We start from the raw sequence: 70,398 nt of genomic DNA, 5'->3' as shown, positions 1-70,398 counted from the left end.
GCAGTCGCTCCAGTAGAATATGGCAGAGCTCGGAGAACGCTACCACTGAAAGTGACGGACAGTGTTGCTGCACAGCAATCTGTAGCTCCATTAAGGCCTGCATACACCCTGCCCCTCTGCAGAGCCACATTTAGCAGCTGTTCCATGTTTGGCACTCATATTACTTCTCACTCCCTGCGGGCCTCTGCTTTAAACACACAGACACACACACACACACACACACACACACACACACACACACACACACACACACACACACACACACACACACAGTGTAGGAACTTTTCTGACGGACATGAGCTTTGACAACTGTCCATCATAACCGTCCCTTCCTGTTTCTCCAGCCAGGGGGACGTGGAGGGACAGGGGACTTCTGGCTCGCTGACGTGACTAATCGCTCCCCCCCCCTCCTGCGTAGCTCTCGGCTCTTTATTTGCCAAATTTGTCTGTGGAACTTTGTCGGCTAAATCTTTGGTCCCATAAGACTTGAGTCCATGCCAGTTTAGTATCCTGTAGGAATATACTGTATGCAATGGAGAAAGTATGCTAATTCTGGAGGGGCTCCAAGAATGTAAAATGAAATCTAGCAATGTAACAGTACCACAACTAAAATAAATTATGGCGACAGCCTGTTTAAGAGAAGTGCTACATCATCCACTATTGTAGCTTAGATTAATTGAGGATCCTCAAACAAATAAATATGTATATAATCATTCTCTGTGATCCTGTGATACAATGATATGGAATATTTAATCTTTACATTTATGGGCATCTTCACTGTCTTAGAGTAGTCTTTCTGACTGGTTTATGTTTTGGTTAAAATATGGATGGGAAAAACTAACTACATTTATGAAACTGTTTAAATATTTGGCACATTTTATTGTTTTACTCCAGACAAACAAAGCTTCCCTTCATATTCATTTCCATCAGAAGTTCAGAGACTCCCAGCTTAGCAGCATTTCATTATGACTCACCTGGTGAACTGAAGAAAAATGTTCCTTCATCAAATATACTCACTTGACCTTCTGGCCATGGTCTGATTTATTTAACCTTCTGCTTAACTCAACACGTTTATGAACAAAGAAAACCTGTGCTATCTAATTTTGTGATTTCATTCTCACTTTATGCCAAATATCGGCTGAACTGAGAATACGAAAACAGAAGAAGACATTTTGCACAGCTTCCATTATCCACATACTCTTTGGGGATTTTCACTCTGATGTGTCCGTGAGATTTCGCGATGAGCTGTGGGAAATCCTTTATTAGATTAGTTTTTTACAAAAAAATGAAAGCTGACATTACACTGGAAGCCTTAACTTCGCTGCTGTAATTTATTTTCTATTCATTTTTATCCATTCCTGTCTCTGATTCATTCTTGTCACTCATTCTTTTCTCAGATTGCAGGGCGCAAGACATACGCACACTTGGGAGAGATTTTCTGTCGGCTTGTGATATTAAATATGCACATCCTCTCTCACTCGACAGAGCTCCTTCTTTCTCTCTCGTTGGTTTTTATGTCCTCACACACACGCACACACAATCACAAATCTGCATACACACCTCTGGGCCCTAATCACTGCAAGCAACAAATTGTTGTGAACGCTTCACATAAATCCGCTTGTCAACGTGTGTATTTTTATTTTTTAATAAATCTCTTGGGGCGTTTGTCAAAACAAGAAAGACCGAATGAGTGTTGTCACGCCTCAGCACACATGCCGAGGCTGAGTGATAGATAGTACAGAGGCAGGCAGTGGTAAATTGACTTTGTGTGAGTGTGTGAGTGTGTGTCTGTGTGTCTGTGGCAGAGTTTTAGGGATTCATCACTGAAATGTTCAGCTTGTTTTAGATTAGATTTTGTTGGCAATTATTAAACAAGGCAATTCAACAAGGTGAAGGGGACACGTTGTGGAACTCCCAAAACACACTGCTCCATATGTAATTCTAACAAAAGAAGGGAATTAATTTTATTCCTTACATTTTTATTTTATTCTGAGAAAGAAGACACACACAAGGCGAGGCATGGTTTGATTCAAAACCTATTCTTCTGAGAATTTTTTTTTAAAAAGGGGGGAAATAAATGTAAACATAGCTATTGCTGAAAACAGTGACATCATCCCATCTCTGTTCAAGACATTTGACTGACTGACCGGTCACTGATATTTCTAAATGTCTTGTTTAAGTGACATTCCAGTACTCCTTGCGAGTTGTGATCATCAAACTGCACTTCATGTGTGAAATCAGAAATCCAAAATGAAAGACTTTTTGAAGGTGTTAGGATGTTAACCGGAAGAGAATAAACTGAGGAAATGATATCACTCTGCCAGGTGACTGTAGAGGAAGAGTATCCTAACAGCTGGTACTGGTGGAGGGCCGTGCATTCTGCTTTAAATATAGACGGGGGCATATGAAATCCCTCAGTCTGCATTCCTGTCAAACGACACTGTGAGAAAATGAAATGGAACGAGGTCCCTCAGAGGAGACGTACAGCACCTCTTGTGAAGTTTAAATTTAGTCTGGCATGGAATGGTATGGAATGGGAAACAGGGGGAGAAAGACACAGGCAGACAGACAGGAGGGTCAGGCCTATTAAAATGTGCACAGGGGAGATTTAAGCATCAAACTGACAGTTACAGGCCAAGTTCATGTTTTATTTTGAGAATATGCATTGGTGAACCACCAAGGGATAACTGGATTCGGATGCCGTGGCTCATTAGCGATCTCGCCATCCACTTCAGCTTTATTTCACATTCTGTCAAATCCAAAGGGAGAGGAAGAAGCTCTCCTGTTAGAATAACAAACCTTCATTCAAATGCAGGTTCCTCAAATATCACAAGCCTCTTCTGTTACCCTGAAGAGAGTCTGTGAGTCATCTTCAAATCTCAGTGCATCTCCATTCAAAAATAATTAACCCTCAACATCAGCTTTAGGACCTTTATGCACACATACAGTATTTTAGGAGAAAATCATAGAAACATTTAAATTAGGTTCAGGCAGAACACTATACAAACTAAGATATAGTTGTGTTTATTAATTAATCTCAATATCAATATGTTGATACCTTTATTAGTCCAAAGTGGAAATGTACATTGTTACATTTCAAATAAAGACGCAACTTGGTAAAATATTAGATAGATAATACAATACAATACAATACAGCTTTATTTATAAAGCACTTAAAAACCTCCAGACCAAAGTGCTGTACAGTCAAATAAACAAACAATTTTTTTTACCTAGTCTTATGGGACCAAAGATTTAGCCGACAAAAGTATCCATCCAGGTAGACAACAATATCTACAGTAATAGTTTTAAAAAAAAGTCTCACATGTAGAAGTAGTGTAATAGTTTGAGTGAGTAATTCAAGCAAAAATACAAAACATTCTCTCTGGGGTTGCTGCTTTTGTTGGCTTTTTGTTGTACAATGAAGACAGTTTTAGAATTGCACAACATGACATTTAAATGTTTCTCTATTAGCTCTGAAACATTGGGATTGACATTATTATTTCCATTTTAAGTTGGCTAGTGTTAGTACTGGGATTTGTTGCAATAACATACTGTACACATTTTCCCGGGAGCGTCACTGTCCATAAAACTGATGCAACTGGGCGTTACGGACTACAAACCCCGCCCAAATGCCAGATCTAAGTTATCATTGGCCAGGAGGTCCGCGTGTCTCTGCCGTGATTGGCCAGTCTCGCTGTCCGTTGTAAATATGCAGCACATTTTGGAACTGAGTAAAGAGGAAGACACGTTGACACAAAAAGTAGTACTTGTTTTGTTTTCTATCGCCGGCACATAACTGTCCCGTCGTTGACTCACACCTGTCAACTCAGGAGCCGCAGCTGGAACATTTAGGTAAAGATAAATATGTCCCTCTTAAATGAATGTGTCTTATTTCTAGTTCATTTCAGCTGTGATAACTAGCTTACCTAGCCGGCATGCTAGCCTGTCGTAAGCTAGCTACGAAGTGCTATCATCCTTCATCTGCATAAACAAAAGAGCTAATGTTATCAACGGCTTGTTTACGAATATAAGACTGTTACAGGTGAAATGTATTGTATTTAAATGCATCAATAACATAATCAGAAAGCTTTGATTATGTTGCTATAATATCGTATACTTTTGTTATTGTTCTTGTTTGTTTTATTTGGAGGGTTTGGTTTGGGGTATTTATATCCTGTCAGCATTTTTTTAAATTATCTTTAAATGGCTGTCAAAAAATACATATCAAATACACAGCTGTAAATCAGTACATAAGCCCTTATCTCAGTGACATTCCCATGGGTGCTGCCAGGGTGTCAGTAGAGGGGATTCATCATTCCCTGTCTGTGGACCAGCTCCAGGATTTCCCCTCAGATTGCATCATCACTAGTCAAGACAAGAATGTCTCTTTGCTTTCAATGATTAAAAAAAAACTGTATTCATAATTAGTCAAAAGTAGGGATTTGAAAAGCATATTACCATTTTGGTGGGGATTGTTGATTGAAATGCATAGCAGTCAGCATCAGCTTTCTGTTTTGACAGGTCAAAGGCGCCACATCATCTGGCAGGATGAGCGTTGGGTTCATTGGAGCGGGCCAGCTGGCTCACGCACTGGTGAAAGGATTCTCAGCTGCAGGTGAGCCCACTGGCACTTTCCTTAATGTGCAATATTTGCCTGTATTAACTGCATCTTAATTCACTTAGTCAAATCCTACACCCATGTAAACTAATGGCTTGAATAAAGTTGCAGTCACAACAACACTATACACCAGGGGTGTCCAATTTTTTAAGTACAATAAAAGAAAAGCTCAAGTTTCATTTGCGGGCCGTATTCAATTATACTTTTTGAATTTGCTGAGGGCCGATTAAAAATGTCCCGTGTACCGCATTTGGCCCCTGGGCTGTAGTTTGGACACCCCTGCTATACACACATTCTTTGGATTGCCACTTTTCTTTAGTTGTATGTATTCACTCTGAATAGCAAATCATCAGGTTTTTTTCCTTCTGTACCATGTGAAATGTAAGGGTTTATCTTAAATGTGTTATTTCCCATCTCACTGTACATCCTCAACGCTCGCTTCCTCCTGTCTCCATCCTAAGGTGTGATTGCCACTCATAGGATCACAGCCAGCTCCCCAGACTTAGAGCTGCCCACTGTATCGGGGCTAAGGGTGAGAATACATCTCTCCTTAGTTGTGTGTGTGTGGGGTGTCTGAAAATGGAAATGGAAATATTGGTTCGAGCGTGCTTTGGTGGACATTTTGTTTCCCCTCATACTTCTTATAACCCTCTCTGATCACCATCACTGTCTTATTTTTCTTCTTCATCTGCAGAAAATGGGGGTGAATATGACAACTAGCAACAAAGAGGCCGTCAGTAAGAGTGATGTGCTCTTCCTGGCTGTGAAACCCCACATCATCCCCTTCGTTCTCGATGAGATTGGGCCAGACATCGAGGACCGTCATCTCATAGTGTCGTGTGCAGCAGGCGTCACCATCAGCTCCATAGAGAAGGTCAGTCGGCATCTGTCACCATCATTCCTGCTCTGTAAAAAATCTGCTGTTTGTGTGTTTTAGAAGTTTCACTAGATGACTTAGTAGTGTGCTCTTTGTTGTATTGTTTTATCATTGTTGTTTATTATTGTGTTATCTTATCATTTGTTTTCCCTCTCTCAATCTCCAATTAGGTTCAATCAAGCTGTTCTGGCATGCTTCCAAACATCTGAAAGAAAGTTGTTTTACTTCCTGACTCTTCCACACACCTATCATTTGTTTCCTTTCTTTTAATTTCACAGAAGCTGCTTCAGTACCGTGCCGCTCCTAAAGTCATGAGGTGTATGACCAACACCCCAGTGGTGGTGAGAGAGGGAGCTACAGTGTATGCCACTGGGACTCATGCAGAGGTAAAAACGAGGGATTATATCATTTAAAGATCTTGAATCTCCAGATAAAGGTGTTACAATGTGTGTGTACAAAACGCAGCCAACTCTTACTGATATCTGCTGGGTCCAGGCTCAAGGGCGTATGGCACTCTCAACCCTTTCCAGGACAAGCCGGGGCCCTGCCTGCCAGTAGCTTTGCCGATATCTGTGTTGATAGGTAATAGATTGAGAGCAGTGAATCAGCTTAGACACAGGAAGCGCTAAAACGTTTGTGTGAGTTTATCAAATTTAGCAGTGATTCCATGTCAGCCACAGCTTGCCACAAAAAATCTGACTGATGGTGTATTCAACAAACGTACACTATTTTTATTAAATGTCAGGTCTTTGGCAGGAAATTTTTTTAATCAATGATTTTATCACTGAGCACAATCTCGATTTTATGTTTTTAACGGAAACTTGGATTGAACAAAATAAAAGTGCAGCTGTTCTTATCGAATCAACCCCTCCCAACTTCAGTTTTATGAATCAGGAAAGAATGCATAAGAAAGGAGGTGGAGTTGTTATTTTGTTCAATGATTCCCTTCAATGCAGGAAGACATCTTATGGGAACTTTGCTTCTTTTGAATATGTGGCCCTTCAGCTGGAATGCTCCTCTCGAGCTCTGTTCCTAAATATCTATAGACCACCCAAATACTGTGCAAGCTTTTTTGATGACTTTACTGAACTGCTGTCTATAGTGTGTATTGACTTGGACCGTCTAGTCATTGTTTGTGATTTTAATATCCATGTTGACAACCCCCAGGACAGAGGGGCTAAAGAACTGTTTTGTGTTCTTGATAACTATGGACTGACTCAGCATGTGACGGAGCCCACGCACAATAAGGGGCACACTCTGGACTTAATGATCTCAAAGGTTCTGAATATCTCTAAGGTTGTGGTGACTGATGTTACACTCTCTGATCATTCCTGTGTTTTCTTTGAGAGCTCTATTTCTGTTCACAAAAATGTTCCAAAAGAGGTAACCACAAAGCGATATTTAACTAAAAATACTAGGGAAATGTTTACTCAGAATTTTTCTTCCACACTTGCCCCTACTAATATCTCAGTAAATGAGCTAGTAGATCATTTTTATTCAAAAATTAAAAATATTATAGATGCCATTGCTCCAAGAAAGGTAAAGGAAGTGACTGGCAAGAAAATATCTCCATGGAGAAAGGCCATGACCGTGAAAATAGAAAAAAGAGAGTGTCGAAAAGCTGAACGAAGGTGGCGAAAAACAAATCTCCAGGTTCAATTTGAAATGTATAAAGAGAGACTTGGCCTTTATAATTTGGAATTGAAAATTGCACGACAGTCTTTCTTCTCTGACATCATTACCAACAACACCGTTGACAGATTAACAAACCCCCCAGTGTCAGTAGCCTCTGAATTTTTATCCTGCAATGATTTTTGCCTTCTTCACTGACAAAATTCAGAAAATTAGACAAGCAGTCAGTGCCTCTGCATCAGGTACAGCAAATGTTTTGTCCCTGTGTCCACTTAAAATCAGTTCAAACACCATGACACAATTCCATCAGATTAATGATAAAAACCTAGAGGACATTATACAACTTCTGAAATCCTCCTCCTGCTGCCTTGATATTATTCCAACAGGATTTTTCAGAAATGTTTTTCATTGCATGGCCTCAGATTTACTTCATATAGTAAACAAATCTTTTCACTGAGGGGTTTTTCCACAGGCCCTGAAAACTGCAGTCATTAAACCCCTCATAAAAAAGAATAATCTAGATGCCTCAGTAATGAACAATTACAGGCCCATATCAAACCTGCCATTTCTAGGTAAAATCATTGAAAAAGTTGTTTTTCAACAGTTGAGTAATTTCTTGCATTTAAATAACAGTTTCGATGTGTTCCAGTCAGGCTTTCGTCCAAACCACAGCACTGAGACTGCTCTTGTAAAGGTCTTAAATGACATCCATTTAAACACAGACAGTGGCAGAACTTCAGTGTTAGTATTATTAGATCTCAGTGCTGAGTTTGACACTGTTGACCACAACATATTACTCGACCGACTAGAAAACTGGGTGGGACTTTCGGCAACAGTTTCGGCAACAGTTGGTTTGAATCCTACTTAAAGGACAGAAACAACTTTGTTTCTATAGGGAAATACACATCTGAGTTGACAAATATGACATGTGGGGTACCTCAAGGCTCCATCTTGGGGCCTCTTCTCTTTAACATCTACATGCTACCACTGGCTCAGATAATGCAAAGCAACCAAAAAAAGTTACCATAGCTATGCGAATGACACACACATTTACATAAGCATTTCACCAGGAGACTATGCTCCAATTCTAACACTGAGTGAATGTATTGAACAAATCAATGACTGGATGTGTCAGAACTTTCACCAATTAAACAAAGATAAAACTGAGGTAATGGATTTTGGAGCCAAGGCAGAACTGAGCTTCAGTCTGCAATGTTCAAACAACAGAGCCAGAAATCTAGGTGTAGTCATGGACTCTGACCTGAGTTTCAACAGTCACATTAGAACAATTACTAAATCAGCCTACTATCACCTAAAGAATATATCTAGGATTAAAAGACTAATGTCACAGCAGGATTTGGAAAAACTTGTCCATGCTTTTATCTTCAGTAGACTGGACTACTGTAATGGTGTCTTTACAGGTCTCACTAAAAAAATCTATTAGAAAGCTGCAGCTAATTCAGAACGCCGCTGCTCGAGTCCTCACTAACACTAAGAAAGTTGATCGCATCACTCCTGTTCTGAAGTCTTTACACTGGCTTCCTGTGTGTCAAATAATTGATTTAAAAAATATTGCTGCTGGTTTATAAAGCTTTGAATGGTTTAGGCCCAAAATACATTTCTGACCTACTGCTAAATGATGAACCATCCAGATCTCTCAGGTCTTCAGGGACTGGTCAGCTTTCTGTCCCCAGAGTCACAACTAAACATAGTAAAGCAGCGTTCAGTTATTATGCTCCAAATATCTGGAACAAACTCCCACACACCTGCAGGTCCGCTGCAACTGTTACTACTTTTGAATCCAGGCTAAAGACTTTTCTTTTTGCCGCTGCTTTTGCTTGATATATTCACATCTTAAACTGCACTGTAACTTTTTTTATCTTTGCTTTTTAATGCCATTTTCTTAATGTCTTTCACTTTTGTAAAGCACTTTGAATTGCCTTGTGTTGAAATGTGCTATATAAATAAACTTGCCTTGCCTTACAAGATGCATAGAAAGGTAGAACTACACCAACAAAATCATCACCATCATGTTGTCCGCCTTCTTTCAGCTGGAGGACGGCAAGTTACTGGAGCAGCTGATGTCGAGTGTTGGATTCTGCACGGAGGTGGAGGAAGACCTCATTGACGCTGTCACCGGGCTCAGTGGCAGTGGACCAGCCTACGTAAGTAACCTCAGAGCTGTATGTTTGTCACAAAGGGATGTTTCAAATTAATAAAACATATTTATATAATCTATTATCTGTCTCTACAACATACAATATCCTTGGTTTTATGGCCCTTGTAGCTTCAAAAAAAAGTGTATGTGAGGTGTGATGCATACGCCTATAATCCTAGTAAAAGAAAATCACTGGGTGAGCTAATATGTAGGAAATAACAACAACAATCAAAACAATCCTGGGTATTAAATCCTCTTTTTTAGTGGTCTCGCTTTTTCTACATGTTTTGAGATCTATACAGAGGAAAAGGCAGTGGTAGGTGTTCCCAATACATGATTTATTTTTACAAGAAAAGTTTTTTTTAGGAAATAAATATGCTACCCCAGCGGTGATAATTCCTTGTCTGGCCAAATGTGTGTTTTTATTGTTCCTGCTTTATAAAACTGTCACATCTAATGCCTACTAAGCAGGCAAAGGTATGTAAGTGTTGAGAAAGTAAGGAATGATTGTGTGTGGGGTTTATCTCCTGTCTGCATAGAGCTTGAGCTTTTTAAAATCTTGGCTCAAAAGTGTCGAGCACAATTTGTCCAATCCTAGCTGTGAATACAAACTAAGATTAGAATGAAATGGACGCCAGTGTTAAAGGCTTGAAGCTAAATAAGAAACAAAGACTAAATTGTTGATTATTCTGACATTTTTATTTAGTCTGTTCAAAGATGTAAAGGACTTGCTGCTTGAAAGGAAAACAAACCTAAATGCGTGTGTTTGTGTGTGTCAACAGGCGTTCACTGCACTGGATGCTCTTGCAGATGGAGGCGTGAAGATGGGTCTGCCAAGAAGACTGGCTGTCAGACTGGGAGCTCAGGCCCTATTGGTCAGTTGGGTTTAGTTGTCTCTTTAGCTTTGCCTATTCCCATTGTCAAGTCTCCCTGATCTACTGGCCGTCTGCATATTTGGAGGCAAAATACATGGAAGGATTCAGTGGCTGCTTTATTTAACACAACAAAAACTTCTAATGTCTTACAATTGCTGATTTAGTTCACTAACAATGCACTGAAACAACTGAAATTATTAAACCATGTATATGGACTGAAAAATATAGATCACATTTTTTGCAGGTGATTTCTTATTGCTGCTTTTTTCAAAATGATTAATTAAAACGATATTGCTTAAACTCTTTAAAGGCAGCCCTATTTTGATCACATTTCTCCATTTGTCAAACTATATGACTTGAAATATTCACCTCACCAGCTGTCATTGTTGTCGTGGCAGCAGCTGCAGACTTTCTTCACCGGCTCAGTGTGTTCAGCTTCCTTCTGCATTTTTATGAGCAATGTTCTTTGTGTTGCCTTTTTTTCAGCACAAAGCTTTCAGATGTTATTATTGGTTGTAGTCAGTTAATACTCTTGGTCTGGGTGTCTCCTCTGGTTTGCACATTGCCTGCAGGAAACACTCAGCTGTAGTTGCAGAGTCATGCTCGCCTAGTGTTAGCCAAGAAGCTGCCTGGAAAATCTTTTCACAAAAAAAACCCCTGTCTGTACATCAGATTAGATTTCATTTCTCGGATGAACTTTATTAGTAATTGATTCTACATTACAATGCAAATGTGCACCACTTGCAGTATAATGATGACATAAGCACTTCTGTTGCTGAGGCTGCACCATGTATCAGCACCCAATGGCTTTGAAGAAGTAAACAATACAGTGTCCTTCAGATAACTCCTCAACTCCTTCCACTTTATTAAATGATTTGCCGTGTTCCTGTTTCTCCTCAGGGAGCAGCTAAGATGCTGCTGGACTCGGAGCAGCACCCCGGCCAGCTGAAGGACAACGTGTGCTCACCAGGGGGCGCCACCATCCACGCCCTGCACGTCATGGAAAGTGGCGGCTTCCGCAGCCTCCTGATCAACGCTGTGGAGGCGTCATGCATCAGGACGCGGTGAGAAAGTCGCACCTGCACATCCCATATCACACTATCAGCAAGGTTTCACAGCTATTACAGTTCTCAGGATGCTGTGGATTACTTCTGTTACTTATTAATCTGCTATTTGTTCATTTATTTTTCTATAAAATGTCAGAATTATGACAATTGTCCATTGTTGCATCCTAGAACGAAAATTATTCAGGTAACCAAAATGTTAGAAGCTCGAAAACTATCTTTGGGAATTGGCTGGATAAATGCTGCATTAATGATGTCGATGAACTTCCTTGCAACTCAGTGATCAATCCCAGACACTTTTGGCACAAAAATGCTTTCTTTTTGTGATCAACTTCAAGGAAATGGTTCGCTGCTACAAAGGATTGATATAGGGATGATTAAGGGGCCACTTAGATGCGTTATAATTTGCTCACGCAATGCAAACAATCAAGCAGGTGCAACAATTGCGCTGCATATTAGAGGTTCAGTTTTGTTTGTTAAAATATTTGTACTTCAGTCTTTACATTTCTAATAGTGTGCACCTAGGTAAAAAATGTTTTATTTACATTGAGACTGATTTGAACTTCCTTTACAATTTTCAGTATTGCATAGCAACCTAATGGGCTACTATTTTTTAATTGAGTAAAAAAAATATTGATTTAAAGAAACGGAAATGCAAAGCATATGTGCTGATTTGGAGAAGGCATAATATGATGTCCACTACAGGATATACTTTATTCTCTGCATTAAGGGGAAAAACAATATGTGCGTATATCAACAAATTGAATATTATTCAAAATCTAATATCATGCATTCGTAAAATGATTCTTTCTGACAAAAAACATTTTCCTATTTTGAGCATTCAATTGTCTCTTGACCCTGTTGGTATGGAAAGTAGCCCCACTTGGGTTCCTAACTCCAACATTGAGATGATGACAGCATATAACTTAAATGTCTGTTGCTGTCTCCACTGTAATACACACACACACACACACACACACACACACACACACACACACACACACACACCTCTATTTAAACACTAGATTATCCCTTCCCCTCACAGGGAGCTGCAGTACCTGGCCGACCAGGAGCGCATCTCCTCAGCAGCCATAAAGAAAACCACCCTGGACAAGGTGCTGCAGCAGCCCGGAGTCATGGTCAGCGGAGCGGCTAACGGCAGAACGGGGCTCAACCTGTTCAACAACCGCGGCCCCAACGTGAACAAGAAGAACTGAGAACACAGAGGCAGGCTCACACACACACCTCACAGGTTTATACATACATTGCCTCTCAGGCAGGTGGACTGGTCACACACATCCAAATTACTTTACAATTATGGCAAAAATATTGATACATACTTGAGTTACATAAAGACTGAAGACCTGTTACACTACAAACAAGCACAGGTGCATTCTGAGTGTGTTGCAGAGTTGATGTCTACACAGGCACACTCATCCATATGCACACCGAAGAGCAAAAGTGCATTTACAATCTGCTGTCGGTATGTGTTTAACGGTAATGACCCAGTGGGCCATCATGGGATGCTGCTGCACAGATGGCTGCTGGGATACTATCAAGCTCTTAATGTTTGTCTTTAATGTCCTTTTAAACAGAGATGAAGCAACAATGTCAATCATTCTGTTCCCTTTTTTTTATACCAACAACAGTATTATGCTGTTAACAAAGACTGAGTATGGATTTTCTCTTTTGCTTGTTTTGATTTTCATGTACAAAAACTACGGACTTCACTGATAAAATAACTTCCCTGTTACAACAACCTTTCTAGCACATTAGGAACTTGGTGCCTTGGACCCATAACATATGTTTCTCTTGCATATAAAGGTCATTCCAAGCTTTAAATCTTCTCTGATGTCCTCATCTTTCTCAAATCCCTTTATTTCCTGTTTGTTATGGAAATGGTGGGTCCGAACCCCAAAGTGAACTGTTATCTTGAACATCCTGATGTTTTATAATATAAAGCCACTTTGTAAATGTTCTCTTGTAAAGGGAAAGTCCTAAAAGAAATGCATCTACACAAAGAATCAAGATGATATGAAGATGTATTCATATAGATTTAGTCTGTCCTAATTTTGTTACTTGATCCCCATTATTTGACACGTTATGTATTTTTCTTTGTTTGGCATATCAACCAGAAAGTTGGTGTCAATATTAAATAAGCAGAATTGAAGATTTGTCTTCCAAAGTTAGTTTGTTCTGTATTTATTATCAGTCTGGTTTGACTCCATACTCTGCACTGACTCGACTCAGTTGTGTGGCTCTTATTTTGTCATTTCTTTTCCCCATCTTATTGTGTGTTTGTTTTAGTTTGGAAGTTTCCCTCAGCCCAGACTCTCATTTGTGAGTCATTAAGATCCACCCTGGCCTGCAGATGGCGCCGAATTACCCAATTGTACTTGTCTACAAAGATCAGGTTACCTACTTTACTTAGCTGCAGGTGGAGAATGACTTCAAATGGACCCAGGACCAACATCAAATATAACCACACCACCTCACTTATCGGTATTGGCTTTGGCTGTACTGCGCAGTTACACCCACTCCTCTTCCAAAACTCTCCAGCAAGCTTATTTTCTCTCCTCCATGCGTCACTGCCTCCTGAGGCTGTTCCCAATCAGCTTCCTCTACATGCTGTCAAAAACAAAGTGTCAAATGTTGTTGTTTTTCTTACTGGCCTGTAGATGCATTGTGATTGTGAACACAGTCCAATTTTAGAAGCTTGTGAGCAGGACATTTGACCAGTGAGTGGGATCATGGATTACTCTGCAGTTCTTCTCTTTTATTGGCGTTCACATAATTGCTATTTAACAAGTCCGAGGGGGGCTGTTTTTGGTGGAAGAATAATTTTTATAAAAGTATTTAAAATTAAACCATTACAAAAATCTATACTTAAAAGGGACATAATATGATTTCGGGTTTCATATTTGTATTTTGTGCGTCTACCGTGACATGTCTCCATGCTTTAATGTTCAAAAAGCTCTTTAATTTTCTCATACTGCCTGTGCTGCTGCTCCTCTTTTCACCCTCTGTCTGAAACCAGAGCCCAGTCTGCTGTGATTGGTTAGGTGGCCGGCTCTGTGGGGATTGGTGATTCATTAGAGATGTCCTGCCCCTTAGCCTAGCAATTACACCGTGTTGCAGTGCTAGCCAATAGAAAACTGATATGTTACATACTGATGTCACTATGCTAGGGAAGTAAACATAGGAATCCAATCAAGGTGTTTCAGGCAGGGGGGGGGGGGGGGTGTTTTGGAGGGAAAATCCCTAACACATTGACCCTGGGACCCACAGCATTTGAAAATGTACGTGCTTGAGTTAGAATTTCAACTTGTTTATTTACAGTTTTGTAGTTTAGCCCGGTGGTTCTGAATCTAGGAGTCGGACCGCTCCAAAGGCTCACTATATAAATCGGAGAGGTGTAGATTGAACAGTAGAGTAGAACAGTTTTAATGTCAATGTTTTGCACTTCAAAGGGTTTATTCTAGAAGTTTAAGCAGCTTTAGCAGTTCCACTAAAGAAGAATCCTAACTAAAATGTCACAAGTCAGAAACATTTGGAACCACTGTTTATAATCTTAATCAGAAAAAGATTATTAAAGTGCTTGAGTACAGTACATGAATAAATGTGAGTCCACCAGTGGATGATGCGACCTTAGAAACGTAATATCATGAGTTTGAATTGGTGTGACAGTAGGGGACTGAAGTGTAGTTACATTTGGGTATGTTGTGAGATATCAGTTGCTGCAGCCGATTTGGAAGTCTGTGAAGACTCCCGTTCAGATATTTGGGCTCTTTCCTTCACTCTGGGCTGCTACATTTAGGATTAACAGATGCCACTTTGTGTCTGAAGGAGATAGGCCTGTTGGTCTATTCAGGCAGCACACAGGTGCATAACGCTGGAGTTAAAATGATGGAAGAAAAGTGGAGGCTTGTGGAGAGCCTTGTCCTCATTATAATTGAACAATTTGTAGCTGTTGTAGGATTAAGTTTATGTTCCTTTAACTACACACACCAGTGTCCTTTGATTAAATTGCGCCCCGCATGCGCTTACCGCACTCGGGATGTTTATTTGTGCGTGCAAAGGTTTTTCCTCCGCCACTGAAGTGTCTCGGTAATCCCCCTTTTATTGTGAAAGGTTATTCCCCGCCTGCTCCTGCCTCTGTCCGTTAAGATTAGCCATTCCTGGAGAGACTTCCATTTGCCTCTCATTATTAGACTTCTGTTACCTTCTGTCGGTCCGGCAGCTTTGAACAACTCTCCCCCGCCTTAGGTGAAGAGGATGTGCTCCGTGTCAATCATCCCAACACCGGCAGAGGGTCTAAGATGGCAGTTCAATGGCTGATAATCCTGAGTGGAAAGCGTGGACTGTATGTGTGTGTCTGTATGTGTGTGTGCTCCAACCCACCATGGGGTTTCTAGCCACAGGTAGACCAGATGCTACCTGTCATCTCCATTCAATCAATGTACTCACTGACCTTTGCAGTAACATGGTTGTTTGGATATCACATTGTGGCCAGGGGGAGTGCCAAAAAGCAAGATGAGTAAAAAGATGGAAGGAATGTTTTTTCTTTTTTTTCTCCTCCATCTCCACTAATCCCCTCAAAAACTAAGAGACAGGCTAAGAAAGAGATTTTAGTATGCACTTAGTGTTCAGCATTTCTCTGTTTCACCTTTTTGTGCACCAGTTGTGTGTGTGTGTGTTTGTGACCCAAGCACAGATAAGATTTTCGGGCTGATAAAGTATCAGCTTTGTGCAGCTGTCAGGTGAAACGGTCACAGAAAGAGGAAGCTCTGAACGTTACCACACAGTGGGTGAATGTGCAGTATGGGCTTCCCCTCATGCCAACGTGCAGTGTGGGCGACATCACAGAGGACACACAGTACGGTCCTAATTCTTATCCAGGAGTCAGACATGCACTGTGTAGGAGTGAGTGGGTCAATATTGTACCTCTCATATTAAGATATTTTACTCAGGTGAATGCATCAATATAAGTATGCTATACTATACTTGTAATATTATCTTATTGATAACCTATTTTAAAATACTTTTGGATTATTATCACTGATCTATTTACATAAAAGAAAGCATTTTATTGTTGCATCTTGTCAAAGTGATCCACTTTTCACATATTTGTTGGGCATGTTATGTTTTATAAAATTAATATATATTATTACTTGGATAGCTGTTGAGTAAAATTACAATAAGTACAACCATAATTTAGTCCCCAACTTACTCAAAAGTACTTAAAAAATGTACATATTACTTTCCACCAATGCCTCTGTGTTTGTGACAGTTTGACACATCAAGAGTCTTCCAGTGGATGAGGCTTCTGTGACGGACTAGGTTGAAAATGCTCATTATGCAGAATGATTGATGCATTCATTTGTAAGCAGGTAAATGTGTGGTTAACTCTCACTGCTTTATTTACCATTGGGTAGCCTAATCCATAATAATACATTTGTCATAATATTTGTATTTACAATCTGAACCTTGCTTTTAAAAGACTGGGGCTCTTCTCAATTAAAACTGCTAATCCTGTAATTTCCAAATTCCAAGCTCACCCTAATATGATTACATTTGGGCTAAATATAGGCTTTTGGGGAGAAAACCCCCCACCAAATGCGAGTTGTATTTGAAAATATAGCATCAGTTTTAGCATCCTGGCAAAGAGATTTACTCTGCAAAGACAGAGTGGAGGTACCAGTCATTGAATATGTAATACAGGCTGTTTTTCATAAACTCAGATGCATTATCCAGAAATAGATTGCTGATATTGGTTGAGTGCTTTCTTGTCTTGCATTGAAAGTCATTAGTTCCTCAGAAATGGAAATGTATTATTGATAAACTGATTTACATCAGTCCTAATAGTGTTGCTTTTAAATTGCACTGTAAATGAAGTATGATCACTTTATAGAGGTTTTCAGTTTGCTTCTGAACCAAAGAGAGATCGGAAACGTGGGTTTGTTTACATCGTCGCCTCAACAGAAATGGTAAACATCCATTGTAAATTTTTTGTGAAGGTAAAAGATGTGTTCTCTTTACTTAGCTCATCATTTTTTAAATTGCCAGGTAATGTACTTTTTTAAAAGGAAGTATGCAGAGTGATATGAATCTCCATGCCAGTTAGATGTTGTCTTTAACTGGTGGCCTGTCATCGGCTAAAAAACATGTATGATATATTTCTCAATACTAACACTATATTTCTGTGTTGATATGCCTCGATGTATTTCAGTTGTGGCATTTCATCCGATTAGATAGCTTTTTTATTTATAAAAATTACCGGTAAAAAGGTAAAGATTAACATTATCTTCAACTCTGGTTTTATTTGTAACTCAAACAATTGAAAAAGTCTCAACACCTTTTTAATTTAAAAAAGTGACACCATTTGTTTTCTTTTTGATTCCATGACTCTGTACTATTGGAGCCACTCAGTAGGCTACTTCAAATGTTAGCTCTAAGTTTAGAAATATGCACAGAGGTGGGGCTGTCGTGTCACTCTTTCCACACTAACAACAGTCCATCACACAGTAGTAGTGTCTCATGTCTCTTTAAATGCGGGTTGCGTAGATCCTTCATGAATGAAACCATGTGATCCAAACATCATTTGACGTCTGGCGCCTCCGACCATAGACTAAAACAAGCGAGGAAGGAGTGGATATATGTAGACCTGGGAGAAGGCGTGAGCGGAAAAAACATTTCTCCAACTGTCTCTCTCCACACCGGGTCGACGAGGCGAGCCATCGGCGAACCCCAACCCTCGAAGGTGCGGTGGGCGAAAGGCGCCGGTTTGACTTCTGGTGAGTCAGCTTTGTCGCAATCAAAAGTGAAATTCCTTAAAAAGTGCTGAATATAGCGGTGTTGTTTTGCTGAGTGTGCACGGCCGCCGCAGCTGCCGTACGGTGTTCGATGCGCTTGTGTTGCCGCTCGTCCCGGTGTTCGCCGCTGCCGCTTCACTCTGCCGAACTCACAGCAGCTGCTGTTTAAAGGGCAGCAGCGGTCTGGTAGTGCTGAATCATCACGACCTAGGCGTCATCCAGACCCGCACATGCTGTTCCGAGACCGGGTCGGGTCGAGTGAACAGCCCCGGCGACACCACCGACCGGCGATATCACAATAACAAAGACAAAGGGTGTAAGCCGCGTGCGGCTGTCAAGCTTAAACAGGAGCCATGTGTCGGAATTAGAGCTCCTGCGGGGAGTTCGAGAGCAGCTCGGCTTTTTCTGTGCCGATGGTACGTCTGGGGATTCCCTTGTTTTGTGTCTACTAAATGCCAAAAGATTTAGAAAGGTGAACAAATATAGAGCTAGGGGAAAACATCTTAATGTAGTGTTACAATTTAAGCAGCGTGACCCTTCGAAAACCACACATTAGCTTGTGCGACTGTCCTCTCTTCGGGGTGCTGAAGCGGCAGCGGCGGACACAAGCTGGAGCCTCCCGCTGCTGTCGCTTCACACGCGGACACGTCTGTTGCTTCTTTGCAGGTAAGATGTGCAGTCATTTTAAATGTAAATGAATGTGCTAGGTTTATAGTTTGTTTTGCGAGCGGTTTTACGGACTCTCGTGGTTACGTTTTGGTTGACTCTGCTTTGCTAAGTTGGCGATAGAAGTGAAATGTGTAAGACAACAATAGACACCCGGCTGCTGTCATCGTATTTATAGCTGTCAGTCGTCCGGAGGTTAGCTACTAGGTGTAGCCGCTAGTGAGAGCGCTGCTCCAGAGACTGTTTTGACATTTGCTTTGTGTCAGACGCTGCTCTACACGACAGGCCTGCTGATCATGTCTCCATTAACATCATATTTTACACGTTTACGTGTCTTGTGCTGTCGGTCTGTCTCCTGGCGTGACCGGTTGTACACCGGCTGAGCTCGCGACAGAGATGCTGACTCATCACAACGTTGATTTCTCAACGTTTGAGCGAGCTGAGCGGAGGCATGAGGGAGCCATGGCAACATGGCACCGGCGGCAGGCGCGCGGGCGGACAAAGGTCTGGCGCGAGGGAAGGAAGCGCTCGGTTTATATTGGGGGGTTGGCTGTGAAATAAATAGGCCCGGTCATGGAGGATGTTGACGTGTTAATGGGATAATTACAGCCTGAGTGGGCTGCGGAATATTTGTTTAAAATGTGCTAAATGTGTTCTTTTTCAGTGTGGTTTGGTTATTGAGTGGGTTCAAACACATTTACAGTCAAAGTGGATATAAGGCAAATAGAAGTAATTTGCAGATAAACAATCAATCAATGTTTATTTATATATAGCCCAATATCACAAATGTTACATTTGTCTCAGTGGACTTTACAGTGTGTACAACATGATGTAAATGCTTTATTAACCAGTTTTTACTTTTGGTATTTCAAAAATGTCTTCCATCAAACAAAGATACTACCGTCCTTGCAGTGAACTCCCTTATCTTTTAAAGGAAAGTATACAAATCTAAAATTAGTGTTGTGTATATATCAGTGATGCAAATTAGTCGCTTTTCGGCGCCTCCCGCTTTTTTAACGCTGATTTGGGTGACTTGTGTAATTCGTGAAGAACCGAAGAGTTTTCGTTTTGGGGGGGGTCCGTCAGTCCGTCCGTCCGACTGACGGAAGGGCAACTTCTCACTTCAAAAAAGAAGACGACATCTAGATCGCAAAATAATTAAACAAGCGAGTGCCTGTTTTTCCTGGCCAAGGACAGGTTCATTGAACACAACACGAGCGTAACGTGTCTTCACCATAGGTCTTCACGTGGTTATGTCTCGTCTGAAAAGAGTAACGGAGTGCATCGGAACGCCGCTCCAGCTCTTCAAATATTGCAGTACCTATAAGGAGCCGTACACATGCCACAGTGTTTGCGAGGCTCTGTCTTTAGTTGTAAGCACAGTGGCGATCTGTTGTTATTAGCATCTGGTTAGCTAGCTATGCTAACGAATTTAAAGAGCTTTTCTACAACCAGGTGGAAGAGAGCTCTCTCCTGAGAGGCTCAAATAACCTCAGCTCAGTGAGGTTAAGGCACAGCTTGATATGATCATTATAGTTATTAATGAGACATGAGAGACTCAATTATTAATAGGTATAAAATACTATATGACAGTAACAAAAAAAAGTTGTTAAAAATAACAAGAATAGAGTTTGAAAGGGGAGTGATTTGTAAAATATCCAAAAAGAAAAATCTGTCATTGTCAGATGGTATATTACGCTGTTTTTTTCTGCTTCGAATAGTTCTCTCTTTTTTCACTATACCTGTGTTTGCATCACTGATATATACACAAAATACATTTGGACAAAAACAAATGCCAGCTTGAAGGCAATCGTGAATTAATGTGGTACATTGACTGTGGCTAAAAAAAGAAAGCACCTCATTGAACTCTAATGCCCAAAACAGAATATCCTGTGATTGATCTCTTGAAGATGGGCCATTATCTTCTGCCTCGTAGCAACCGATGAGCATTGCAACTCTTAAACACTGAAGAGTAATCGGGAAGCTCTGTGGGCCCAAGAAAAACAGAAACTTCACCCCCTAATGACTCAATTTCAGCAGCTTTAGTTCGAGTCAGCACTCTGTGGAGTGTATCAAAAGTATGTAGTAAGCAAGTTGGCAAGTACTGTAATAGAGGGTCATAATGATGAAACAGTTGTATCAGTATTGGAGAGAAGAGCAACCCCCCCCCTACTGTTTTTCTCACACACACATTTCCCCCCTTTTCCCCCTTTTCCTTTTTTTCATTACACACACACACACACACACACACACACACACACACACACACACACACACACACACACACACACACACACACACAACCAAGGGGCTAAACTTTTGTTATACTTGGTATCAGTATTTAATCAGTGCTTGAAGTGCATTTCTCTGTCAAGTACTTTCCCCATCCTTCCCTGGTGTTCACGGTAATTGAACGCTGACCAATGCTTATGTGTGCAACTTTGCTGATGGTGGCGGAGCGGCATGGCGCGCAGAGCAAGGGGGGATGAAGGGAGAGGGAGGAAGAATGAGAGATGGGATTTGCGGAGAGATTGAGAACAAGGACCTTTTTGTCTTCAAGGCATTCCCCTGAAAATGCTGAGGCGAAGCAAATGCGCTCTCGCTTGACAGATGGCGTTTTCACTTGTTACTTACCACAGCTAGTTTTTCTGCGTTGCCATGTGTGTGTGAGAGCAGGAGGTTTAACACTCCTATAAGACGCTGATGTCTAGTTGCTTAAGGGGCTGTGTGTGCACCAAGGTTAACAACAGTGTGTGTTTGAGAGAGTTCCTAGCTGTATTTGCAAGATGTAGAGCGAAGATGTAGCAATGAGAAGTGATCCTATCAGTTGGCTCTTACAACACTTTGCACTTGGCACTTGATTCCTTTTCATCCTTTTCAACAAAGTCTGACTTGAAGCCTCTCTCTTCAGGAGTAAGTCCTATAAGTAATGAGTGGAACATCTCCGTTTTGTGTGTGTGTGTGTGTTTGTTTGTGTGCGAGTCCTTATAAACTGTGCAGGGTTCAAGTTGATGTAACACTGTGTAAAACCTCCTCTAGGTATGTGAGGAAGGAAAGATGGGACAGCAGCGTCTGATCATTGTGTCCCACTGAGAGGAAGTGATGCACGTGTGCAGAGAGCTGAAACAGTTAGTTGGTTAATCAATAAGTTAAATAATAGGCAGCCATTGTAAATCCATTTTTATTTCTTTTAGCAAAACATGCTTGAATGTCATTTATTTAAACGTGAATATGTGCTTACTCTCTTATTATAGTGAACTGAATATAATTTACGTTTAAATAAGCTTGTGTTTTATTTTGTAATGTTTTAGGACAATCAATTATTCCCCTCTTCTTTAGAGCTTATTTGGGCATTCATAGTAAAGCAGTATGCCAAAGACATGGGTTGGAATAATACCTTATTGTCTGTTTTGTTTTATCTTTTGCTCATCATTATGAATCTGAAGATTTCTTTTGATTACTTGATTAATCGTATGCCATTTTCAAAAATGGTAATCATCAAAGGCAGTCACTGAAAAGTCTTGTTTTGTTTGACCATCTCCTCCCCCCCCCCCCCCCCCCCCCACACACACACACACACACACACACACACAAATCCCCCTAAAGTCTAAGTATTTGGTCTAGAATAATATATAACAAAAACAACAGCAAATCTTCTCATCTGAGAAACTGGAAACAGAGATTACTGACCAATATGAATTGTCTCAGCTCTAGTTTTAGAAGAAGTTTACAAGGAATGAACACTTCCAAACATGCAGTAAAGCATCATGACCTTAGTGTAAATGTTACCCTTGAGTGAAGCTAATAATGTTCACCTCTGTATGTAGCTAAGCAACGCCTTGTACCTACTGATGCATTCACCAAAACAAGATTTTATTTGATAGCTTGCTTTAAATAAAATTCAAATCTGCAAACTAAAAAAAAAAAAGTGTAAACATCTAAAAAGCATGAATGTTTAATGTTGTCGGAGCAGCTGTACAACATTGAAATCACTTTCTTACAGTAGGAAAAATGTTAACGGCTCCCAGGAAAATTGAGGATAAACAAATATTCCAGCAGTTTTTCCTACTCTGTATCATTTGAGGTAGTTAATATGGTCTGAATAGAAAGCATTATATCGTAAGGTGCTCTGGTCGTTCTGCTGTCAATCCTCCACTGGGAAATCATTCAAGAAAAAGTCCACAGGAAGCCGCCCTTTATTGCAGGGCAATCATACTCTATTGCATTAGTGTGTGTGTGTGTGTGTGTGTGTGTGTGTGTGTGTGTGTGTGTGTGTGTGTGTGTGTGTGTGTGTGTGTGTGTGTGTGTGTGTGTGTGTGTGTGTGTGTGTGTGTGTGTGTGTGTGTGTGTGTGTGTGTGTGTGTGTGTGTGTGTGTGTGTGTGTGTGTGTGTGTGTGTGTGTGTGTGTGTGTGTGTGTGTGTGTGTGTGTGTGTGTGTGTGTGTGTGTGTGTGTGTGAGATCTTGTGTACTACTGGGATCCACTTCAGAAGAAGTCTTGTTATGTTTGCACATGTCCGAGAGTTGGAGAGAAGCAAAGACAGAGAGATAAGTAAAAGCGGGAACAAAAGACAGAGTGGGTGAGGGAGGGGGGGAGAGGGAGGGAGACAGAGAGTAAAGGAAGCAGTGAGGCAGATCAATAGTCGAGTGTTTTTTCTCCACAGTAATGATGAAATATGGTGTAAGCAGATCTGGTGCATAATCATTGCTGTGCTCCACTGTTTTTCCTGCTTCTGTGTGAGTGTGTCCTTGTGTTGTTTTGAGTGTGTGTGTGTTTACACTCACTCTCACTCCACAAGTGTCTCCGCTCCTTATTTACATTACCGTACTGAGAGCCGAAAAATGAAACCCAGATAAACCCTGCCACACACACACAACACGTTAAAGGGATCAGGAAATGGAAACGCGTTTACATTCAGATGAAGTGTCTCAAATGACTGATCAATTCCTCTGTCCTAGAATGAGTTTAAACACTAATACTACAAAGCCGCTTTTCTGTGTCAATAATCACTCAGCTCTTTTTGAGTCAGGTGCTCGTGGTAGCCCTCTGAGGACCTTCTGGTTTATTTTGGAGCTTTCTGAGCAGGCTCCCGTTAAACACTCACACACACATAGACACACTCGGAGCAGAGCAATGGTTCTGTTTTGCATGCAGTGTTGAGATATATTGAGAATGAAGTCGTGGAGATGCAAGGCCCTGGTAACAGGAGTATCCCTACTAGTGGTTGTCTACCAGTTGCATCATCTCTATGCGCCAAATTGCCGCATTTTTTTAACTGCAGCGTGACGATCGAAGAATTGTGCTATGATTTCTGAACCTTTTTTAATAACAAAACACACAGAGTGGATTGAAGCCAAACAGCAAAGAGATGGAAGAAAGGTGTGTGTGTGTGTGTGTGTGTGTGTGTGTGTGTGTGTGTGTGTGTGTGTGTGTGTGTGTGTGTGTGTGTGTGTGTGTGTGTGTGTGTGTGTGTGTGTGTGTGTGTGTGTGTGTGTGTGTGTGTGTGTGAACTTTTAACCATTAAACTTAACCTTTAATATTTCTTGTGTTGACACCTGAAAATGTTTTTAGGAGCCTTTTTTATCTGCCTTTTATGACCCTTTGTAGATAAGGCTGACATTTGGGGATTCAATCAAATGAAATGCCAAACATATTCAAATGTCTTGTTTTGTCCCACTGACAATTCACAACTCACAACATACAGTGGGGCAAAAAAGTATTTAGTCAGCCACCAATTGTACAAGTTCTCCCACTTAAAAAGACGAGAGGTACCCTAGGTATACCTCAACTATGAGACAAAATGAGAAAAAAAAATCCAGAAAATCACATTTATTTGCAAATTATGCTGGAAAATAAGTATTTGGTCACCTACAAACAAACAAGATTTCTGGCTCTCACAGACCTGTAACTTCTTCTTTTAGAGCCTCCTCTGTCCTCCACTTGTTAACTGTATTAATGGCACCTGTTTGAACTCGTTATCAGTATAAAAGACACCTGTCCACAACCTCAAACAGTCACACTCAAAACTCCACTATGGCCAAGACCAAAGAGCTGTCAAAGGACACCAGAAACAAAATTGTAGACCTGCACCAGGCTGGGAAGACTGAATCTGCAATAGGTAAGCAGCTTGGTGTGAAGAAATCAACTGTGGGAGCAATTATTAGAAAATGGAAGACATACAAGACCACTGATAATCTCCCTCGATCTGGGGCTCCACGCAAGATCTCACCCCGTGGGGTCAAATGATCACAAGAACGGTGAGCAAAAATCCCAGAACCACACGGTAACACACTACGCCGCTAGGGACTCAAATCCTGCAGTGCCAGACGTGTCCCCCTGCTTAAGCCAGTACATGTCCAGGCCCGTCTGAAGTTTGCTAGAGAGCATTTAGATGATCCAGAAGAGGATTGGGAGAATGTCTGTCATATGGTCAGATGAAACCAAAATAGAACTTTTTGGTAAAAACTCAACTAGACGTGTTTGGAGGAGAAAGAATGCTGAGTTGCATCCAAAGAACACCATACCTACTGTGAAACATGGGGGTGGAAACATCATGCTTTGGGGCTGTTTTTCTGCAAAGGGACCAGGACGACTGATCTGTGTAAAGGAAAGAATGAATGGGGCCATGTATCGTGAGATTTTGAGTGACAACCTCCTTCCATCAGCAAGGGCATTGAAGATGAAACGTGGCTGGGTCTTTCAGCATGTCAATGATCCCAAACACACCGCCCGGGCAACGAAGGAGTGGCTTCGTAAGAAGCATTTCAAGGTCCTGGAGTGGCCCAGCCAGTCTCCAGATCTCAACCCCATAGAAAATCTTTGGAGGGAGTTGAAAGTCCGTGTTGCCCAGCGACAGCCCCAAAACATCACTGCTCTAGAGGAGATCTGCATGGAGGAATGGGTTAAAATACCAGCAACAGTGTGTGAAAACCTTGTGAAGACTTACAGAAAACGTTTGACCTCTGTCATTGCTAACAAAGGGTAAATAACAAAGTATTGAGATTAACTTTTTTAATTGACCAAATACTTATTTTCCACCATAATTTGCAAAACAATTCTTTAAAAATAAGACAATGTGATTTTCTGGATTTTTTTTTTTTCTCATTTTGTCTCTCATAAGCCGCTTTCACACCGGAGTACTTTTCCCACTTTAGTTCCGATATAGTTCCGAAATGTCGCGTTCACACCAAAAAGAGCCGGAACTAAAATTAGTTCATGAAAACCCTTTTACCCCCTTTTCCGTCCCTTCTAGAGAGCAGGGACTCTCGTGCGGCTCTCTTGGGAGAAAAGAGCTATATTTCTGATTGGCTGGGCGGATTGCAAACCACGCCCCGTAAAACTCAAAAAAAGTGTTGTGAAGCCACCATTTTATTAGCATTAGCATTAGCCCAGCGCAGAAACGCAGAGAGACTAACTTATGGCAACACAAAATAAAAAATGGGAGCGGTGGAGATGAGGAAGTGTCGGCGTTCTGGCGATTTACTCGGAAGGCTTCAGTAGAAGCTGCTGGGAGTCCCAGCAGCTTCTACTGAAGCCAGTCCCCAACAACCGGGGACTTCCGGCCGGGGATTTTGGGCGGCAGTATACGCCGTGAAGTTGTTTGCGGCCTGCCAGTAAACCCAAAGCAGAAGAAGAAGAAGTGACGTCAGCGGCTTCATTTGCCTAATCCACCCCCAGGGACTTATTCCGGTGTGAACGCGATCTGTACTTAGTTAATCAGAACTAAAGAGTTCTGATGAACTAAGTTATCATGAACCTTTGTGGGAAAAGTACTGCGGTGTGAATGCGCCTATAGTTAAGGTATACCTAGGATGAAAATTACAGGCCTCTCATCTTTTTAAGTGGGAGAACTTGAACAATTGGTGGCTGACTAAATACTTTTTTGCCCCACTGTATTTACTTCACTATCACTGAAAAAACTTGGAAAGGTTCAAATGTAAGACCAATTCATGATCGTCCGACTCTCTGACAAGATAGAGGGTATGTCAAATGTGCTTTGGATGTATTTCTGTATCGACTAACTCATCAGTTTATTAACTTATCCTGATAGCTCTAGAGCTGACAAAGCTGAAAGACGAAACCGGTAGAAGACGAGTTTGATTTCTGTTGTCCTTCGTACTGGAAACCGTGCAATATATTGTTAAGTAAGATTACAAATAGTAATACATTTGGATGACGCACATGTACTATGCATACCCAAAAAAAGTTTCTTGGAGAAGACGAGGGAAAAAGTACAACTTCAAATTTGTAGCATTTCTTTTTTTATCCTGTGCTTCTTTCTTCAGCATAAGTGAATTGACATGTTATGCATAAACATGTAGTTTGAAAGTATGGACCATTAGGCTTTATGTATGATCTTCTCATATGTGCTACAAGGAGATGTGTTGTCATACTTGGAATGGCAACAGTAGGAGGTGCATGTAGCCACATACTACAGTGAGTGTATTTCGGTGAGCCATGATGCCTGTCATACCATCTTGAAGTGGAAGCAAATGTGAGACATTAGAATGGTACCAAATAATGTCCCAGTGCAAAAGGCCACGGCTCTCCATGACTCTCCGGGAGCTACTTACACACACATGTCCTCTTGTTTGTTTCTGCTCTTAAATCATTGTTTCTGATCATATTTCTCGCTTTGTACTGAAACGTTCCCTTACTCTCCTCGAGTCAGTATTGCTGACTTGTACCACCCCGTACAGCGCCTTGGGGGAAATAAACGTAACATATGGTTTAGCTTATTGCTGTCTCCCTGTTATCCACACACAGAAAGAGAGAACCAACTTAACCATCGACTCAAGCTTTCCCTCCTCTTACAAAAAAAAGCCCTTTTGAAAAAAAGGAGCCAGAGAGCTCAATTGCCTGACAGTGCAGTTTTTTTTGCTTGTGTTGGGAAATGTGTCATCACACTCCGACTTACTACCTGGAATGGGAAAAACGTGTCGACGCCAGGACTTTTTCTCGCCTTTAATAACACACTTGCAACAACACGTCTCGCGCGCACTTCACCACCGCGCACACACACACAATACCCTTTTTGAACTCTCAGAAGGTGTGGAAGTGATCGCTCTTCCCTCTGCATATATTATAATATGCATATTAGGGTCCCTTTTCGTCCCCTTTCCTTGTGTTTTCTCCCTGGCTCCCCTCTGTCTGTGTTATCATGCTTATTTCACGCTCAGCATACCTCCTCCCAGTTAATTGCCTCCTGCTCCTTTCTCCACACACACCCCGGCTCAAACTGGGGTGCCTTTTATCCACCCCCTCTCCATGGCCCTGTATACCTCTGCTGAGAGCCCCATATGCACATGTTGCCATTATCGCTGATCTGATTCCTGATTCTCAATTAGCCTGCTCACAGTGCTCGTGGTTAATTATTCACCAACTCCCTCAATACCCTCGACCCTCCCTAGATCAATGATCTTTTTTTATCACAGAGACATGGTGGGCCGGAGCCAGGAGTGTTGTGGTGCACTGAGCTTTTCATTCAGGGTCCCTACACTTGGCTCTCTTGTGTCTTTCCACCAGGTCCTCTCGCGGCCGCCGTCCTTTGTGCTCGCCGTTAAGGCTGTTGTTATGTTGGGATTATTCAATAAAGACAAACTTGCCACTGCATCACAAGTGACTTGTGACTCTACAGTCTATTCTTGATCATTGTCTGTGTGCTCCCTTGTTTATGCTTATGTACACCCACCCACACACACAAACACACCGGGTCGCTTTTGGAGCGTCTAATCTGGCTATTTATTTTCCGCTGTGTGTGAGTGCATGCCACCAGCTTTACGTAGGAAGCCTCTTTCTAAGAAAATCTTCTCTGTGTGGTGGTAGTGGCGAAAGGTTGTCTCAAACGAGATTAATTAGAGCTCAGTCTGAAGCCAGCAGACGCACGGCAACACACACACATCTCCTCACGCTGTTCTGAAGAGAGACGAGTGGTTGCTCTACGTCTTGTGCACTTTTAATCTCTTTGTGAACCCCCATGATCTCTGTGTTCACCTCCTGCCTTTCCTCTAGGACTTGATTAGTCAGGAGAGGTGTGTGTGTGTGTGTGTGTGTGTGTGTGTGTGTGTGTGTGTGTGTGTGTGTGTGTGTGTGTGTGTGTGTGTGTGTGTGTGTGTGTGTGTGTGTGTGTGTGTGTGTGTGTGTGTGTGTGTGTGTGTGTGTGTGTGTGTGTGTGTGTGTGTGTGTGTGTGTGTGTGTGTGTGTGTGTGTGTGGTAGTTTCATTGCCCTGGATCAGCCTCCAAACTTTTCTAATTGGAGATGTTAGTCGTGGTCGTTGCTGAGTTCAGGGTTTTTTCACCGACCCCAATCCTCTCCCTCCTCTCTCTCTCTCTCTTTCTCTATTTCTCCCCCTACACCCCCCCTTCTGTACCCAACAGCTAAGCTCTTACAAATGTGTTGAGGATGCATTTTCACCCAAACACTTTCCCACCCCCTCTTCTTCCTCCTTCTCTGCCCCCCCTCCCCGTCCTGTTCCTCCTCATTGGCGTTACTCCCTCTATCCCCATCGCTGTCCCCCCCTCCTCCTCCTCCTCCTCCTCCTCCTCCTCCTCCTCCTCCTCCTCACTTGCCTCTCTCTTTTCCTTCTCTTCTTTCTCCCTTGTCATTTGCACCCCCCACCCCGTCCTCATACTCAGCATTTTTCTGGGCTGTGGGTGTGATGTCTCCGCTGTAACGCTAATCAGCTCTGGAGGACGTCAGCATTCTTTTCAGTCCTCCGCCCCCTCCTTCCACCAGCAACCCCCCCTCCTTCTCCTTTCTTACCTAGTCTTCACCTTGCTATCCCACCAGCTCCTCACCTTCTTTTCCCCCCGCTTTCTCCTCCTCTAGCTTTTATATTACTCGTCTCCATCACTTCTTATCTCTTCTTCCATCCCGGTCCCCATGTCCCATCCTGTGTGTGTGTGTGTGTGTGTGTGTGTGTGTGTGTGTGTGTGTGTGTGTGTGTGTGTGTGTGTGTGTGTGTGTGTGTGTGTGTGTGTGTGTGTGTGTGTGTGTGTCCACTGTAACTGTAAGCAGCTCTGCTCTCGAGTTGTCAGCGTTCTGTGGGTTGCTCCATAAAAATACAGCCTGCCACAGCAAAAAAGCTGTGTGTTGTAGCAACAGTGGCTGTGGCATTGACCACACCGCAGCGACCACCCCGCAAGCATTATGGGAAGGACACCTCTGGCACCTTGTGTTACTCTGTGGGTATGTCTGTGTGTGTGTGTGTGTTTGTGTGTGTGTACGCCCAAGATGAATGGCGATGTCTTTGCTCAGCAGATGATCCTTAACCTGGATGACTTACACATGGCCTCAGCTCTCTGACAACGCGCGCGCGCACACACACACACACACACACACACACACACACACACACACACACACACACACACACACACACACACACACACACACACACACACACACACACACACACACACACACACACACACACACACACACACACACACACACACAGAAACACACACAGAGAAACACACACACACACACACAGAAACACACACAGAGAAACACACACACACACACACACACACACACACACACACACACACACACACACACACACACACACACACACAGAAACACACACACGCACACACACACACACACACACACACACACACACACACACACACACACACACACACACACACACAGAGAAACACACAGTTTACTGCTGTGTAGGTCAGGTTTGTCGTGTAACCTTGATGAAATATCCCCAAACTTCTCAAATGTGAACAGATGCCATTTGTCTTAATCTTGTCCAATATTAAACTTAATACATTAAAAGAAAAACAACTTAAGGAACTTGACCTTTCCTCTAGAGACCACAAGGACATACATTAATCGATGACGAGAATAATCATTAGTTGTTGTCATAGCACACACACCATTCTTTCTTACCTCAGTCAGTAAATCAGTGTATCACCTGCAGTTATTCCATTTGCTAGTTGCTTTTATCTAAGACATTTTAATTATGTTTTGTCAAGTATGGAATAAAACCATTCATGCACAGCAAGCTCCATACCACACATATCAAGCATTCTTTCGCACTTTAAACAGAACCACACATTTGCACTTTGTCTACTTGCAGGCAAGCGTTTTACGTGTGAGTTTTATTGTGCCCCACTGGCATGGTGGCGGGGGATTGTGTGTGTGTGTGTGTGTGTGTGTGTGTGTGTGTGTGTGTGTGTGTGTGTGTGTGTGTGTGTGTGTGTGTGTGTGTGTGTGTGTGTGTGTGTGTGTGTGTGTGTGTGTGTGTGTGTGTGTGTGTGTGTGTGTGTGTTTTTTTTTTGCTGGCATGCTTTTTGTTTGCATGTAGAACGGGTTATGGGGGTTGGGGTTTGGGCACAGGGGAAATAAACCAGTGCCTGGCAGGGAAACAGCCTTCTCTGTTCCCCCCCTCCCACTCTCTGTTCCTCCCCCACCCCCACCCCCAGCAGCCACCCTCAGTTTTCGCGTCTTTGATCCATCTATTGTGCGATGATACACCTCCAGCTGTGGAAGGCTGCATCCCAACAAAACGCAACGCTACAGCGCAACACGAGGATGAAAGACATTTGGTTATTGAAGAAGAAGAAGAAGAAGAAGAAGAAGCTCCATGAATTGTCTGACCCTTACTTACGAAGGAGTGCTTGAAGTCTGATTCTTTGAATAATGCTTTATCATAGCAAAAGTCCATGTAGGGAAAAGTGTAGCACAGATTTCTGACTTGACGTGCTGTGTGCATGATGATTACTTGTATAGGTGTATGTTTTTTTTCTGTGATGTACAGCTATTTATAACTGTAGGATCTGTGGCAGCCTCGCACAAACACTAACAGACAGGCAGGCAGACAGGTGCATTGTGGGGGAGGTTCAGTGGCATGTCAGTGCATTGCCTTGTGACAGAAAAGAATAAGAATGAAAGAGGAATAGACAGGTTGTCGCATGTCATCACTCCTCTTAATGAGGAGATTTTTCAATTTTTTTGAAGGACTGAAGCAATATAACATATTTCCAAATTCTTACTTTTTTAAAGAGACCCTGATGTATAAATGCTTACAGATTGTCTTTAATCAGCTAATAGCTTCAACTAAAACTCTGATTCAGCAGTATAGGTGTGGAGGTTTGGCTTGAAAGCAGGTGTTTCTGTTCGTCAGACAGCCAATCACATTCAAGCCGAGCCTTAATGTGACCGCCCTCCTGCCCTGTAGGCTTTCCTCAGCCTGCAGCTATACTTTGGGCAAAACCCTAAGCTTTTTAGAAAAGGACTTAGAAGGTTTTAAATGATGTCAAATCTGGGAGGTAAAGGGGGAATAAAGAAATGTGTGTGGCAGAATAGGAGAAAGACAGAGAGAGAGAGAGAGGAGGAAAGGGGTGAGAGAGTGAGATCAGGAATCTGCTGATTCATCATGACTGGTCTCATGATGATCGCTCAGCAGCAGCAACAATAGCCGCCCTTTATTGAACACACACACACACACACACACACACACACACACACACACACACACACACACACACACACACACACACACACACACACACACACACACACACACACACACACACACACACACACACACACACACACACACACACACACACACACACACACACACACACAGGTCTGAGAGATGAGAGCCGGTCAAACACAAAGCATCGCATTGAGAGCTTGTGGAGATGCTCATCTGTGGAGCTGTGCGCACTGAGGACTGATCTCATCTCTTTTCACTTCCAGGCTCCCTCTTTGTTGACGTCTGAGTCACACTGTGTTCTCTACATCCCTTTGTCTCTTGTTTCCCCTTTGGTACTAACGCGTAAACATCATTTAATCTGGTTTACCTACATTTTTATCTCAAGTAATTGTAGGTCTATACCTGCTTTACACATTCTCTATTGTCTACACTACAGGCACTATGGTCTGTGTGTCTGTGTGTGTCTGTACGTGTTAGGGCTCTAACTGTTGGTTTTCCCCTGAGATCCTTCCCACCAATGTCACCACTTCCGATTCATTTTTTACGCTCATTCCTACTGGCCTAAATCCAACCAATAAGAGTTCAGCAACACACAGGTGGTGGGCACTGTTGGTGTAACCACCAGGAACAGGAAGTCAGGGAAATTCTAAGAAAGGTTTGTGTGTCACTTTCACTCTCACAATGTGACAAGCATGCATGAAACGGCAACATGCTCTCACAACAGGGCTCCAACAGTAGATATCAAACTGGTGTATCTCCACTGGTCCTGGTGGGTATTGACTCACACTTGGTTTAATCTTATTCATCTCAAGGAACCATATGTTTATTTTTTAATGCTTTTACTCTGTTACCTGGCTACACGCAGAACTCAAACTGCTTTTTAGGTGTTTCTATGCTAATGCTTCGTACTCTCTTTTGTCTCCGTAGGTGTGTTCAGAAGAGCAAGGCACTTGTGGCATGACGACGACTAACAAAGGAAATAAAGCCTTGAAGGTAAAAGGGCTGCATATGTTTTACGATTAATCCTCTATGTTTGAGAAGTGGTTCTGTTTCACGACCCTTTTTTTCGTCCTGCTTGCTCCAGGTGAAGCGTGAGCCGGGGGAGAATGGCACAACCCTCACGGACGACGAGCTGGTGACCATGTCAGTGCGGGAACTGAACCAGCACCTCAGAGGGCTCACCAAGGATGAGATCGTGCAACTGAAACAACGGCGGCGCACCCTGAAGAACCGGGGCTACGCCGCCAGCTGCCGGGTGAAGAGGGTCACCCAGAAGGAGGAGCTGGAGAAGCAGAAGAGCGTGCTGCAGCAGGAGGTGGACAAACTGGCCAATGAGAACGCTTCCATGCGCGCGGAGCTGGACGCTCTGAGGTCTAAGTACGAGGCGTTGCAGACCTTCGCCAGGACTGTGGCCCGGAGCCCCTCTGTGGGGGTCGGTGTGAGGGGGGGAGGAGGAGGGGGAGGCATGGCGTCGTCAGTCATTGGCCCATTCATACCGGGGAAGATGGCAACAGCCACCAGCGTGATCACAATAGTAAAGTCAAAAACAGATGCACGGTCTTGAGGGAGGGAAAGATAGATGAGGGGGTGCAGTCATTCTTCTTATCTGCCGACCACCTGTCCTCCACCTGCACTGACGTCAAACAGCTGGGCGCTCTCCATCACATCGCCTCAGCACCACCACCTGGCTCAGATCAGTGCAGCTGGAGGAAAGGGTGGAAGCAGTGGAAGATTGTTGAGACTCTAAAGATGCAAGTCTTTGGTCGGCGCATGATCATTTAGCACAGGACAGATACACAGGGTTCCTACGGTCACTGAAAACCTGGAAAAGTCCAAGAATTCGAGATTAGGTTTACACCAGGCCACGGGGGAAACATTTAAGAATGTCAATGCCCGAAATACTTTGGAAAAATCATTCAAACCAAGATGTAGAACATTTGAATTCGCTACACTAGGCATGTCGTGATAACTACTTTATTTAAAATGTTCTTTAATATTCAAACATTGGAATTGGAAAGTGAACAACACTTAAATATCCTTAATAAATAAAAGAATGATTCAGATAGACTCTCAGGCTGTGTGTTGCACAATGCCGAAGTTCTTTTACGGGCGGGAACAAATATTGGCTAACATGTTGTTTACATTTGAATCTTAACAAACGTGCATGTAAGCACAACAAAATTAAATCTAGGTCAGCAAAACAATCATGTCCTTATATCCTTTTTGGGTAACGTAATATCGTGACAGGCCTACGCCACCCAAACAAAGATAATCAAACACACAACATTTGTATTAGAGCCAAAAAGATGGTGCTTTTGTATTTCTGTTTGTTGGATTAGTTTGACACAAAAAATCTTGGGACCCTGAGTTCCAACAGAATACGCAAGATTACCCGTGACCTGCTGATTTCAGTCCCATCATGCTCCACCCTAGCCAAGAACTTTTTAAGAGAAGTACTAGAGAAAATATATATTACACAATGGTGGTAACTGTATTTCTACTGTTTTGTACCGTGTTGTCATTCACATGAGGTCCAAAGTGTATTCTCTGTGCGTCAATTGTTATATCAGGAATTCTGTGAAATTCTGTTGCGCGTGTTTGGTATTGCTATATTTAGTTAGCTGTATTTTTTTCTACGATCTCTTCACTTTCTATGTAGCTCTCTTTCTCTTACCTATTGTTTCTCTGTCCTTCCATTTCTCAATTCCAACTGGTTTCCATTCTTACACACAGTACTTCCTGGATCCAACAGAAAGAAGGGCGATAAGGCAATTGATATTTACCAAAAAACACAACATACTATAGAGGAAAGGAGATAAGGTTACTGACCTTATCTCAGTTTATAGGAATCTTCAGGGAAATGGTCTTTTGAACACCAGGGCTGAATCAAGATAAAGTTGTCTTCTGTCTCTCAAAAGTATGTTGAACAAAATTGGAAGGGCAAGTGCCTTTGGTCTCCTGATGATATGCATCAACTCAAAGGAAAGAGGCATTCTGGGAGGACGATGGAGATTCAATGCAGTTGTTTGTTTATATACCTGTGCTTAATGTGAAACACTGACCAATCAGGAATCAGGTTGTGGCAGCATTTAACTGTGCGTTGTTGTATGAGCTGTGTAGTAGCAATATTATAAAAATCAATAACACCCATTTATGTGACTCGGCAGTTCATAAACTTAAATATTACTCTCAAAATGACCATTTCAACATCTAATACTTACCCCGCATTACCACGGATTCTTGAACAAATCTTTGAGTTTTTTCGGAAAGCCCCACCATTAATGGAGAATCAAAAATCGTATAAACATTTGTGTGATTTTAAGTAAATTGGGGCCACATTTTAGAACAGTAAAGCCAATATATCTGTGCTAAACTTTACTATTCTATACTATTTGGACTTGCTCAAGAGTGAGACTATTAATGCGGAATTGTTTTCAATCTTAAAATGCTTGGTAAATTCATGTATTTGGAAATGATGGGCACAAAACTGGATAAATTAGACTTATATTACACTTTACAAGTTGTGCTAGTTTGTAAACACATTTTTATATATAATGTTGCTGTTTTAAAAACGCAGCCACTATGATTTGGAAATAAAATTGGACTTTTTTCCATTTTTGGATTCTTTTATCACTGTGGGGGTATGCTAATTTAGTTCAAGAGCTCAAGGTAATAGAGGACGAGTCATTGATATAGAAAGTATCACTTTGTTTGAGAAGTATTCCTTCAAAAAGAAAAGAACAAGAAGTATTGGCAAAACCGCGCCATTTTCTTTTACAGAACAAGCTTTTTGGAAAGTTATGAGTAAAAAACGGTTTTATGCTAATAATATGGTTTGCGTGTTTATGAATTTGATTGGCTACTGACTCAAAAATCTAGGTTATTTCACCTACAGCAACATTCTTGCCTCTAATCAAAGCGGTTAATGTTGCTTTCTCTCGCTTTGAACCACAAAGTCTTCTCACTGTCAGCCAGCAATGCTTATTCTCTGAATTTCAAGTCACACAAATGGGTTGTCATGTCACAGTTTTACCATAAAAGCAGTCTTACATGGTGTTCTATACTCCAAGAATCTGTGTCTATGTACGGTAGAGTCTGGAATTTTATAAAGACAATTATCTTTGCATTGTTTGTAACGACCTGTAAAAAAAAAAAAAAAAAAAAATTGGTGTAACAAAATCTGTTTGATATACAGTATCTCTCTATTTTGCAATTGTACCAAAAGTGGCTTAACTACTGAATAGCTTTGTTTCTTCTCTTGTGACTAGGCACATGTGTGTAACCGTGAACTAGCGTTTGGTGTGCTGTGTAGGTATGTGTCGAGGTAACTATAACTATTTCATGGATATGACTTTGATCCTTGTTTGATTTCAGGCCAAAGCGGGGGATGACACTGTAGGCCACTTTCTCTAATCAGAAGATCTTTGTCCTCCCTCAGCTCCTGCACCACAGACGTGTTACACCATGTTTATCTGCTCCTAATCTGCACTCATCATTTGTACATCTCAAGTCCATTTAGCACATATTTATGAACAGGGTGTCTGCGGCTTTATTTTGGTCCTTGCAGCGTTAAAAGCTAGTTATTGACCGATGAGATGAGGAAGTGTTATGGTTAACCTCGCTTCATGATATATCGTGTATTCAGGTCGTCCGGTAAAGTAATAGCGATGTAAAACTCAACAATGGGCCTGTGCTGCACCACCCCCTGCTCCATCAATAGGTTATTTTTGTAATGTGTGATGAGAAAACATCTTGTTTTTGCTGTGTACATTTGACATAGTTCTGTATATATATTGTTCCTGTTTTGTTTTGATCTGTAAGTGTCAGGGAAGTAAAATTTGTTAACGTATTTGGTGTTTTATGAAGTGAAAAAGTATTCTGCTGTTTAATGGTTTGTCTGTCAAAGAGTTAGGTTTACTTCACAAAGTCCAATTGCCTCAACTGGAAGTTTTTTCATTTAGACTAATGGAAACCTGATATAAATAATTTACCGAAATATAGAAGCAATTGACCTGATATAACAAGAGACCATACATGCAGCCAGCCTTTGTCCTGAACCGCTCCTTTTCCGCTGTGAAGAAAACGTGGTTAACCAGCCTACTGCTGTGCAGTTATTAAGATGAGCGATGTGTGTCTGAATCGACGGTAATATCAAATCAAACAGGTGAACAGTGAACAAAGGCATTGGTAGGGAAATGTGTTTAAAACATCTTATTTATCTTTCATCTTTACACTGTATTTAAAGCTAACCGTGACATTTGAGGACTACAAATGTCAAAATAAAAATGTCTCAGTCATTTTATTGAAATGTCTTATCACAGGAATATCCTCCATGGTATTCAGCTACAAGCAAAAGGTATCACACCCAGCATATTTATGTATGTGCTCTTTATTTGTAATTGATTTTTGAATGTGTCCTGTTTTGTGTACTCGGAATAATATTATTATATTTCCCTGATGGAGTTTTTTTCCTATGTAATTTCACTTTTTATTTGTTTTTTTAAATTGTAATGAATTTGTTCTGGCTCATCCTGTGTTGTGTGTGAGGTCATAGTCGTATCCATTAGAGGGGAAAACCACTACGGGTTTATCGGTGTCAAGTTGAAACAGAATGATGAAACGTCCTGGTGCCTGTGAAAGCCTACGTAACACCCACTATGATATTAATGCTCCTGTTGTTTTTAAACGATGCATACTGTGTAAGCAAAGATCTGTTCACATGGTGGCTGCTGTTTAATAGACATGAAACATCATCAAGAAAAAGACCTCCTGCTCCCAGGAGGAGTGACACATTGGTAACTGTTGAGTGGAGTTGTCTCTTTTATAAAAGCAGGTGTGATGTAACATGTTAAATAGCTGTGGTTATCAATCAATTTGTGGTTGTGAATGCCAGCACCAGTTTGTCTCTCTTTTATGTGTTGTGGCTTACATTGCTTTTTTCACCATGTCACTTAATCAACTGTGAAAACATTGAAATCATCATATAGGTTTGATCAACTTCCATTTGAGGAGAAGGAGAAATCTAAAATAACTCAAGAAAAACATGACTTTTGTCTTCCGGACTTTGTTGTATTCCTACAGTCAGGTTGAAATATTTCTCCCGAATGTTCACTCAGCAGACACGATCAGATGACAAATAGGCCGATTATCAGACAGAGCATCTTGGTGGCTTTTCATAACCGAGTTTATGGGCTTGTTAGACAACGCTGACCTTATTTCCCTCTGCATGTACAGGGGTCATACCCTCTGTATGAAGAGACCTTTCATTACAAATCCAAGCTCCTAAACTTGCTTCTATAAATATTTAACAGAGGCAGAAAGGAGTGGTGGAGACACATTGGATCAAACCCCACTCCATTTATCCCAGCCCTCTTTACAAAGTGTCAGCGAGTTAACTCAGCAGCACTTCTACAAAACCTCAGATTCTTCTAGAAGACGCAAATCATTAACTCCTTATCTCCCTGCCTGGCCGAACAGTGTGTAGTCAATCAGTTGTTTTCCTGTCTACTGACCTTAAAAGCCCTTCCACCCTCCTCCAATGCCGATCGATGAGAGTAAATGAACCAAGGATTCCTTTGATGGTTTGTTTGGTGTTGTCATCAATAATAATGTTGGTTTTGTACTTCCTTCTGCTGCTCTCTCTTACTCTCTGCCCTTATCAGTTGCAAAGCCTCTAGCCTACAATACTTACCCAGAGTTTCACATCACATTCACTTATTTCTATGTTTTGCTCGTCATTGTAACAGTCTCTCTATTTTTACTACTTTCATGCTTTTTCCCCCCATTAAACCATGTGATCATTTGGACAGGTTATTCATGGGGATATGTTTGTGTTTCTAAAAGTATATTATGGTCAGTTTAAAGCTATAGAAAAGTAGTGACTGTGTGAATATGGCATAGCCTGTTCAGAAAAAGCCCTTGTAATAGGAAATTCTGTGTTTTGTAATATTTCTGTAAGGGGTGTAATAAATTGTTCTACGACAGTACTTTATACGGGAAAATACTTTAAATGTGACAGTCTTTGTAAGTATTTATCTTCAACTAAATTATTGTACTTCTTTTTTTTGTTGCAATTTGTAGATATGTGAGGTGATGATGACAAGGTATTGGTAATCATGAAATTAAATGTTTCATCATCGGTCTGATGCATCTTTTAATTTATTGATGTATATACTGTATGTTTGTTGATAAACAGCTTACTTTATTTTGTATATGACCAATAAACATGTTTTGAAATGGAACAGCTGTTGTGTACCTTGTGTAGTTGTATCATATATATCATATATACATTGGAAATTATTCAGCAAGTTAATTAAGGCTAATTAAGGAAAAGTGAAAGACTTTTACACTTTTTAATCAGTCACACAATTATTTAACATTTTCCTCATTCCAAATAACGACATTTATTATGTAAATAATTATAAATGTACCATTGACAGCCTTTGAACAGCCATTTACAACTTATATTTAAAAGCAAAAGTAAAATAATACCGGAAATATATAATTTATTTAGATGTAATATCCCTGATATGCACTATTCATTATGCCTTTCACATTTTGATTGCTTTAAACATGTTATTTATATTACATCTAGCAAATAATTTATAGAAAAATACAATTGACAAATACAGATTCTCAATATAAAACATAAAACCGACACATTTCTGCTGTGTCAACTTAAAATGTGGTTCAAATAATGGTTTAAAAGATAAAGAAAATATGGAATCTATACTCAACCTCTGCTTTGTAATTTTTCAATCCTATTGTTGGGGTGGCAATAGACTACAGCTCCACAACTTAACTACAAATGATTTGGTGTTGTATATTTTATATCTCAGTGCTAGCCACATCTTTGTGTCTGTAGGTGGCGGTACCGAGTTATGTCTGCCCCTTCTTCTCCAACAGGTCCGGATCCTGTGAAAACACGGAGCGATGTGGCTTTATCAATACAAACTGAGCTTCAGTATTGTTGACATCGAGTATTTCATTTGTTTCGTTAATATAATTGGAGTCTTTGTTGATTAAAGTTGTGTGTTGTGTTGTAAATTGCTTTATTCGTTGATTAATGTGCTGTATCCCTCCCTTTCCACACTGTGAATCCACTCCGGGTTTCCATGGCACCGCAGCGGTTTGCAACTGTCAGTTTGTTGCTGCGCGAGGAGAGGCGGGTAAAAATGTAAACACACATCCATCCTGATGGAGAGTTTGTGTTTGGTAGCTCCTTTGACTTTATTTTCTTTTTCTTTTGTCAAATGTAACACTGTAGAGCTGCTTTTCTCCTGTAGCTTCTCTTCACTCTATGTATAATAGATATTACTGAAATACTACTCTACCGGCATTTTGGTATTGCACGCTAACCAAACAGCAGCTAACTCGTTAGCCAGCAAGCTAGCTAGCTAGGGTTACAGCTCAGCAGCTACTATAAAGTATTAATGTATTAGCGTAAGTTAACTGTTTCTACCTACCGTTTACTGATGCAATTTGATGGAGGACTACGACCAGTTTGTTCAGCATTGTTCCTCCCATCTGAGGAAGAGTGAGGAGGGAGACAACAAACCTCCACCTGCCTCCTCTCTCATCCGCTTCTATGGACGACCCATCCTTCCTCCCCTGGTACGAGTTTAGCTTTATTTCTGCTAAAATCCACATGATTCGGGGTTATAATCTCAGCTAACATGGCACAGACGCACTAAAACACGGTTGAAGACTGTGTGACTGTATGTAGCATACCTTATATTTCTTGTTACTAACTCACTGATTTTAAGGAACAATGGTGTAATTCAATATCCTTTACTATTTACTGAAAATCGGGCACGTTGTTCCAGCTTGTCAGATGTCAGGTTTGCTGCTTTGCCATGTTCTATATAATTGTTAAGTTGGTATACCTTTATCTGGGTTTTCAAATATTGATTGGACAAAAAAGCTATGTTCAGTTGTCACCTCATACAAAGCACTGGGAATTTGTGAAGGACAGTTTCCATTGTTATTGTTTTATAGACCAAACAAGTTGTATGAGGTGTTGTTTCACATGCATGACGCCTCATGTCTGCTTTCTGATGATAACAGCTCTCAGGGGGGCAGAGAGAGGAAATGCAGCGACACAGAGATGCAGCGCAGAAAGCTACTGTCCACAGGAAGATGAAAGATGATTTAAGAATGGCCTACGTGCAAACTATCCTCCACAGTGTTCAGGTAATATAAGTCCTTACTTTTCAGCTATCCTCATCCGCAAACTTCCTATATTTGTGTTTTGTCTAAACATACTTTCCTTTCCATGGTTTGCAGCTGAGGAAAACACCAACACTGCAGGAGTTGCTTCAAGAGTCGGAGATAAAACAAAACTCTTCAAATTCCGGCAACGCCACCGTTGGATCGGGGTTGCAGAGTAATTTATTCATAGGAACAAAGGAAAGCCTTTCACCCTCACTGCTGTCTGGAGAGAAAGACAAGGATAGTGTTTATTTTCCTCAATTGACATCAACTACATATAGTGCCTATTTTGCCTCTGATGTGACAACTCAGGAAAGTTACCAGAAAGAATGCCTTATTAAACAACACAACAGCCAACAGGTTTCACAGCCAGGCCAACAGTCAGCGTCGTCCGGTTACGTGACCTTTGAGAATCTTGAGAACAGCTCCAATGTCTCTGAAAGGATTGATGACGAGAGAGAGAGCTTTGGTTCATCCGAGGGAGCTTATCGTAATAACATGGGTGGCCTTTTCCTCCAAAAAACCTCAAACACAATCACCAAGATGCCAGATATTATCAGCCACCCTCCCATTGATGGAGAGGAATTAGAGAGGAGTGGACTAGAATCAGCTATTTGTAGTCCTTTTACATTAATGAAAGACATGAGTTGCACCTCGTTCCAGGAGGATTCAATCATATGTGACCATTTACAAGATGGGACATCTAAAAGCAGTCATCAAGGCAGCACAGAGAGTGGGGATAACTTTTCCTTTTCTTCAGTTATTGAACTTGACAATGATCAGAGTTTGGACCGAATTGAGGGCACAGTCTCTTCATCAGAAAACAGTGGCATTTCAAACAATCTGGAGTTATCACAGATATTAGGCACTCATCTCAATCCACCGACAGAGCTAGACATTCAGCACAATGGAATCAAATCCGAACCAGCAGGACACCATGGAGACAAAGCAAATCCAACTGAGGAGCCTTATCGCATGAGCCTCCAGGCGTTGCTGAAGAAATCTCAGGACTACCGGCGGAGCCAGCGAATGCTTAGGAACCAAGCCAAAAACACTAAAATGCAGGAGAGGACCCAAGAACAGACAAAAGCAAGGGCGGAGGAGCAGAGCCTCTCTGATAAGGAGAATGACGAATTTCCTTATAAGGGGACTGTGACCGATGAGGGGAAGAAAATGAAGGAGAGGAGAGGCACTGTTATTCCGTCTGCGGACACGCCAGCACAGAAATCCTGGGGAAATGATACAGCCTTTGAGAGTGAGTTTTTTGAGGAAAAGCCAAGCTTTAATCTGGAGAGCTCACATTTAAAAGGAGATGGGCATACTAATGAAATGATAAGTGTTGCGAAGGAAACGGAAATAAAAAACAACAAGCTGAATATTTCACAAGATGCCATAGCAGAGCCTAACCAAATCAGTCCCGCCCCCCAGCAACAGCCCACGTCGACAGAAACCTCGCCCAATCAGGAAGTCAGTTACTTGACAACCTGTCCCAAAGCTTTTTATAATGGGTTGGGGAAATATAACACTATTCCAGCCCCTAATTTCTCTATGAGTCCTGTTAAAAGCAAAAGCCTTATCCAAGATGAAGAAGCTCTCAATAGGGCGGACACCTCAGAGAGGATCGTTTTAGTCGATTCTGGTTTGAATGAAAGCCACAAGGTTCAAGACCTGGGAGCTAAAAACAGTCCCACCTTAGTTCCATTCACTTTGAACATCACGGATGGAGGTGGTGTCACAAACGTTTCAGCCAAGAGCTCACAGCACATAGATCAGCTAGAGTACGACCTGTCTAGTCTGAAAGTACTGATCTCAGATCTGGCATCCACACTGTCAGAAAACTTGGAAAGCCCTGGCCTAACTGACAGCAACACGCGAAACGAGTTCAGTTTTAACAAAATAAAGCATGACAAAGAGGTGGAGCAAGACCAAAGACTCGGAGAACAGCCGCTATCATTAGACAATTTAAATCACGTGATTGAAGATACTGGATCTGAGCCATGCATCAGTGACACTAATGATGTTCTGGCAAAAGAAGCTGTTAATGTTAACGAACTCAGGCTATCCAAAACCTTAGCTACAGAGAGAAGACAGGACAAAGAAACATGTCAAGAAGCACTTCAAAACAGTCATGGACAGCACAGGGGCAGCAGAAAGCCCACAGCTAAATGCCTCCTCTCTGTAACGCAGCGGATGCGCATCCCCGACGTCTTCAGAAATGTTCCGTCCGCAACGATTTCTTCGCGTAACGTCTCCGTGCTTTCGGATTCCAGTAACCTACCGGCGGAGAGAAAGAACGAGGCGACTGCAGAAGGTTACGATTCCCACTCACCCTCTCTCAACCAGTCGTATGACATAGACGCACCATCTTACTTGTGGCTCCACGAATCGTCAGGGTCCGACAAAAGTCATCTCTTTCAGGAGAAAAGTCTGACCCCAGAGAGTGGAGGTGAAGGTCAGGGCGGAGGATCCAAGGTCAAACGGAGGCTGCTCATGCAAATGACAGAAGAGACAAGGGAGAGGAGTGCAAAGGCCAGCAGGGGGGCCGGCTCTGTGATCAGACCGAACATCAGCAGTCCCCGAGGTGAGACTGGTGGGCTGTTATTGCATGTGTTGGGGTTTAGGTGTACAGGAAAAATAAAACATACAAGTTACAAGACTCCATAACGAGACATAATAATAATAAGAACAGCATTAAGGCTACAACTTTTTTTAGCCATTTAGCAATTCATCTTTTTTTTTTTTGCCTATTAAATGTAAATGTCCAAGGAGCTTTTTTGTCACTCCAAAACCCAGAGATATTATTTTAAATATGACACTAAATGGAGGAAATCGGAACATTTTCATATTTCAAAGGCTAAAAACCGAAAAGTTATTCGATTATCAAAATAGTTGCCGATAATATTTCCAAATGCTTGGCTCAAGCTATGGAATTTTTTAAGTTAATATTGTTTTAATCCACATTTATATAAAGAGTAAATTGTTGTGTTCTTTGTTGTAGAAGTTCTTCAGGTAAAGTATACAGCCATCTTGTATAGAACAATTTTTTTTAAATATGTCACAAAAACATAGATTAATGAATATAAATAGAATCAGATCAGAACCCTGCATACTCCTGCCACTCAACTTTTGGCTTTGTCAACATTTATTTACACATTATGTGACCCACATATGACAGATGCGCTGCCTCCAGCTGCAGTGCGCTCATTCGAAGGCCGTGGCGGTCAGGAAGCGGAGCAGGAGCAGCTGAGACAGGCCCACGCTGCTCAGGTCCGAGCGCTGCAGCAGGAGCACCGCAGACAGCAGGAAGAACTGATGCAGGTCAGAGATGAACCATTGATAGAATTAGGGGACTGCTGTTCATACATGCTGAGCAATGTGATGTCCATAAATGAATGTGCGACATAATTCATTGTAAAGTACCCCAACAAAAACACAATTTGCTTCCGTTTTCTAAATGTAAGGTGCTCAGCCGTTAGAGGAATGTAATAACCAAGTTTATAGCGGTGAAGGCTGTGCAGGGAGAGAAGACAGGAAATTAAAAATAAAGAGAGGCAACAAAGGTCCCCAGCTGAAGTTGAATTGAAAACGTTGCGTTTTCAGGGATTAAAACGTTGGCATCATAATCCCTAAACTAAAGGGGAGCCCCATGGTATTAATTGACAAAATTCTCAAATATAGAACATTTCAAGCTGTTTCGTTTTAAAATGTCTCTCTACTTGTCCTGCAAGTGTGTCCTCTAGTGAGCCTCAAAGGGAACATACAGGGGAAAACAACACCTTTATTATAACTCCAACAGTCATATTGATATTTCCTCCATCCCATTGGCCCGCTTCTTGCACTCCATTGCATCACCTATTGCTGTACAGATACAGCGCTACGTAATTCCCGTAAAGGCAGCCATAATTCACTTGAATGGTTTCCGACTCCACCCAAAGTCACCTATCAAAGGAGAATAGGCTCTGAGAGTATCTAACCAATTCACTAAGCTGTGATATAGCATTGACCCTAAATGTTCCTTGGAAACTAGAAGCAGCCCTTTGAAAGGCTCTGGCACCGGTGCACATGTGGGCACACGCACGCACGCACGCACGCACGCACGCACGCACGCACACGCGCGCGCGCGCGCGCGCGCGCACACACACACACACACACACACACACACACACACGGTCGCCCTACCTGTTAGAGGGTGCTTGTGCAGCAGAGTGGGGTCGTGGGCAGACTACAGACATCTGCTCATTACAAGAGACCTTCAGACTCTCCCCAGTAAAAAAACACACAGGGATTCTACCATAAATGTTTCATTACATCCCTAAGAGGCAAGCTGGCATAGTCGCCAGTGTGTGCGCACATGCAAGTACTTCAAGGACGCCTGCTGTTCTCTGGCTGCCAGTTCTTGTTTCTTCAGCTTGTGTCTGTATTTGTTCTTGGCCCAGTGTCCTTGCTCTATTAATCACAGTCTCTTGTTTAATGTATGTCTCCTTAACAACAATATAATTAAAATAAGCTGTTTAATGAAAAAAATACATATTCTTTTGCTTCCCCTCTTTCCTTCCGTCATTTGTGATGGGATGAGAGAGCGAGCTGGCTTGACTGGGAGGGAGGAGGGGACCGAGGGAATTGACACAGAAAGGGAAAGGATCATTTGTTTAATTCATGAGCGTCTGTGTGTAAGTGCCAGCTCGTCCCGTCGAGTGCCTCCACTAATGGTCCCTTCCCCTTCTCTTCTCTTCTTTTCCCACTTTCCTCGCTACCCTCTTTGTTTTGTCTCAAACCTCCTTCAACGTCGTTCTTTGGCTTTATTAATTTCCTCCATCTCTCCTGTCTCATCATCCTCTTCATCCCCCTCCTCCTCCTCCTCCTCCCCCTCCCCTGCCCCCTCTCTCATCTCATCCCTCTTGCCTCTGTGCCCCATCTCCCCCCTTCTGTCTCTTTGTCTCCACCCTCAATTAATTTCTTCCTCCTGCCTCATTTGCTGTCCTTTCCAATTCAATATTTCCCAACCTTGCGTGCGTGTCTGCACACACACACATACTCATGACACACAGACACACTCATGACACACAGACACACTCATGTCTCTGTGTCTGTCTCTCAGGCGTTGGGAGAGCGCTACCGTCTCCTCCAGAGCGTGTCCTTCCCTTGCTCCATGTCAAGCTCACGTCCCGGGGACACGGCAACCTTTTCTCTCCTCTCTCAGGTAACACCACCACATTTGTTGACTGTCAGTGAAGCGAAGAGCTTGCTCCCGCTTATCCTTCTACCCACAATATTTTGTATTCATCACCAGTTAGCCGACTCGCTCAGTGGAAACAAATAGTCCCCCCTGGATGTCTTAATCCTTATCACTATCCCCTCTCATCTGTTACCGCTCTCATGTGTATTCAAGTTTCACTATAGTTGTTCAACAAACATCTTCAGAATCAACAAGTGATCGGCACATTATTATCCTGCTTATTATTCCCTATTACAATCATGAGCTGCGGGTCCACTTACGCTGATGCGCTAAACAGATGCCAAGCAAAAGACCTTGAGAATCTGCGCGGAAAATTAATTGGTTGTCATTGATGGAATTAGCATTCTCCTCTCTCGCCCCCTCTGGTCCTCATTATTCACCCCCCTCATCACTCAGTTCTCTCCTTTTCCTCAGCCCGGCTGCAGCCTGCTGTCGGAGCGCTGCCGCCCCCTGCTGGCAGCCGCTGTGAAAGGTTTCCTAACTCGCAGGATGCTGAGGACGGAGAGGGTGGCGCAGCTGGGGCGCACCGTCAGGGTGAGCAGAGACACGTCTGTGTCATAGAATGAAACTTGTTTAGTTCCCTTTTATACTACAACTACATTATATCTCAGAAGTGAACATTGTACTTTCTACTCATACTTTTATCTTACAGCTGTACTTGCACTTCCAAATGTTGAATGTTTGTGATAAACTGACAGTATTGCTCTTATGTGTTTTGAAAGGTTTTCCTAGCTAAATAAACTATTTAAAAAGCCTCCTAGATTCGCTGGGAAATGCATCATCACAGCTGTTTTTCTGAAACAATCACAAAATGTTTACCTTTTATTGATACATGGTTATGGAAGGACAGAGAAATAACCCTATGATGATGATAGAATAAGATGCATTACTGTAGATTAAACCAACACTATATAAAGGAGTTGTAATTTGGCACAGCCTTAAAAACGTAGAGCTGTAAAATGAAATCTACTCATTACTGCAGCAGTAATGTTGAAAAACATCATATCTAAAAGTAAAACGCTGACATGGAACATTTACTGCTCAGTAAATGTTGTTATATTTGAATAAGTATATTTTCTGATTCATACTTAAGGAAGAATTTGAATATAGAACTGTGACATGAAGTGGGGTATTGATCTAAATACTTATTTTGTGTGTGTGTGTGTGTGTGTGTGTGTGTGTGTGTGTGTGTGTGTGTGTGTGTGTGTGTGTGTGTGTGTGTGTGTGTGTGTGTGTGTGTGTGTGTGTGTGTGTGTGTGTGTGTGTGTGTGTGTGTGTGTGTGTGTGTGTGTATCCAGGACACACACCAGTTCCTGCAGGCCCTCCAGCAGCCGAGCCCGAGCAGCAGACAGGACGTTTTATTGCAGGAGAGAGTCACCCTGCAGGTATCAAAGCTCACACGTGTTGTAAACATCTGTTAACCTTTCCTCCTCTTCTCTGCTACACTGCCAACTGAGCTGTTCTTCCCCCCATTAGCAGTTTACCGCAACAGATACCATGATGACACGCATTCATTCAGGCCGCTGTCTGCTCTGTAATTGTTTCCCCTTCCAGCTGCGCGCTGCACGTTATGAGGTCCACGACATATTCTTCAGCCTGTCAGCCGGGGAGAGGATGCAGCTGATTGGCTGGGACAGAGAGCTGGCCAGAGAGAGGGAGCTCAGGCGGCAGGTAACACTTTCTCAATGTGTGAGCTGAACCAATCACATACATGTGTGTGTGTTGGTTTCTCAATACAGATAGCTGAAGCAATCAAAAACAATGCCAAAGAAAGACACTAGCGTAGTAGATTGTCATCGTCAAAACCTAAAGAGGCACTATTATGCTTTTTGGGTTTTCCCGTTCCTGTAGTTTCTTCTATAGGTTTGTTGTGCATGTAAATGGTCTGCAGAGGATAACATCCCTGTGTTCCCTCCTGAGGGAGTTCTTTGATATTTCTCTGAAAAGGAACATCATGGTGCTCTTCAATGCTACAGAGAAATATCAGTATTGAATTGCAGCTGCTCTGACCCAGGTCTCACATTTCACAATGTCTTATAATGACAAAAACAATAGAGATGCACCGATTGATCCACTTTTGTTATCATGGATTATTCTAATTAAATGGTATGTTCATAATAAAACAATGACCCCTAAATAACCCTTCTCCAAAACTGCACAAAGCTAGTTTTATTTGTAAAAGAAAATACTTATTTTAGTTGCACATCTACTTACTTGTCATATCTAAACTATTAGTTGCATGACGCTTTCCCATCACCCATCTCTAAATAACAGTGTTGCTTTTTATGTTGTTGAACTAATTTATTAAAGTAGGCAAAGAAGTCTCAAATATTCAATCTACTCTTTTCTATTCACACATTTGAGTATTGTAACATTCCTACTGAGTGGTGTGGAGACTCATCTGTAATGTGTTTTTGCTCGTGTGTGTGTGTGTTTAGAGTGGCCATCCCAGAGGAAGGAGTTCTCTCTCCATTGCAACACAGAAATCACTGGAGAGGAAGAGAGGAATGATGTGAGTCTCTGTTTTCTTTAGATCTCTGTTTATCTCACATTTGTTTGTGTGTGCGTACATTTATAAGGACACATGTACAGACAGTTATTTATAATACAGTCACACGCAGGGCCGGATTGGGACAATAAGTCAGGCCGGGAGTTATACACGCTGTCAGGCCACTACCAGTTTTTTGTGCCATTTTGCTGGATTTATTTGTCAATATTTACAGCGTTGCTGCCCATAGTAATAGCCCTCTAAATCTACTACCCAAAAATAAACATATGGAGATGGGTCACTATTTAAAAAAAATTGCAAATCTATTTAGGAACCTATCCATGTGAACATAATAATATTTAATTGGAGGTGGACCTCAATTCCTATCGGGCATGCTCCCCCGGTAAGATTTTTTTTTTAAATGTTGGACTTAAATGCATCAATCTGGTGCACTTTGAGGGGGAAATAAAGAGACTACACCCATATGAAACAGAACTGTATACATTTAAATAATCATAAAATCATAAGAACATGGCCATAACCAATAACATACCATATCCAATATGAAAAAACATTGAAACTTATATAAACTATATTTATTTGTTTTTGGTTCATTTATATGTGTGAGTGTGTCCGGGCTCCTGAATCAGCCTCTCCTGTCTCCCTCCTCTCCCCTCTGCTCCTCTTTGAGGCAGCAGCAAAGACTAGTTTTAGTTCTCAACAAGTTTTAAAAGTTTATCTTTTTTCACCTAGTTAACATTTGTTTTGTATTATTCATGCATATTTTACCAATCACTCCCCCCTTAAATGGAAATATGTGTTTACATAAATGGTGACCAAACCGTTTGAGACCCACTGAGATAACTTAAACTAAGTTAACTATCTGAACACTCAGAGTGCTTTACCTCTACTGATCTGTAGTTATTAGCCTCTCAGTCTGACAGCAGAGTACTCTCCCCCCACCTTGTTGTTGAAACAGCTCCTTATATCTGTTAGCGCAGCTAGCTAGCACCAGATGCTAACAACTATACACGTAACCGGTGCACACGCTTTCTCTCTTGCTCGCTCGCTCGCTCCACACATACACACACACCCTGCCGAGCTTGAATGACACACAGAGGCCAATCGAGGGCATTAGTGTCTGGTCTGTATGAAAGTGGCCATGTCGGCAGGCCACATCATGTAGACAGCCAGTCAGCCTCTGTGAGGCAGAGTCAGACCCACATTTGCGCAGCGTTGCGTTCACAATACATACGTATAAAAAACAATCCTCAGGCCAGCAGGCCACTTAACAGGCCAGGCCATCGGGAAACCTCCCGGTCCTCCCGATGGCCAGTCCGGGCCTGGTCACACGGGATAAAGGAACCTTTGTGCATCAGGCAACTCTGAACATTAGTTGCTGCATCTGATTAAAACAAGTCAACCTACTGAAGGCATTCAACATCTAGACTTTAGTGGATTTGTTTATGCAATCACTCAAGTTTCAAAGTTCCCAGTAATGTTGCAGCCAGCTGAAGTAGCACTTCTCAGCTTAAACATTTGTAATGAATTGAATTTTTTACACTACAGGCTTTTTTTTTAACAAGCAGAGGCATCTCTTTTTCCTGCAGGATCCACAAAAAGGCAGCAGAAAGACACAAGGGAGTGGTGACGATGAGTGGACACAGTAGTGGGCTCTCTGCTGAGCAGCCGCCGGAGACCAGACGAGGACAGTTCAGAGCCAACCCTCAGAGGGTCCCCAAGAGCACTCGCTCCTCCAGACCCCGGTGACACCTCTTAATTGGCCCCAGTGTGGACTCCTACTAAGGCCTCTAGCGACACATAAATATTGTAAATCTAACAATTTGAGAGGTGTCAAAGCGATGCCTGTTTCTGAGGAATATATTACTGATTTTTCTTATCTGTGATGTGACATTTCATCCACTTCAAAACCAGGGTATAATACAGTGCTGACAGCCTTCCACTACGAAATAGTCTGACTTCAGTTTGGGTTAAACATCAGCTGCTCTGTCAGTAACACAAACTCTTCATCAGGTCTGCTTCCAGTTCTTCTCTCCAATATAAGTGTACTAAAGCTGCACATGTAAGTGGGACAAGTGTTGAGTTGGCAAAAAAACAAAACACTTCCCAACCTTAAGCAGAAAAACGCTGACCAGAAAGATGCTGCTTATGATTTGCCGCAGACATTATGTAATGTCCTAGCAGTAAGATTGCAGGTGTAATGAATAACATTAACAGATAGATATTTCTGTAAGCCAGTAGTTTCAGACCTGGGGCCCGCAGCAACAATATATTCAGTATATGCAGTACACAAATGACAGTTTGTTTTTAGACTTCTTTGTGAATTACTGGAGGATCTGACCTGCTACTGCTTCTGAAGCTACACAAAGAAATAGGAAGGATCACTAATTGGCTATAAGTAGAAAAGAAGAATGCAATAGCCCTGAGCAAGCAAACACCACACCAGGATTCAGGAACTAAAGCTCCTAACTGGAATGCAGCCAAGACTAAAGTTACTCATTACACATCAAAATATCTCGTATGAAAAAGGGGCTTTTAATCAGGTTCTAACTCAGCTGTGTTTGTAGTGCTTTTCCAGTTTTCCAATGGTTCTCTGCTTTGAAGGGTGGATTTGAAAATTGAATTATTTATTCCCCTCAAATGTTTGTGCCTAGTTTACCAAAAACAGACAATCTCCCCATATCAAACCCTCTTTGTGTGATGTGAACAAATGTTTATAGGACAGTGTGCTCACAATGCTAATATGCATCTCCAGAGCTTGGTGTTACTGCTTTCTACTGTTACTACTTGAATAGTGAGTTACTCCTATGTGTTGCCTTAAATATTTCCCCTAGTTTATTGGGATTACGTCTGCCAAAATACCTTTGTAAACCTTTGCATCATCCTTTTGTCTCCTTAGAGACCTGTTGGACCTGTTTTATATGTTATTTATTTGTAATTGTTTAGTAATAAATGTTTCTTACCACTAAAAAGTTGCTCTGAAGTTTGTGTTTATTCAAAAGGCTTGCATAAGCACCAATCTAAATAAATGTTCAGTGAGTTTTTCTCCTCTTACTACTTCTTTGGTAACATGGTACTAATGTTTTTTTTATATATAACATGTCCCCACATACCAAATATACTGTAGTATAAACTGTCAGTGCTGCAAAGTCATACCTCCACTGTATGATTCTATCCCACATTGAATACTGTTTTGCAAACTGGTCGTTTGCTTGTGCCACAAACCTGAAACCCATAGAACAGCTGTACAAGAGGGCTATCAAGGTGTTTGACAGAAAGCCAAATTCATACCACCACTGTACCATCCTTGAAAAACACAATTTCTTGAGTTTTGACCATTTAAAGTCTTTTAAAAGTATGTTTTTTTATTTATAAATGTTTACATGGACTCATCCACAGAAAACACACTGGACGTTGCACTAGGTCAGAAACCAGAGGAGACGGTCCACCGCAGAAGGACCACTTTTGGACAAAATGTACTTTCCATTAAAAAGGCAGCTCATTGTGCAATAGCCTCCCAACTGAGATACGGCATTGTCCCACTCTCAATAGTTTTAAAGGTCAATTTAAAGAATGGTTGAGACACAAACAGACGTGTAATCACCGCTAAGTAAATACACTTTAACACAGGGGTATCTCCTCTTGCACTTTATATATCATAGCTGCTACATTGTTGCCGTGTGGTAAATGCTTGTATGCTGCTCATGCTCTTTCTGCATATCATGTATTTATTGTTGCCATATATATAAATGTCATGTTCATAAATGTTGTATGTGACGGGACTACGGAAATGAGCTCAAAGCTAAAATCCAGCTCATTTACATTTGAAAGCATTATTTTTTGTTTAAAGTGTTCATCAATGTCCTCAAGTTCCTCAGGTTCAAATAAACGATTAAATGAAATAAAATAAGAACATTGCTATATCACAGAAATGGAGCACAATCAAGCACTTAGTATCTACGAACTCACCACAAGTTAAATATCAAAATTATGCACACGTACTTTATGTAGTGTAAGAAAGACTCACCCCGCCCCCAACAACAAAAATCCTGATTGTGGACTAAATGGGGTGTTTAATTTGATTTACAAAATGTTATGTATTCTGTAAGATTACTGGCCAAATAATACCCTGTACCATATTTTAAGACTTAAAAACAGTTAGACCAAATGTGGAATTGTTGCTTTTCAAAAATAGTGCTTGGGCCATAAACTGTAAAAGGCTTGGGTGTACCCCAACCAGACCCCAATACAGCCCCCGGGCAGCAGAGGGCGCTGCTGGCAGTTTGCCCCCCTCTAAACGGAGAACATCCGACCATCTGGTATGTGGTCGCTGTGTGCTGTGTTTTGAATAGATAGCCACCGCTCAGCTGATTTAAAACGGGATGGAAGAGGAGGCAGACACCGGTGTTCCCTCGCGGGTCGAGAGGAAGGCTTTGCAAAAGGCAAAAATACTTCAAAGAGAAACCGAAAGGAAGATTTTCAGACTGGTAAGAAACATTTAGAGCCTTTTCCTGCAGCAGGCTGTACCGAACTAAATGGCTAAAGCAGCGTTTATTATCTCTTTGCATGCAGTTGGTTTGAGTTTGACCAGGTTTCTCTGTCTTTCTGTTGCCTGAAGGTGGGAAAAGTCCTGAAGAAACCTGAGAGTGAGCGGTCCGAGGAGGAGGCTGCTGTGTTACTGCTACACAGAGGAACTGTAGAGGAGCTCTGCAAGAGACAAGTCCGCAGAAATGTGCTGAAGAGGAAGCAGGAGGAGGTGAGACTGCCAGGCCCAGCAAGTGTTTGCTTTCAAGCTAACTGGCTAGGTGATATGTTACCTGTAGGTAATGGTTTATAATCAGTGAAGGAACCAAGACTGGTTTACCTTGACAAAATGGGTTTCCCAGGTCTAGTTAATAAAAAAAGAAAACTGTGGGTCCCCAGGTTTTCCCCACAAAACCAAAATGATTAACAAACCCATTTATTTACACAATAATAAACTGGATAAAGGATAACAAAGGGTTCCCTCGAATGCATGGTATTTAAGGAAAATGATATACAGGGCCCACCTTTTCAATGCGTATAAATCCTGTTTTAGGACTAATAGGAGTATTGGGAAGTTGCATCTTGCAAATAAATACTGTCATTTTTGATTCCATATGTATTTGGGTTTGGTATGAGCAAAGACAATAAAGGGCACACGACTTTATCCAAGTATCTGCGCGAAAGAATGCTTGATTTAACAGATGTTTGTGGTTGTTATCCTAAAATATCTTGTTTTACTGAACTACGTGCAGGTGTTTGATGTGGCTGATGAGCTGAGGAGTAAAGTGAGACAGCTCGCTGCAGCAGTGAAGCAAGCAAAGCACCTGGTGGTATACACTGGAGCCGGCATCAGTACGGTATGCTAATCTCAGCATCTTTTAGTTGACTTTATCCTTTTGAAACTTATCCGGCACTGACAATGTATTTTCTTTCAGGCAGCTTCTATCCCAGACTACAGGGGGCCTAATGGAGTGTGGACACTGCTGCAGAAAGGACGGTCAATCAGGTGAGATATGTAGCATATCAGTGTACACTATATGCTGTTAGCTGTATATATTTTTTTGAGGTGAATTGGACTAATTTATTGTTTTTGTTTCTCTTACAGTTCGTCTGACCTGAGTAAAGCTGAGCCGACCCTCACACACATGTGCGTTAGGACGCTACATAAGGAAAAGCTGGTATGTTAGACTCAGATAAACAACTTATTTCACAAATCATTTTTTTATGCATGCTTGGTATTTACACCGTTTTCTTTAGTTACAGCATGTTGTTTCTCAAAACTGTGACGGGCTTCACTTGCGTAGCGGGCTACCCAGAGATGGCCTGTCTGAGCTTCATGGAAACATGTTTATTGAGGTGAGACCCACTCATTATGAGTATTCCTTTTTTTAGTCTGACTGACACACACAGCCTCTTTTTTTCTAATCAGTTCTAAATGCAACATTCACGCTGCCTGAAAAGACATGGTCCAGATATTTTTTGAACAGAATTTGCAGCGCTGCCTCCAAAAGCTAACAAAACTTAAAAAGACCAAGCCTTATAAAGTCTAATAGGGCGGTTTTGGCGCAGTGGGCTAGAGTGTTGATCATCAGATCAAGGGGCGTTGAGGAAAACCAGTTTGAAACCCGCCACTGCGCCAGGCCGTTGTGTCCTTGAGCAAGACACTTCACCCTAATTTGCTCCTGTGGGTATTGTTCTATTGTTCACATTAATAACTGTTACATGTCTAATATGTGTAATTGTAAAGCGCTTTGAGTGCCTTGAAAAGCGCTTTAATACAAATGTAATGAATTATTATTATTATTATTATTATTATTAATCCATTTCTGATCCTCTGTTGGACCTAGGTGTGTACATCCTGTAGCCCGGTCAAGGAGTACGTGCGTTTATTTGACGTGACGGAGCGAACATCGCTGCACCACCACATGACAGGCCGCAGGTGCAGCCACTGTGGAAGTGAACTCAGGGACACCATAGTGCATTTTGGGGAGCGAGGAACCCTGGAGCAGCCTCTCAACTGGAAGGGAGCGGCAGAGGCTGCAGAGACGGCCAATGTTATCCTCTGCTTAGGCACCAGTCTGAAGGTAAGGTTCAATAAACAAGTTTGCATTTGGTGATCTGAAAAAGTTGTTTCGTTGCTATTTCTTAGTCGTCCTTCATTCTGTGGCACCCTGTTTCTTACTCTTCAAGGTGCTGAAGAAATACGCTTGTTTGTGGTGCATGAACAAACCAGCAAGCAAAAGGCCAAAACTATACATTGTCAACCTCCAGGTACAATTTCGTTTTTACATTTCAGGTCATAAGGATGTAAATTAACATCTGGCTTCTCTGATACTGATTATGTGGCTCTGCTTTTTGACCCAGTGGACACCAAAAGATGATCTGGCTGCACTGAAAATTAATGGCAAGTGTGATGATGTCATGAGGCTCCTGATGGAGGAACTGAACATCCAGGTGCCAGGGTACGACAGGTAAGGATCTTCAAAGGGTTTGACTAATTTGAAATGCATTATTCAGGCTTTACCATACTTACATTTTTGAATATTTCCACTATATACACAGAAATAGAAAGATAAGTCCAACTTTTTAACCCAAACTTGTTTTTTCTCATGTTGTCTCATCAGGGCGAAGGACCCCGTCTTCAGTCTAGCTGTACCTCTGCGGCAGGATGAGGTGGACAGCCATACTCGTGAGGTCATCGCTCGTCTTGATGTGCAGGAGGACTGCGTACCTGACTCTGGAGAGCAGGCAGAAGAAGCCACAGCTGTGCAGGGCGGCTGGTTCGGTCGAGGCTATGGCAAGGGAAGGAAGAAAAAGAAGAAAAAAGCTGCATGATCAAGCGGACTACGATGTAGTGAAGTATGCCAAGTGATCAATCCCAAAGAGGGATTACGTTTCTTACCCATACTGAGGAGAAGTTGGTCTAGGGTGCTATTTGGTCCTGAGTTGGTTTCTTGTCACAGGTGGTGTGTGTGTGTCAAGGGAAACTGAAGATTGAGTATTTGTCATTCGAAAATGGCACTTTGCACCATACATTTATTATTTTATACCAAATACTGAGTAAAAGTAGCTTGAGTTTATGCAAGATAATGTAGATTTGGTATTTTGGCCATTTGGAGTGCAATGCAACAAGTGTGACAGTTGTGAGATTTTAATGAAAATATATCAAAATGTCCAAAGAGAGTTTTGAAACCACTACGGCAGCATTAGGAATTGTTATGTTTACGAGTATGTCACAAAAACTTTAATGACATAATGTTTTTACATCCTTTGAAGCCAACTGCTGTAGGGCTGAACGATTAATCGATTTTAAATCGAAATCGAGATTTTAAATGATGCGATTATGAAATTGCAAAGCCCGCGATTTTTTTAAATTTAAAAAAAACATACAAATGTGGTTCTTCGTGTGTCAGTCATCCACACCAATCAGAAGTGCTGTGGTCCACATGTACCAGTCATTGTTAACCAATCAGAAGTGGCCCATGATAGTAGGTGATTGATCCAATCACCTGCCAAGTATTTTTGTAATACTTTTCCAAATGGCTTCCAATTGAGCTTTCCTAGATGGTTTGGTAAAACAAACCATCTGAGTCAGGTTAGTAATGCTCCATCACATGTTTTAGATCTATTACAGGGTAAATCTTAAACTGAAGATGGACTTTATAGCAACCCAACGGAGGTTTCATGTAAGCTTAGTTCTTTCACTCGGCTGCGGGGGGTGCTAGAGACGGGAGCACGTTGATACGACCTTCCTAGCCGGAGATATGACCGCATTTTACAATAAACTTCCGTTTGGTCGCTTAAAAACAAATATCGCAAATCCAATCGCAATATCTGTCGCAATTCGATTATTTCCCTAAACTGGTGGCGAATTATCCTCTTAACATGTTTTTTGTGCAGTATCATTCATCAACCTTACTGTAATATGTGTTTACCAAGTTGTTTGGTTTGAGCACAAGCTAGACGTAAATCATAAAGGTACCTTTCAGGGTTTATAAGTGGGAAATGCCAATACAACATCAGTAGCGTTCAAATGGCCAATTATTGATTGCGGTGCTGCAACAGCTTTTACTGAGAAGAGATTTATAAGGTTTTCTACATGTATCACTTGAGTAAAATATGTTTTTTCTAGTATTTTTCAGATGTTTAAAGTGTGCATTGTTGAATTTACTTTTTGTAATGAGTTTGTTTTCTATTGTTTTAAAGGTATTTTTGTTAACTTAAACTATTTCCTGTTCTAACAGTCACCTCTCATTCTGTTGTCATTCATCCTCAGGTTTGCAGCTACTACTGCACCCGGTGGAAGATGTAGAAATTGCCTATGTTTACATTTTTATGCAGACACTTTAACAAAAATGTTAGCTTTTTGTTAAATGTATACCTTTTGATTACCTGTTAGTTTGTATCATGTCAAGTTTTTGTTAACTTGAGTCATTGTACAGATCCAAATATTTATCATTATCTTTTAATTTGTCTCAGGGAGATCCAGTAGTAATTATGTCATCCTGTACAGTTTAGTGTCAGAGGTTATTAAAGACTGGCCTTAACACAATTGATAATGATTAATTAATTGATATCTACACTTGGTCTTTAGATCTGAATTGGCAGTACTGTAGCTTAACCTTGACCTTTATTATCTTATTTGTGCAAGTTGATGATTTTGCCTGTTTGTTTTTTGTATTAACTTTTGTTTAACTTATTTAATAAAACATTTTCTGTTTATCCCTTAAATGAAAAACAGTAACCTAACTCTTATCTAAATCTGTTCATCATAATACACTGTCAAATTAAAATATTATGCCTTTGTGTTAAGGGTGACTGACTGTAATGTGTAAGTGGTGGAAGAAGTATGAAACAGTTGAAGAAGCAGGACCCCCTCTCTTTATAATACTCTATCAACAATTAAATTATGTGTTCAAGATTCCCCAGCTCTCAACAGAAATGATTTAACCAACACTTTTTTGAGTATTATCAGCCAAATGCACTATAGTCCTTTTTAAAAAATATATTATTAACAGGTCAACATGTCTTAAAACAATTGTGTGTTTTGTTTGTAGGATGTGGATTTTAAAAGATAACCATAACATTTTTTCCTTTCGGAGCAAATGAAAGCAACACTTGTGGAAAAGTACAGTGGCTGAGTACTTAGTCACATTCCTCTGCTGGTAGCACTTTGTTTATAGGTTGTAGCTGATCACGTGATAGGAGGGATTATGCAATCAGCACCTCAGCTCGAGTGGCTCCGTCCGATGTGACGTACCGATGATGTCGTTTTGGAGGCGTTGGTCGGTGTCAATGTGTGCTCCGCAGAAGAAGAACACCGTCCTCTGAAAGAATCCTTCAGAGTAACCGGAGTGAACTACTTTGAAACTTAATCTTTCTTTTTTTTGTATTCGTAATACCACTACGTTATTTGAAGTTATCAAAATGATGAAGAACGGGCACCACGCCGCGGAGGAGCAGCGGGAGGAGGACTCAGTTTGCGGTACACCGGGTGGCTCTGCGTGCAGCCCGGAGAAAAGGAAGCGCGTCGTCCGGTTATGGTGTGACGGCTGGTGAGTCCCGGTGCCCGCCGCTGACATCATGTCGGTGCTGCTTTATTTAACTCTCTCCCGCAGTTTGAAGTGCTATACGCAGTTATTTTGCAACACAGTGGTGGGTTGGCAGGCTAATGCTAGCTAGCTAACGATACATACATTAGCAGATCGTTACGTAGCAACAGGAAGTTTACCTTGTTCATCATTCATACATATCTAGCTAATCAAGTCAAATGTGACTTTATCTTACAATTGTATTTTTTTATTAAAACGTATACTTTGTATCTTTTAATAGCAGCACAACCTAAAACTAATACATCAGGCATCACATGTTTTGCTACATGTTAATACACCAGCTGTTAGCATCGGTTAGCAGTTCCTATGGCACCGTTATGGGCGAGGTCCTCTCGGTCCACTGCCTCATAGTAAGGCTGAGCTTATAAACACATTCTGAAATGTGTGAAACTAAACCCAGACGAAATGGACACTAAAGGTTATTTAAAGGTTAGAAATGACCTAATGTTAAAAACCTATGGCGTGTTATGTTGCATACTAGTCTTAAACCCACCACAATGACTTACAGCTGACCCAGAGAAAAATGTATATAAAGCAGTCATACCCTCTCGTCTCATATTCTGCATGAAATCCTGCTGTTTACACCTCCAAGGTTGCCTAAAAAAGAGTCTTGGCAGGGATGAATGTTTGATGCCTTTTGATGCTGGGTAATAACCTACAAATAGGTGCAGAATGGAGATGACTCAAGGGCATTTATTTTGTTTTCCGTGAGTAGGTTGGTTGTCACACTCAAATAATGAGTCAGAAATCAATATCTGGTTATTGTCATTGCTTAAGTCAGGAGTGTGCACGCACTTCTAAAATAAAGAGGAGAGCTTCTGCACCTAAAGTAAACAGACCATGAAAGAAACACAGTGCAGGAGTCCACTTATGAATACACCTAGCTGTTATTTAATATAGGTGTAATAGACTTGTGGACCTTAGAGCCCTGCAGTGAGTAAATGATGTATTGTTATTTTAAACTCTCGCTCACCAACCATGATCCTCACGTGATGAAACTGCAGCCAAGGAGACAACGGAATCCAAATGCGCAACACATAAATCCTCTCCTGGACTCACTCCCTGCTCAAAGAAGTGGCCTATAACACGGCCTATCTCATGTGGAGGTTATAAATAACTAGCATAGTGAACATGTTGTCCAGTGTGACGCTAAAGTGTCATGTTGTTGTGGTAGATAGGGATTCCCTCTTCCTGGGGGATTCAAAGGGCTTGTGTTTAGGCAATTCATTTTCCAGCAGTTTAATTTAATTGTCAAAAAAATATATAAAAACTCTGCAGACCGTAATAGTTATTGGTTTCAGGACAACCACAGAGACATACTGTCAAAAAGAGCAGCTGCTAAATATTAATTATAAAAATACTTTAACTGATCCAAGAGGATCAGTCTAATAACATAATAACAACTGTTTTCACTATACAATATTGACAGAAAGGTGGGTCAAGAATACATTGTAGGTTATTGTTTTGATAACTAATTACCATGTTACAAATATGCAGTATGTGGACATGGTTGTTGGTCTGACTCACTCTAGTTACATTTGACAGATTACTTTTTTTTGGCAGCTATAAAACATATTCGGCCCATTAATCACAGAGTACACCTGGAAAAGTAGGCTTCACCTTTATTTATTCACTTTGTCTCTCACTAAAGCTGTCACTCACAGATGTTGAAAACAGCAAGCCGTGTTATGCATATACATGCCTCTAAAGTCTATCTACAGCGAGGAGATAGTGTCTAAGATCCTGACTAGGTGAGGTGTGGGAAGTAAGGGGATTATCCTTAAGTGTGTTCAGACTAACAGCTTGTGCTAATAACATCATAGAGGAGAGGTATACCCACAGGAGTTTGTTATTGAACTTGGCAGTATTGTGAAATAAGTGTTTTGAAAATGTAGGAATGTCAAGCTGCAGGGTGCTCCACTGAACCACATGTTCATCTAAACCTAAAGAAACATTAAAAGAGCTGAGCAACATCCTAATCATCTAGGAATATGACTCTTATTGGCACACTGTACGAAGCGTCTCCAATCATTGGCTTTCTCACAGATAAAATAGAGAATGTTTTCAGAGCAAAGGCCACACGCACACTTTCCTCTACTGTGCAAGTCCACCGTGAATCTAGATTCAAATACAGATAAGATCAAGTTAAAAGACAGAGCCAGAAGAGTAGGCCAGTCAAAGCCGTCGTGCCAATGTAAAAGACAATGGTGCTGGAGAAAGCTGTAGCTGGGGGCTGTTCATGGTTAAGGCCACGTCCCTTATTGTTGTAGGTGTTTATCTGTTAGTTTGGATTCAGTTTGTCCCTCTGCTCTTTGAGCGCAGACAGCGTGTGTTGTTATCTGTGACATTGTGTTCTCTTCTGTCTGTCTCCACAGTTATGACATGGTTCACTACGGTCACTCCAACCAGCTGCGGCAGGCCAAAGCCATGGGAGACTACCTCATAGTCGGAGTGCACACAGATGGTACAAACATGCACACATTCTGACATGGATCTCTGTTAAGGGGGCCCTTTTGTGCTTTTGGGGGTTTTCCCTTCCCTGTAGTGTTATATGGGTTCTTGTCCATGTAAATTGTCTGCAAAGGCTAAAACCCCAAAGTTCCCTCCAGAGGGAGTTTCTCTCTGTGAGACAGACCGTTAAGCGGCCCGACCAAGCAAGCAAGGAGGCAGAGGCAGAACGTCCAAAAATATAACCCGACGTGGGCATTTATTAAAAACAATGTGCACAAAGTTCACACAGCCTCAATCCTGCTGCTGTTCACGCGAGCCCAGCCTGCAGCCACCAGGATCTCACACACACTACCACTACCAGGTTCCAAGAAACAGCACCTAAATACACACACTAACAAGACACAGGTGAGGGGGGAGAAGACAACACAGGGCACCAGGTGAACACAATTGGGTAATCAGTAGGAGGGAACACAGAGACGACCGGAAGCAACAGACAAGATGGGGGTGAACACTTATACCATTAAATAAATACTACATCAATAAATTATATAAACATGTTCACGAGAGCTCTAGTAACGGCGTCTCGTCGTTACACTCTCCCACACACACCCGTCCCCCCTTTCTGAAATGCCTCCTTTGTTTACGTCTGTAACATAATGATATCACAATGTACCACTTGAGTTTCTATTGGCTAGCACTCCAACACACTGTAAAAGATATCTCTAAGCTTTTTGACCAATCACAACAGAGCAAGCCAGCTATCCAATCAGAGCAGACTTGGCTCTGGATTCAGACAGAAGGTGAAAAGAGGTGCTGCAGCACAGGGAGTAAGAGAACAATAAAGCGCTTTTTGAACATTAAAGCATGGAGACATGTCACAGTAGAGACACTAAATCCAAAAATAAACCTTAAAAAGGATGATCTGTATAATCCTTTCTGTGATAAACTGTTATTACTGACTGACTTGTATGGTACTATACAATAATGTTATTTCTAATCAAATAAAAACAACACAACTCTGTCAGCTGCAAAGACAATCTGGGTAAGAATCGTAGAAACATCTGAGACTTTAGACTTGTTATTACTTTTAAGAGACTGAATAGTTAGTCGATTGTTAATGTTTACATGTATATGGTCCCTTGTGTAATATAGACTGATGCCAGCTACAGATGTTCATATGGCTGCATTCTTAATGATCTGATTACATTGCAGGAACTCAATTGGTATAAATCAAGATGTGCACTTCAGATACACATTAGACAACAAGTCAAAGCCAGCAAGAATAACAACAGCAGGTAAATGGAAAATAAGCAAAAAAATATAAGGAACATATGAATTAAGATCAACCTGAGGATAAATTCAGTCTTTCACTATTGTGTTATTTTATAATTACACACATAGGCCCGAAATACACACACAACTGGACCTTCAAGAATGCACTAGATGGGGTTTGTCTCCTAGCATCTAGTTGCTTGTAGAGGCCGGTAAAAAGTTGCTGTAGCTCTTTCTTTGGTGAAACATTTCGAGAGCTCTGATGCTCATTTGTCAGTATGATGATGCAAGTTATTTTCTTTATTTGCAACGATCACTGCTTTGTTAATCTAAAAGCAAATTTAATTACATGAAATGACACATATTTTTACTAACAATAAATGACATACATTTAATTGATAATATAATATTTTTGGGGGGAAATTGGCTTATTACTCATTAATAAGACCATTTCATGTCAGATTGGACTGAGTGTAACAGTTGTACCACACGTTTTGAAAGGCCACACTACTTCAAATCACTATTAGCGGTATATAAAAGGACAAAATAGGATTTGGAGGAGTAAGGCTAAATAAAATTCAGATACAACTAAACTCAAATCTAATTCATCAAAGTTACATTGCAGCTTTTCAAAAACGCTGTGGCAAACTGTTTTAGCCTTTGTTTAAAATAACTGAGTTGTAGTAGATCTGTTCCAGATATGTGGTGCATAAACAGTGAACGCTGCAGCTCCTTGTTTAGTTGGTTCCTCTGGGGACTGTAAGCTGACCTGTCCCTGATTATATGAAGAGTCTGGATGCTTCTCGGCACAGCAGCAGATCTGTTATACATTGTAGTTGAGTGTGCTGAATGCAGCACTTAGCGATTAGGACTACAGAGTAGGGCTGCTCATTTGACTAGAATGTTATCAAAGTTGCAAAATTCAAATTGCAGGAAGCAGCCTATTTGCTAAAGGCTTATTAAGTGTTAAACACCATTTTGGATGAAATATTGTGGAGCTGCAGAGTCATCCATCTTCTGCAGACCTAACAAAGCATTTATGTTCGGCACAGATCCTCTCTAGTAAAGACAATAGCAGAAAATGGTCAATCCTTCTAATATATTGAATCATCAACGCAAGACAGTGAACGTATTTGCAGTTAGTTATTTTTGTCCATATGTGCAGTCCTAATTGAGAGTCAATACAGTACATATGAATTTAATTTATTAAAACTGTATTTCCCCCCATGCCCTCTCACAGCTGAGATTTCAAAGCACAAGGGTCCTCCGGTCTTCACTCAGGAAGAACGCTACAAGATGGTACGGGCCATCAAGTGGGTGGATGAGATCGTAGAAGGAGCGCCCTACGTCACCACGCTGGAGACCCTCGACAAGTACAACTGTGACTCCTGTGTGCACGGAGGTGAGCCGTCCCACTCAGAGATGTGATAAAGCTTCTACATGTGATGACTAATATCAATGATTATGTGTTACAGATGATATAACGCTGACGGTAGACGGTAAGGACACGTATGCAGAGGTGAAGCGCTTAGGCCGCTACCGGGAATGTAGACGCACACAGGGGGTCTCCACCACAGACCTGGTGGGGCGGATGCTTCTCATGACCAAAACCCATCACAGCAACATGGTGAGTAAAGCTGCATTTGAACCTAACATCAAGGTTATCAGTTCATGTTCATAACCAGTTGTTGTGTTTACATTCTTTGTTTTACTTTTAAATATAGTGTGACTGCGATTTATGCCTGTGTTTATTTTGGCGCATGGTTACATTTATAAAGGTGAACTATGGTGGCTGTGAGTGTAAGCTGCGTAGCTACTCTAAACAGTGGTTCTCAACTGGTGGGTCGCGCACCCGTTTCGAGTGGGTCGCAGATGTGTGAGTGAAGATTTTTTTTTTTTAAATGTAAAAAAGTCAAACTTTTATTTTGAAGGCCCGATTTTCTAACGTTGTGCATGCAGTAGGCATTGGACTGGAAGTACCGGAGACAATAAACGGTTTTGAAAACTTCTGTCACGTAGTGATCATCTAGTCAATAAAACATCTTTGCTGATGTTTTTCAGAGTCAAGATTGTTGCCGGAAGTCCCCACGGAGAATAACTTTGCGGTAGAACTATTCTTTATACATCCATGGGTACAACTTCAGATAAAAATGAACACATACTGAAATATGACCCCCGGTTTGATGATTGACAGGTCACAGAACAATGGGAGCTATCTACCCTTACCCACAATTTAAAGTAAGTCACACAGACTATCTCTTCTTTGCTCTTCTCTCTGTGAGGAGCAGCAAGCTGTCAGAAAAAGTGAAACACAAACAATGGCATCAAATATTATTAATATGTCGGGTAGCAATAGATTTATTTATTTTCTTCTCAGAGTGTACCAGAATGCGTGGTTTATATGCTAAAAATCTCCTGGGGGAGAAACACCAGAACCCCCTTCTGAGTTTGGGTTTTCAGCATGTGTGCCTTTTTATGTTAGTTCAGCGTTGGTTCCATCATCTCATTAAACCTTTTTAAAGCATACTTTAGTTCTTTGAAGGGATATAAGAGATATATGCACTGTACTTCACTTTTATTAATATTGTATGCTGAAAAGCGTATATATTACAGCACGATCTTTTGTTGAATAGAGTGGTTCAAAATGTCAGGTTGCGATCTATTGACAAAGGAAAAAGTGGGTCCCGAGGCCTGACCAGTTGAGAACCACTGCTCTATAACACCCTTAACACACAACTATAAACCTTCTTAAGTGTGTGTTTGAAGATATGCTCATTACTTATTAACATTTTTGTGTATGAGCAATGGCTTGTTTGTTTGTTTGTTTGTTTGTTTTGGTGTCACATCTCTTTCTCTTTAATGTTTTCTGCAGGATAACCCAGATTACCAGCAGCACACGGACAACTTTGGGAAAGTGAGTAGCATGGGTTGATTTGAGTCAAACCTCATCATGTAAACACATATTTTGTACACTGGATATCTGTCAGCAGTTTTTCTAAAAACTACCTAGAGTTTGTTTATTCCCCCAGTGAAACACTTCTCTTTTGTTTTAGGGTCCTAAAGGCCACAGTCCCTGGACAGGAGTGTCTCAGTTCCTCCAGACATCCCAGAAGATCATCCAGTTTGCCTCAGGAAAGGAGCCTCAGCCCGAAGACACCATCATCTACGTGGCCGGGGCATTCGACCTGTTCCGTATCCTTATTCTGCAGAAATGTCAATAATGGAAGAAATGGTATCTATGGTGCATGTTGTTGTTTCCTTTACCACACTTTCCTTGCAGACATTGGTCATGTTGACTTCTTAGAGATGGTCTATAAGCAGGCAGAGAGGCCCTACGTCATCGTGGGTCTGCACTTTGACCAGGTACACACACATATCTCAGGGAAGCGTTCACAAAATAAATCCCACCATGCTGGGACAGTAGTTTACAAACATTCGGATCAAACTAATGAAAGATTGTCTTCCCTCTCTTCAGGAGGTGAATCGGTACAAGGGGAAGAACTATCCAATCATGAACATCCATGAGAGGACGCTGAGTGTCCTGGCCTGTCGGGTGAGTTCAAAAACACACACACATATGCAACGCCCTGTTAATGTCCATCACAGCGGGAAGTATTTCCAGCCTGAATACCCACAATGCAGCAGGGCGGACTTGGCTCTGCTCCCTCCATTCCTGCTGGTCAGCTATCAGCCTGGAACAAAGCGTCTCTGTGCTCCCAGCTGCACTCTGTGTGTTTGTGTTCAATTTAAACCAACTTATGAGAACAGAGAACAGTGCACAGAACAAATACGTAATGCAATCCTAACACCGACACATTGCCGTGCTCTGCCATCAGTTCTACTCAGTGCCAGATGACGCAGTCCCAATTGAAGCAGTGAACTGTAAAAGCACCTTTGCCCCTTGAGCTGTGTCGCATCCACAACACGCTGGTCTGTTTAACTTTTAGGCTGAAATGCCCTGACTGGTGTTAGGCAGTGGAATGAAAGAAAACGTGACTTTGTTGTTTTGAATCTGTCTCTTTCCTCTCTACAGTACGTCTCGGAGGTGGTGATTGGTGCTCCCTATGCAGTGGGCAAAGATCTGCTGGATCACTTTAGGGTAAAATGCCCTTTAAAGATTTTTTTTTTTCCCCAGATTATTTATTTGATGCTCTTTTTTAACCAGGATAGCACCTTTTTATTTAATAAATCAAGAGAGTCTTAGCCAGTAGATTGAATATTTTACACAAACGTTTCAAATTTCAAAACTAACTGAGATCAAAAAAATAGTTACAACTCATAAAGCTTACTTTTTTTTTTTTTTTTAAACAGGTTAAAGATTTTCAAAAGTCTTGGACAGTGTGGTGCATAAAAATAGATCACTATTTTGCTTTATGCTTTTAAAAACAATTTGTGTTGATTTTATATTAGAAAAAGCCCAGTACTTAACTGTGTGGCACCCTCTTGTGGACATATTGAATATGAGAAGAAAACCCATCATCTTGAACGCATTAAGAACTGTCAGATACCCTCTAGGTCAGGGTTCTCACATTTTCCATAAAAACAATATTTGTCAAAATATTATCAAACAATAATTTGGCGGCCCCCCTGCAGTAACTGATTTGCTCATTCTGTCGTTGACACACTACTTGTACACTGTTCGTACCTAAAGTGCCCCTCACAAGAGTCTACTTGTGAAAATGTGTGACTATAAATCAAAAGGATTCACCAGTTCATGTGTAAAGTTTCCTCTCTCTCCAGTTTCCTTCCTCTGCACATGATATGGGGTTCAACCAGGTGTGTTTGTGTACCTGTGCAGGTGGACCTGGTGTGTCATGGCAAGACGGAGGTGTTTCCTGACAAGGACACGTCAGACCCCTACGCCGTGAGTACGGGCTCCTGTTGTCTCTGATCCAAGTGCAGCACCCCCTGCCACTGTACTGCATTTATATTTGATATTTGTATATCGTTAAGAATATTTCAAGCTCAAAACATGTCCTGGCTTACAGTCTGATTCACACTGAGGCATGTTTTGCTCATATAAGCAGGGGTGCACATAACTTTTTTGCCCTGGTTCTCAAAGGAGCACCTGGAGATGTTGCTTGGTGCGCATCCTTAAAATGAAATAAACCGGATCTTTTGAGGGGTACTTATGAACCGGGGGGGGGGAGGTGCGCTAGTGAGCACGCTCATGAACCGTTCGCCGGTGCCTCGCAGCAGGGTTACTGTGCGGAGCGCATAAAGCAGACCCTGGGGTAGAGCGAGGGATCGCAGATGCCGTCATGGTCGCGGAGGGATTAAAAAAGATTAAACCTAAATGGCTCGCGAATTATACTTTGGCGGCCGTTAATATACCTGGCCCAAGTAAAGTCTATGTGTGGGAAACCCTGCTATCTTACCAGGCATGTGTCCTCAAAACAGCCCCATGAAGAGCGTTTTCGGATACTGTTATGAGCACTCTTAACCTTAACCGAGAATGAATATCAATTTTGAAAAATGAGCGGAATCTACCTAATTGGTTAGAATGAGGTGTGTTATTTCTTCATTCAGGTTTTTATTAAGTTAAAGTTTAGGCCTCATTACTCAGGATATGTTTGGGAATATCTGGAGCATGGCTTTTTTTTTGTTATATCACTATGTGTGTTGTGCCCATAGGAGCCTAAGAAGAGGGGGGTCTTCAAGGCAGTCGACAGCGCGAACAATCTCACCACCGATGACATCGTCCAGAGAATAATTGCAAACAGGTCAGTGACTCCTCATGAACTTAACTGGCATCTCCTCATCCCCTTTATCTGCGTCCGATTTATTGTTGTAGAGATGATTATGAGTCTTTTGGATCTTTTTCTTGTGTCGTCAGGCTGCAGTTTGAAGCCAGGAACCAGAAGAAGGAGGCCAAGGAGATGGCAGTGATCGAGGCGATGAAGAGGACAGAGCAGGATCAGAGTGAAGGTGCAGCCCAGCCCGCTCACTAGTGGCACCTCAGACCTGCTTCTGTGTGTGGTTCACTCTTCGCGGTACACTCAGCTTTAAGACTCAACTGACCCAGGGAGCACAGCCACTGGGTGAAGAATCCTGCATTCAATATATGTTGTGGCAGTGTGCCGTGCACGCTGCTGAGTTAGCTCCTCTCAACCTTCTTCTATTACAGACTTCTCCAGCCTAATGCGATTAAAATAGATCTGCCTCGACAACAAATCAAAGAATCCGAACTAACCTTCAAAATCTATTTTAACCTCTCGTCCTCCACAGAGAACATTTTAATGTGTGTCTTCTTCTGTCATGTTTTGTCTTCGTCCATGAATTCACACACTGTGTTCCTGTAAAGGTGTATAAGTGATATGTTGGGTTTGTAATAAGCCATAACTTAAATGTTTTTAGATTTTAAACCATGTTTGTTTTAAAGATCGGTCTTAGAAGTGGCATCTTTTACATTGAATGAAGTAAAAAAAAATGTATACACTGGGTAAAAAAATATATATTTAGAAGTCAATATGTTTTTGTCCATACTGAAAAAACATTATTTCAATGTCGAATGATCCGTGGAGCAGTCTTTTTAATTTCAATTGTGGATTTAACTACCTGACTTTGCACCCAGCTAGTGTGTGTGTGTGTGTGTGTGTTTTTATGTTTGAGCGATTGAGTGGAGTGAAGTTAGTGAGTGAGCGTTTGCACTGTAACTGACAGTAATGTCGTGCCTCATTCCTAACGGTATAACTAATTTAAGATCTGTGAATTGCACCAAAAATGTAAACTCTGTCTCCGACCTTCTCAACTCGAAAAAAATGTTCTGCAAATCTATTATGTTTTCTCCTCTTTCACCAGAGAATCCAATAACTTTCACATTTGGACCTTGTCTCACTTTCAAACTGCTTCTGTAGAAGTTTACAGTCTTTTGATTTTCCTGTTATTATGGGGCATATTACTCTGAGGTGAATTGTTAAAGGTGCGAGACAATTTGTGTTTTATAAATATGTTTCTAAATATCAATCACTAAATTGCAACTTGTAAATGTCCCTTTTAATAAATAATTTGGAAATATTGTCAAGTGTGTTTGACTGCAGTAGGGCTGTGCAGCAGAGATCTTTGTTGGATCAGCACATCGTCACAGATCACTGACTCTGTGAAATGAGGACACAGCCGTTCAAAAGCGGCTAAATCCTCCTGTCCCGTCCCGATCACACTGCTCTCAGACTTGAACAAAAACTGCAAACCCGTCACCTCATTAAAAACACAAAGGGCCTTTAATCCCCCGGCCTGAGCAGCGCCCCCGAGGAGCTTCAGCAGGAAGGATCCTATCCCTCAGCCGAGAGACATCCAGATCTCACTATCTAATTTGGTCAAAGCTGCTTTTGTATTGATGCCTATTGCAGTTAAAAGCAATTAAAAGCAGCAATTAAAAGTATTTATTTAACACCAAGAAGACCCAATGGTCATTTAGCTGTCA

The 70,398-nt window shown here is 41.5% G+C and overlaps 6 protein-coding genes across 10 annotated transcripts in view; all 6 read left to right on the top strand.

Annotated features, from left to right (window-relative positions):
- Positions 1-1,460, top strand: part of LOC307032781 (myeloid-associated differentiation marker-like protein 2) — a 5,885-nt gene extending 4,425 nt beyond the window's left edge. The window contains exon 2 of the mRNA XM_079671032.1: positions 1-1,460. This exon is cut by the window's left edge and continues 2,389 nt beyond it. The gene's annotated coding sequence lies outside the window, so the exon portion shown is untranslated.
- Positions 1,461-3,694: 2,234 nt separating this feature from the next.
- pycr1b (pyrroline-5-carboxylate reductase 1b) lies at positions 3,695-13,409 on the top strand. The gene is made up of 9 exons (XM_079671019.1): positions 3,695-3,852; positions 4,522-4,615; positions 5,080-5,150; positions 5,313-5,492; positions 5,774-5,881; positions 9,179-9,292; positions 10,068-10,160; positions 11,061-11,224; positions 12,270-13,409. The coding sequence occupies exons 2-9, from the start codon at positions 4,549-4,551 to the stop codon at positions 12,439-12,441; spliced, it is 969 nt and encodes a 322-aa protein (XP_079527145.1). The 5' UTR covers positions 3,695-3,852; positions 4,522-4,548; the 3' UTR covers positions 12,442-13,409.
- Positions 13,410-17,662: 4,253 nt separating this feature from the next.
- mafgb (v-maf avian musculoaponeurotic fibrosarcoma oncogene homolog Gb) lies at positions 17,663-39,402 on the top strand. 4 transcript variants are annotated; one of them, XM_079671045.1, is made up of 3 exons: positions 17,663-18,018; positions 33,089-33,154; positions 33,246-39,402. In XM_079671045.1, the coding sequence occupies exons 2-3, from the start codon at positions 33,119-33,121 to the stop codon at positions 33,723-33,725; spliced, it is 516 nt and encodes a 171-aa protein (XP_079527171.1). In that variant the 5' UTR covers positions 17,663-18,018; positions 33,089-33,118; the 3' UTR covers positions 33,726-39,402. The 4 variants fall into 4 exon arrangements, with proteins under 4 accessions (XP_079527171.1, XP_079527172.1, XP_079527173.1 ...); XM_079671046.1 differs by lacking the exon at positions 17,663-18,018 and adding an exon at positions 18,034-18,702; XM_079671047.1 differs by lacking the exon at positions 17,663-18,018 and adding an exon at positions 32,257-32,934.
- Positions 39,403-40,231: 829 nt separating this feature from the next.
- On the top strand, positions 40,232-52,091 carry cp110 (centriolar coiled-coil protein 110). The gene is made up of 10 exons (XM_079670831.1): positions 40,232-40,774; positions 41,228-41,353; positions 41,447-43,952; positions 44,547-44,689; positions 46,470-46,571; positions 47,022-47,141; positions 47,906-47,992; positions 48,162-48,278; positions 49,046-49,119; positions 50,706-52,091. The coding sequence occupies exons 1-10, from the start codon at positions 40,646-40,648 to the stop codon at positions 50,863-50,865; spliced, it is 3,564 nt and encodes a 1,187-aa protein (XP_079526957.1). The 5' UTR covers positions 40,232-40,645; the 3' UTR covers positions 50,866-52,091.
- Positions 52,092-52,742: 651 nt separating this feature from the next.
- Positions 52,743-58,563, top strand: sirt7 (sirtuin 7). Of its 2 annotated transcripts, XM_079670985.1 has the most exons (11): positions 52,744-53,603; positions 53,735-53,872; positions 54,393-54,497; positions 54,576-54,646; positions 54,746-54,818; positions 54,898-54,996; positions 55,488-55,724; positions 55,831-55,911; positions 56,005-56,111; positions 56,265-56,499; positions 57,917-58,563. In XM_079670985.1, the coding sequence occupies exons 1-10, from the start codon at positions 53,499-53,501 to the stop codon at positions 56,473-56,475; spliced, it is 1,227 nt and encodes a 408-aa protein (XP_079527111.1). In that variant the 5' UTR covers positions 52,744-53,498; the 3' UTR covers positions 56,476-56,499; positions 57,917-58,563. The 2 variants fall into 2 exon arrangements, with proteins under 2 accessions (XP_079527110.1, XP_079527111.1); XM_079670984.1 differs by having other exon boundaries at positions 52,743-53,603; positions 56,265-58,563.
- A 328-nt stretch (positions 58,564-58,891) lies between these two features.
- Positions 58,892-69,994, top strand: pcyt2 (phosphate cytidylyltransferase 2, ethanolamine). The gene is made up of 12 exons (XM_079671010.1): positions 58,892-59,195; positions 61,628-61,716; positions 64,216-64,377; positions 64,451-64,602; positions 65,848-65,889; positions 66,029-66,167; positions 66,256-66,338; positions 66,451-66,528; positions 67,009-67,074; positions 67,774-67,839; positions 68,610-68,698; positions 68,812-69,994. The coding sequence occupies exons 1-12, from the start codon at positions 59,068-59,070 to the stop codon at positions 68,924-68,926; spliced, it is 1,209 nt and encodes a 402-aa protein (XP_079527136.1). The 5' UTR covers positions 58,892-59,067; the 3' UTR covers positions 68,927-69,994.
- Positions 69,995-70,398: the final 404 nt, after the last annotated feature.

This window comes from Notothenia rossii, assembly GCF_949606895.1.
Source record: "Notothenia rossii genome assembly, chromosome: 1".
NCBI classification, from domain to species: domain Eukaryota; kingdom Metazoa; phylum Chordata; class Actinopteri; order Perciformes; family Nototheniidae; genus Notothenia; species Notothenia rossii.
The sequence above is the reverse complement of the archived record's forward strand: the minus strand, read 5'-3'. Positions and strand labels throughout refer to the sequence as shown.

Bases quoted from the DNA above. Each gene is read 5' to 3' on its own strand.
- pycr1b (XM_079671019.1), top strand. From the start codon at position 4,549: ATGAGCGTTGGGTTCATTGGAGCGGGCCAGCTGGCTCACGCACTGGTG. The intron at 5,151-5,312 runs GTGAGAATACAT...CTTCATCTGCAG, and splicing joins CCACTGTATCGGGGCTAAGG to AAAATGGGGGTGAATATGAC. The intron at 10,161-11,060 runs GTCAGTTGGGTT...GTTTCTCCTCAG, and splicing joins TGGGAGCTCAGGCCCTATTG to GGAGCAGCTAAGATGCTGCT.
- pcyt2 (XM_079671010.1), top strand. From the start codon at position 59,068: ATGATGAAGAACGGGCACCACGCCGCGGAGGAGCAGCGGGAGGAGGAC. The intron at 61,717-64,215 runs GTACAAACATGC...GCCCTCTCACAG, and splicing joins AGTCGGAGTGCACACAGATG to CTGAGATTTCAAAGCACAAG. The intron at 64,603-65,847 runs GTGAGTAAAGCT...TGTTTTCTGCAG, and splicing joins AAACCCATCACAGCAACATG to GATAACCCAGATTACCAGCA.
- mafgb (XM_079671047.1), top strand. From the start codon at position 32,854: ATGCATGAAACGGCAACATGCTCTCACAACAGGGCTCCAACAGTAGAT. The intron at 32,935-33,088 runs GTATTGACTCAC...TTGTCTCCGTAG, and splicing joins ATCTCCACTGGTCCTGGTGG to GTGTGTTCAGAAGAGCAAGG. The intron at 33,155-33,245 runs GTAAAAGGGCTG...TGCTTGCTCCAG, and splicing joins AAGGAAATAAAGCCTTGAAG to GTGAAGCGTGAGCCGGGGGA.
- sirt7 (XM_079670984.1), top strand. From the start codon at position 53,499: ATGGAAGAGGAGGCAGACACCGGTGTTCCCTCGCGGGTCGAGAGGAAG. The intron at 54,647-54,745 runs GTGAGATATGTA...TTTCTCTTACAG, and splicing joins CAGAAAGGACGGTCAATCAG to TTCGTCTGACCTGAGTAAAG. The intron at 54,819-54,897 runs GTATGTTAGACT...CGTTTTCTTTAG, and splicing joins CGCTACATAAGGAAAAGCTG to TTACAGCATGTTGTTTCTCA.
- cp110 (XM_079670831.1), top strand. From the start codon at position 40,646: ATGGAGGACTACGACCAGTTTGTTCAGCATTGTTCCTCCCATCTGAGG. The intron at 44,690-46,469 runs GTCAGAGATGAA...TCTGTCTCTCAG, and splicing joins AGCAGGAAGAACTGATGCAG to GCGTTGGGAGAGCGCTACCG. The intron at 49,120-50,705 runs GTGAGTCTCTGT...TTTTTCCTGCAG, and splicing joins GAGAGGAAGAGAGGAATGAT to GATCCACAAAAAGGCAGCAG.